Source organism: Ostrea edulis, chromosome 8, assembly GCF_947568905.1.
Source record: "Ostrea edulis chromosome 8, xbOstEdul1.1, whole genome shotgun sequence".
Taxonomy (NCBI): Eukaryota; Metazoa; Mollusca; class Bivalvia; order Ostreida; family Ostreidae; genus Ostrea; species Ostrea edulis.
The window spans coordinates 4,366,655-4,438,743 of NC_079171.1; the positions used below are offsets into that span (position 1 = coordinate 4,366,655).

General features: G+C 35.3%; 2 protein-coding genes and 1 long non-coding RNA gene across 4 annotated transcripts; 2 read left to right on the forward strand and 1 right to left on the reverse strand.

Moving 5' to 3' along the window:
- Positions 1–28,071: 28,071 nt before the first annotated feature.
- LOC125660772 (cysteine dioxygenase type 1-like) lies at positions 28,072–45,442 on the forward strand. Its single transcript, XM_048892577.2, has 3 exons — positions 28,072–28,228; positions 44,482–44,717; positions 44,862–45,442. Exons 1-3 carry the CDS (start codon positions 28,104–28,106, stop codon positions 45,002–45,004), a joined length of 504 nt encoding a protein of 167 aa, XP_048748534.2. The 5' UTR covers positions 28,072–28,103; the 3' UTR covers positions 45,005–45,442.
- LOC125660781 (uncharacterized) lies at positions 40,957–43,668 on the forward strand. Its single transcript, XR_007364475.2, has 3 exons — positions 40,957–41,049; positions 42,460–42,562; positions 43,444–43,668. It is a non-coding gene; the product is annotated as an uncharacterized LOC125660781 (long non-coding RNA).
- A 9,129-nt stretch (positions 45,443–54,571) lies between the features above and the next one.
- Positions 54,572–55,712, reverse strand: LOC125660766 (collagen alpha-1(X) chain-like). 2 transcript variants are annotated; one of them, XM_056147965.1, is made up of 3 exons: positions 55,428–55,703; positions 55,150–55,194; positions 54,572–55,050 (listed from the first exon to the last, which is right to left on the reverse strand). In XM_056147965.1, the coding sequence occupies exons 1-3, from the start codon at positions 55,609–55,611 to the stop codon at positions 54,746–54,748; spliced, it is 534 nt and encodes a 177-aa protein (XP_056003940.1). In that variant the 5' UTR covers positions 55,612–55,703; the 3' UTR covers positions 54,572–54,745. The 2 variants fall into 2 exon arrangements, with proteins under 2 accessions (XP_056003940.1, XP_048748528.2); XM_048892571.2 differs by having other exon boundaries at positions 54,572–55,194; positions 55,428–55,712.
- Positions 55,713–72,089: the final 16,377 nt, after the last annotated feature.

A 72,089-nucleotide genomic window follows, 5' to 3' on the forward strand; every position in this document is an offset into this window, starting at 1 on the left:
CATCGTTGACAGAAAGAGAAATACTTAGAGTCGCATTCATTATGAAAACGACGGTGGCCAATTTCATAATGTTATATAGAAAACGATTCTGAGAACACGCCCCCCCTGGACACACCAGAGGGGGATCAGGTGTCTAGGGAAGTACTCATTCCGTCACTTTTGACCTTGTATCTTGATCAGGTAAACGATCAGGTAATGCTAAAGTCGTACACTGTGGTGTAAAATGCATATATTTATTTTTTTTCGGTGAAAATGGATATCTAATATCATGCATATCTAGAGTTCCCACACGTTCACAGTGTCATATCTAGAGTTCCCACACGTCCACAGTGTCATATCTAAAGTTCCCACACGTCCAGTGTCATATCTAGAGTTCCCACACGTCCACAGTGTCATATCTAGAGTTCCCACACGTCCACAGTGTCATATCTAGAGTTCCCACACGTCCACAGTGTCATATCTAGAGTTCCCACACGTTCACAGTGTCAACGGGATAATTTTTTTCAAGTCACACGATACTAATGGAGTAAATGAAAACTCTGCATATTGATAAGTAACTAATCTATTTATTACCGTACAGAATCATGCAATACATAAGTAGTTAGTTAGACAATGAACTGACATTAATCATGATATGAATGCACATTATCCCAAATTTAAAAAAGAAACCAAGAGGCCTATGAGTCACATCGCTCACCTGAGTCATATTGGCCCTGAAATTGTTCAGCTGTTGTGATTTTTAAAGGAATTTTATCATCAATTTTTATTTCCATGAACATTTTGGATCGCATATTGTGGCTCCCTACCTAGTCGAAAGGGTCACAACATATTAGAATATGATTTTATTAGGTCACCTGAATTCATTCAGGTGACCTATTGCTATCTGTTTTTGTCCGTCGTCGTGCGTCGTGCCTTAACATTTGAACATTTTCAGCTTCTTCTCTGAAACCCCTGAACCAATTTCAACCAATTTTGGCATATAGCATCTGTGGGTGGAGGGGAACAAAAATTGTGAAATTCGTGGTCCCTGCCCCCCTGGGGCCTGAGGGGTGGGGCAAAAACCATCAAAATGAGTGTAATTTTAAAAAATCTTCTTCTTTACTCCTGGACATCAAGAAGCCAAACTGTGGGCATAATTATAATGAGCGTTGAGCCCTCTACCAAAATTGTGAAATTCATGGCCCCTGGGGCAGGGGTTCTTGTGTTAGGGTGGGGCTCTATTGGTCATATAGTGAAAATGTAGACATTCTTTGAAAATCTTCTTCTCTTTCTCTGGGTATTAAGTAGACAAACTAATAGCATGGTAATGATGAGCAAGGATGCCTCTTTATACCCCCCGCAAAAAGTTGTGGGGGGGGGGGGGGGTATACTGGAATCGGGTTGTCGTCTGTCCGTCCGTCCGTCTGTAGACGCAATGGTTTCCGGGCTCTAAAGCATTATCCTTTCCACATACCGTCACCATATCATATATATGGCCTACCCATGGGATGAAGATGTTCCCTATCGATTTTGGGGTCAAAAGGTCAAAGGTCAAGTGCTCTGGACATTGACGTAGCAGTATGGTTTCCGGGCTCTAAAGCGTTATTCTTTCCACCTACAGTCACCATATCAAACATATGGACAACCCATGGGATGAAGATGTTCCCTATCGATTTTGGGGTCAAAAGGTCAAAGGTCAAGCACACTGGACCTTGAAGTAGCAATATGGTTTCCGGGCTCTAAAGCGTTATCCTTTCAACTTACAGTCACCATATCATACATATGGACTACCCATGGGATGAAGATGTTCCCAATCGATTTTGGGGTCAACAGGTCAAAGGTCATGCACACTGGACATCGAAGTAGCAACACTCAGAAAAGAGGTAGTTTATACCTATTACCAACACCCTTTGGGAGATTGGGGTAAACGGGGGGTATTCTTAGTGAGCATTGCTCACAGTACCTCTTGTTAAAAATTGTGAAATTCATGGCCCCTGGATCAGGGGTTCTGGTGCTAGGGTGGGGCTCTATAAGTCATATAGTGAAAATGCATTATTTCTTTGAAAATCTTCTTCTCTGTCCTTGGGTATTAAGTAGACAAACCAATAGCATGGTTATGATGAGCAAGGATGTCTCTTTCAAAATTGTGAAATTCATGGCCCCTGGGTCAGGGATTCTTGTATTAGGGTGAGGCCCTATTGATCATATAGTGAAGATGCATTTTATTTCTTTGAAAATCTTCTCCTCTGCTGCTGGGTATTAAGTAGACAAACTAATAGTATGATAATGATGATCAAGGATGCTTCTTTCAAAACTGAAATTTATGGCCCCTGGGTCAGGGGTTCTGATGCAAAGGCGGGGCTGACCACATAGCTATTCAATGTTTCTTCCATCCAAAAGTAAAATTCTTATATTTAAACACAAACCTAATTCAAACATTGGAAGGTTGTTACATGATACTCAGGTGACCTATAAGGCCCCTGGGCCTCTTGTTTCACACAGAGATATCCGAAAACCAATGTAATGTAAAACTTATACGGTACCAATTTTGATGCACAAGATGCGCATTTCGACAAATAATGTCTCTTCAGTGATGCTCAACCGAAATGTTTGAAATCCGAAATAACTTTGAAGTTTTAGAGCTAAATATATCCAAAAACAGCGTGCCAAAAAAAGTGGAGCCAAATTCGTCCAAGGATAAGAGCTATGCATGAGGGAGATAATCCTTAATTTGAAATGAATTTCTAAATTTTCTAACAGCAATTAAATATACATCCGTATTTTCAAGCTAGTAACGAAGTACTTAGCTACTGGGCTGTAGAGACCACCGGGGACTAACAGTCCACCAGCAGAGGCCTTGACCCAGGGGTCATAATGTAAAACTTATACGGTACCAATTTTGATGCACCAGATGTGCATTTCGATAAATAATCTCTTCAGTGATGCTCAACCGAAATGTTTGAAATCCGAAATAACTTTGAAGTTTTAGAGCTAAATATATCCAAAAACAGCGTGCCAAAAAAGTGGAGCCAAATTCGTCCAAGGATAAGAGCTATGCATGATGGAGATAATCCTTAATTTGAAATGAATTTCTAAATTTTCTAACAGCAATTAAATATACATCCATATTTTCAAGCTAGTAACGAAGTACTTAGCTACTGGGCTGTAGAGACCCTCGGGGACTAACAGTCCACCAGCAGAGGCCTTGACCCAGAGGTCATAATGTAAAACTTATACGGTATCAATTTTGTAACTAACATGATCTCGCTGTTCTGGATATTACCAAGGTCAAAATGTCATAGATCATGGTGTGATATGAAATCCCTTGCCATAAGAAATCTATAAACAGAATATGAAATATCTGTCCTAAATAATTAATGACATTTTGAATAGGTCATAAAGGTCAAGAGCCACGAAAACCCAATTATGGCCCTGTAATTTTGAGTAAAATAAAGTATCTTCATTCCAAAATTCGATCATGGTATGCAATAGCTTAGACTTTCTTCTTGATAAATCCAGTGTGTTTTTTTCCACGAAAATTCACGCATATTGAAATTATAACATGCAGAACCCATAACAGTTGTGTGGTTTGTTTTTTTTGGGGGGGGGTGGGGTAAAAGTTGATAATTTCCAACAATATGCACAAAAAAATTGTATAACCCCCAGGCCTCGATCCAATAAATCTTAATGAATTGTAAATTAGTATATTACATACTGCATAGAAGTTAAGAATTTTTTTGGATAGAGGCCTGGGGATATGTGAATTTTTACTTTTCATATTCTGCAAATAACCGGGATTTCACATTCCATACACGAAATCTGAATATTTTTCCAATCTATAGGTTTAATACAAATCGTAATATTTAGATATTTTAGTTGGGGATTGTTCCATTGTCTTTTTACGAAACCGGTAATTATTCAAAGTTAATAAAACATGATTATTTCAAACAATATTATTGAAATAAAACCGGATCCGCGCCATCGTCGGAATCGGGCTACATGTATGTACATCGATCGATTTTGCCCCCAAAATTTCAAAATAGATTATATGCTCAATTTATGAACCTAAATATATATGCAACCATGTTAGGGATAGTTACAAAAACCTTGCACTAGTTAACAGTTTTAGTTATCTGATCAAACAATTACGAAGTTAAGTCCTCGAATCCACTCCAGATACAATCGAGATCCACCCATCGTCTGAGCCTTCACTTCTACACATTTTCTTTATACGTTATCACACTGTATATATTTTTTAAATCATCTAAAGGCCGTTGAATTTAATGAATATCTGGCTTCACATGTTTTATCTCCGTGCATTCAGTTTTCTTGGCACTGATGAACATGATGAAATCGCTATCACAGTACATATAAAAGACTTGGACTGTTGGAGGGCCGAGGGGTGTCTAACTCGATGGGGTACTTAGATGTGAATATATCCCGTATTGTTTAATGATTTCTAAAGTTATCGTACAATATATGGGTATCAGACAAAAATTAGGCGTCCACATAACATTACAAAGGATAGACTGTAGACTACAATTCAAGTCTCTGAGCTACAACATTCGTTCGGTTGTTTACGTGTCAACCGATTTTGACATATGACAGAAATCAATATATAGAAATTCATTCATACAAATATGAATACGAAGAATATATCTAGCAATATCAAACTTGTTCTGCTTGTAAATGAAATTCATTGAAAACAGAATTACATTAGATCTAATTAGCAAAACTACTAGGCGGTTAATAAAAAAGGGTACTAATAAATAATTCGAAAATGGAAGAAAAAGTAAAAATCATGTTACCAAAAATAGTGTATATTTCATCGTTTCAATTATATTTATTTTCTAAAATGCAGTTTCATCAGCAAATATGCAAAACCATAACTCTTATAACAAAATTTTAAAAAATGACAAATGGAAAAAAGAAGATATTATTAATACTGATTAAAATAGAGGTGAACATATAAAATTTTAATGGCACTCATTCCTGAAGTAAAAGTTGATGCGTGTATTTTTTTTTTAATTATTACCCTATATGATTAAGTAAAATATTACTAAGCATTATAATAGGAAGAACTGAACACATTATTAAACCACACTGTCCTACTTAATTTAGTTTGAGTGTTTGTAATATGGAGGAAATGTCTGATAACATATTCTATGTATGTAAAGAACTACGCCTAATGACAGAAAGAAATGTGAAAGTGTTAAAATAAGCACATTTTTATGGTGGATGCCCAACTACAGATGTGTTAATTCACCCTGAAGTTAACCTCTTGATTGATAAAATTGTTGTTTCTATTTATGTGAAAATTAGTTTCTATTGATAACCTCCAGTTAATTTCATTTGCGAACCGTAAATTGTAAAACATCTTCTAAAATATTGTCTTTGCTCTCTGGATATATAATGAATTCCTTTGACTTAATCTGGTAGATGCAAGGTGAAGATACCGAACAGTGATCAATCTCATAACTCCAACAAGCAATACAAAATAGATAGTTGGGCAAACACGGACCCCTGGACACACCAGAGGTGGGATCAGGTGCCTAGGAGGAGTAAGCATCCCCTGTTGACCGGTCACACCCGCCGTGAGCCCCATAAGATCTCCTGCTAATTTCATGAACATACTGAAAAACATCTAAATAATCGGGGGTTAGACCATGTAAAATTTTGATGATCATCAGCAGTACTCTGGAAACATTACACCTTCACTGTGGTGTACTTCATTGACAATCCCGTAGATCAATTGTTTGAAAATTACCACAAACGTATTTTTTTTTAAATACCAGACAAACTTTCTCACACCTTCGTATGATTGGTTATTATTGATAATTGCTTGGTCTGAAAGAAATAAAATGCAGGTAAAATGAAACCGCAATGCACTGTTTACATCAACTGTTATATTTTCCGCGTTAATTAAAGGAATACGGATTTTAAAAATATTTAAACTCGTATTGTAAGAATTTAAAGGCATTAGCTGGTCCTAACAATTATATTAAGTTAATAAAATGGACACTTTATAAATGTGTTACATCACAAAAATCCATCGTTATGCAGATGTTCATTAAACGAAATTACGAATATCTAATATACCCAAGATGAACCGCATTTTTATTGTCAAGTGATCCTATCTGCATATCGAAGTTCCGGTCGCGATAGCTCAGTGATAAAATATTAGCTTTGTAAACGGGAGGTCCATTTTCCAACAGGTGATATTTAATGTACAGCTGGTGAAGATTCAAGTTGAATAAAACAAATATTGACGCTACGTAAATAAAAACAAAGAAACAAAAAACCATCCAAACAAATATATTCTGAATCCCTTAATAATTTCACACAAAATATCAACAAGATGTTTTCATATTTCACTTGCACCAAGTCGTTGGTTACACATGATTAATGAAAACTTCCCATTAAAATTACAAAAGTAATTGACTTCATTCCGAAATACAGATTGACAATAAATATCAGTACCATGTATACTGTCTCTGTAAAGAAAGAGACGACGGAAACCACCAAAAATGACCCAAGATGAAGCTTCAATGTCCAGTGTAGTTTTTGTTCTTACGTTTGTTTGTTGTTCTTGTTCGATATTTATTAACGTTAGTTTTTATTAACGTTAGTTTTTATTAACGTTAGTTTCGTATAGTGTTTTACCATGAAAATGAAACAGTGTTTCAACCTGTACCCACACGAACACATTTAATGCGAGTATCGTCCACTTTTCGTCCATAACATTTTCTTCTAGTTCATTATGCCTCCTTAGGCTTTTGAATTATACTCTATAAATGTCGCCTTTTCTGAGAACCACATAATACTCGGATCATGAATTAGAGATAATCGTATTTAACAGAGACATCTCAGATCACAGTGCAGTGTAATATTTCGTGAAAAACCCGAACAATCCTTCCATTGTTCTCTAAATATTTTAAAAGAACTGACTCACAATTTCCCCCTAAATTTTGTTTTGCATGGTTAATGATGAGAATGTACTGAATACTGTGCTTAAAGGTTTCACAAAATTAAGGATATATATCCAAAACAGAAACCCATTATATAGAGAGAGTATTATTTGTTGTGTAAACAAAGATTTAGGTATGTTATTGTATACAACGTTTTGAAAATGCATGGGTATTCATCTAAAGTTGATGGTAAATATCTCATTTCAAGTATCCTGGCCATTTAAAAGTTCAATTTATGTCTGTGCAAAATTCGAATGTTTCAAATTGCAAAATAACATTTCAATAGTTTGATAGTAAATATAACAAGGCGCGAGTCTTCTTTACTTAACACAGTATTAAGAAGGTTCAAATGTTGGTTGTCAACTTTACATGAATTATATTTTTAATGTTTAACATCAGAAATGAAAAAAGAATATAAAAAAGTGAACAAGTCCGTTGAATACGTTTTAAGTAACACACAACGTCAACAAAAACTGTCTAGTGGATAAGCCCTGAACGATAGGTCTTGAGTACGAGCCCCACTCATACCATGACCGTGTGATACTCATGAAAGAAGAGGGCCGTGGAGCACATCACTCAACTGAATCACTTTAGCCCTGTGCTGTGATTTAGAAAAAGTCCATAGTAAATTTTCAAAGGGTCCCGATATAACTGAACATAAATCCACACAACATTGGGATGCCTCCACGCCAATGTGACTAACATGACCTTGTTTTCTAGAAGATCAAAGTCACATAGATCATGGTATGAAATGAAGGGTCTTCTTATAAAATAAAATATATGTAGACATATAAATGCTCCTTCTGAAATAGTTCAAGAGATATTGCCTAGGTCAGATTTTCAACAGTTGGTCATACTCTAAGGTCACACACCATGCTATCATGTGAACGATCTTGTCATAAAAAATCTATACACCAATATGACTACCGTGACATATCTTTTAGTGCCGAATCTTTGGATTTTGAGTTACTATTAAAAAAAGTTATCGTAGGCAATATCTTTTGAACTGTTTAAGTAAGGGGTTCCATACTTTATGAAAGGTGAAGATAACGAACAGTGATCAATCTCCTAACTCCTACAAGCAACACAAAATAAATAGTTGGGCAAATACGGACCCCTGGACACACCAGAGGTGGGATCAGGTGCCTAGGAGGAGTAAGCATCTCCTGTCGATCGGTCACACCCGCCATTATATATAGATTTCTTATGGCAAATACCTTACATTTCATACCATGATTATCTAAACTTGTGACCTTGTACATGTATATATGTCATGAACCTATAAAGCTAAGCTGGGACCACAATATTGGGTGAACATTTTCCATGGGAATAAAGATTAAAGAAACCTCTTTTAAAATCACAATAGGTAACGGGCAAGGTGACTCGGGTAAGTGACCTGGCCCATGAACCTCTTGTGATTTAGGGAGAGCATCGTTTTTACACGTGCGAATTGGTATAAAATACGAATTGTATGGTTATGACGATTGTGGAATTTTCAACCTCAAGGGGCAATCATATAGCAAAAATAATAGATGTTTTAATGTTTGTTTTTCCACTCCTTGCATGCTTGCTTATTAAAACTGAATTAGAACAAATATGAGAAATCATTTTCATTTAGGAACAATAAAACTCATGTTTGATTGTTGAACAACATTGTTTTATTGAGCTATTGATTTAGGAGTTGTGGTATGTTACTCAGACAACCTACTCGTTAAGGACTAATGACTTCTTGTTATATTTAAGAGTCGATTGAAAAAAATTGTTAATATGAATATTTAACACTATTAAATGTTTACTTGTATGACCTAGGCATTGAATTAAAAAAGGATGAGTTGATACAGACCCTTTCGCAGGGTTCATGCAAGGCCAGATATTTTATTTTGATTTTTTTACCTGAATCGCAACAAGATAAAAGTTCTATTTACATGTATATTGTCTAACACTTGTCATTCAAATTCACTAAGATATTTTTGAAACTAAACCCAGATAAACAAAAAGAGTCAACACTTTCAGCGAGAGTAGAAGCGCCAATAATTGGATAGTGTTTTGCCATGTATAAAGTTTTGATCTTGTGATTATGCAGATTTGTGTGGGATTGAATTTCCTTTGAATATGTCTGAAACTTAAATTCAATTATTTGAATTAGATTAAGGCATTTGCGGGACCCACCGACACTTAAAGCGAGAATAGAGACCTATTAACTAGAATAATCAGTTATGTCATTAATAAAGTTTTGATTTTATAATTACTCAGAATCAGGTAGGTTTACAGAATTCGGCAATATGATGTACTTTAAATATTACAACGAAATTTCTTGTCTTCTATATAGGTCAAGGTTATCAAACGCTCCAATATAAGACTCCCCATTGTTTGCGTTACTCAGAATCGTATAGTGTTGTATTTCCTCGTAACTAGAGTTTAACAACGTGGTGGACTTTGAATATCTGGCTATATTCCAGGCCTCAATACCATAAATTGAGAATATACCCCAAGACATAGAAAATAAGCACCGCCTTCAAATTTACATGGTCTGGGGATCCTTGTCAACCAGGAGAAATGAAGCTTCAGATTGGATGCTAGAAATTGATGGACATTTAGTTACTAGTCTTTGTGTATACCTTATCTATGTTAACTGGCGATCGAGGCGTCCGTGCAATCGTTTGGTGCTTACTGCGTAGTCCAGCTCGATAGGGAAACGGTTTTGGCTTTTTCATGTAGAGAGAGTCACACAATAAAAGTAGTAAACTTTGCATACAATTACATAAATTATAATAGAATATACTATTAGTAGGTTATGCTTAGGAATGGGTACGATTGATGATAATTATTATGGATTGTTGAATATAATTTACACGGACATCGATTTTATGCTAAACAGATCTATTATGAGTGAATACATCTTGTTTATGCTCAGTTGAAAATTTATAAGCGTAATTTTCCCCTCGAAACATGGCGACAAAGTTCAACTTATTGCAAGAGAAATTAGCCGCTATAAAGCTCTTTCTTGTGTATAATGGGTGAAATTGGGATCCAGAGGAAGAACAAATTATTCGTCTAGACCAGTTATTGAAGGAACTGTCGGAAAATACGAATATCCTGTTTTTGTGGGCCATGCGTTATGGACGAGTCACACAGACAACTTTGGTAGCCAGAGAATTCTGGTGTGCGGTTCAGAAAAACTAATTCAAACAGAATGAAACTTTGTAAGCTGTTTTGGAATATATAGTCATCATGGGGCGTGGGACGATGATCGGTACATCAGCTGTACATAGCCAGAAAAGCTACTGCAATTCGCAGGAACTCCCGTCGGAAAATGTATGTTTGGCAGTCAAACATCGTCGGATACTGGTTATCCGACAAACGAAGGCAGTCAAATGGATACAAGAAAACTTTGAATAAAGAATAGTCTGCCTATAAAGTTTTCAATGGCTAATGTTCTCATTTATATAAAATAAATTTATCGAGCTTAAATTTTTACGTTTGATTTTTTAGATTTAATTATCAACGTTTCGATTAACCTGCACAAGAAAAATCACTACCATGAATTTTTCAATCCAGGTAATGCAGGTAACACAGAGATAACATTCTGTGTATTTTGGGACGGTGTAAATCATGGGGATTTAAATCAGTGCACTAAACTGTCCCTATCCAACTGAGACATAATGACAGGTTACGGTGATTTAACAGAGGTATGTTATCACATCACTGTTCCGTGTCGTATTACATCGTTGACAGAAAGAGAAATACTTAGAGTCGCATTCATTATGAAAACGACGGTGGCCAATTTCATAATGTTATATAGAACACAATTCTGAGAACACGCCCCCCTGGACACACCAGAGGGGGATCAGGTGTCTAGGGAAGTACTCATTCCGTCACCTTTGACCTTGTATCTTGGTCAGGTAAACGATCAGGTAATGCTAAAGTCGCACACTGTGGTGTAAAATGCATATATTTTTTTCGGTGAAAATGGATATCTAATATCATGCACATCTAGAGTTCCCACACCTTCACAGTGTCAACGGGATAATTTTTTCAAGTCACACGATACTAATGGAGTAATTGAGAACTCTGCATATTGATAAGTAACTAATCTGTTTATTACCGTACAGAATCATGCAATACATAAGTAGTGAGTTAGATAATGAACTAACATTAATCATGATATGAATGCACATTATCCCAAATTTAAAAAAGAAACCAAGAGGCCTATGAGTCACACCGCTCACCTGAGTCATATTTGCCCTGAAATTGTTCAGCTGTTGTGATTTTTAAAGGAATTTTATCATCAATTTTTATTTCCATGAACATTTTGGACCCCATATTGTGGCTCCCAACCTCGTCGAAAGGGTCACAACATATTAGAATATGACTTCATTTCACACAGAGATATCCGAAAACCAATGTAACTAACATGATCTCGCTGTTCTGGATATTACCAAGGTCAAAATGTCATAGATCATGGCATGATATGAAAACCCTTGCCATAAGAAATCTATAAGCAGAATATGAAATATCTGTCCTAAATAATTGATGACATTTTGAATAGGTCATAAAGGTCAAGAGCCACGAATACCCTGTAATTTTGAGTAAAATAAAATATCTTCATTCCAAAATTCCATCATGGTATGCAATAGCTTAGACTTTCTTCTTGATAAATCCAGTGCGGGTTTTTTTTCGCGAAAATTCATATTGAAATTATAACATGCAGAACCCATAACAGTTGTCTTTTTTTGGTAAAAGTTGATAATTTCCAACAATATGCACAACAAGTTTGTATAACCCCCAGGCCTCGATCCAATAAATCTTAATGAATTGTAAATTAGTATATTACATGCTGCATAGAAGTAAGAATTTTTTTGGATCGAGGCCTGGGGATATGTGAATTTTTACTTTTCATGTTCTGCAAATAACCGGGATTTCACATTTCATGCACGAGATCTGAATATTTTCCCAAACTATAGGTTTAATACAAATCGTAATATTTAGATATTATAGTTGGGGATTGTTCCATTGTCTTTTTACGAAACCGTTAATTATTCAAAGTTAATAAAATATGATTATTTCAAACAATATTATTGAAATAAAACCGGATCCGCGCCATCGTCGGAATCGGGCTACATGTATGTACATCGATCGATTTTGCCCCCAAAATTTCAAAATAGATTATATGCTCAATTTATGAACCTGAATATATATGCAACCATGTTAGGAATAGTTACAAAAACCTTGCACTAGTTAACAGTTTTAGTTATCTGATCAAACAATTACGAAGTTAAGTCCTCGAATCCACTCCAGATACAATCGAGATCCACCCATCGTCTGAGCCTTCACTTCTACACATTTTCTTTATACGTTATCACACTGTATATATTTTTTAAATCATCTAAAGGCCGTTGAATTTAATGAATATCTGGCTTCACATGTTTTATCTCCGTGCATGCAGTTTTCTTGGCACTGATGAACATGATGAAATCGCTATCGCAGTACATATAAAAGACTTGGACTGTTGGAGGGCCGAGGGGTGTCTAACTCGATGGGCTACTTAGATGTGAATATATCCCGTATTGTTTAATGATTTCTAAAGTTATCGTACAATATATGGGTATCAGACAAAAATTAGGCGTCCACATAACATTACAAAGGATAGATTTCAAACATTTCGGTTGAGCATCACTGAAGAGACATTATTTGTCGAAATGCGCATCTGGTGCATCAAAATTGGTACCGTATAAGTTTTACTGTAGGCTGCAATTCAAGTCTAGGAGCTACAACATTCGTTCGGTTGTTTACGTGTCAACCGATTTTGACATACGGGTACCGTTATATTTCGGCACACAGCTATTCCGGTCCATTGCATATTTCATCCAACAGAAATCAATATATAGAAATTCATTCATACAAATATGAATACGAAGAATATATCTAGCAATATCAAACTTGTTTGCTTGTAAATGAAATTCATTGAAAACAGAATTACATTAGATCTAATTAGCAAAACTACAAGGCGGTTAATAAAAAGGGTACTAATAAATAATTCGAAAATGGAAGAAAAAGTAAAAATCATGTTACCAAAAATAGTGTATATTTCATCGTTTCAATTATATTTATTTTCTAAAATGCAGTTTCATCAGCAAATATGCAAAACCATAACTCTTATAACAAAATTTTAAAAAATGACAAATGGAAAAAAAGAAGATATTAATACTGATTAAAATAGAGGTGAACATATAAAATTTTAATGGCACTCGTTCCTGAAGTATAAGTGGATGCATGTATTTCTTTATTAATTATTACCCTATATGATTAAGTAAAATATTACTAAGCATTATAAAAGGAAGAACTGAACACATTATTAAACCACACTGTCCTACTTAATTTAGTTTGAGTGTTTGTAATATGGAGGAAATGTCTGATAACATATTCTATGTATGTAAAGAACTACGCCTAATGACAGAAAGAAATGTGAAAGTGTTAAAATAAGCACATTTTTTATGATGGATGCCCAACTACAGATGTGTTAATTCACCCTGAAGTTAACCTCTTGATTGATAAAATTGTTGTTTCTATTGATGTGAAAATTAGTTTCTATTGATAACCTCCACTTAATTTCGTTTGCGAACCGTAAATTGTAAAAGATCTTCTAAAATATTGTCTTTGCTCTCTGAATATAAAATGAATTACTTTGACTTAATCTGGTAGACCCCCTGCTAATTTCATGAACATACTGGGAAAAAAACCATCTAAATAATCGGGGGTTAGACCATGTAAAATTTTGATGATCATCAGCAGTACTCTGGAAACACTACACCTTCACTGTGGTGTACTTCATTGACAATCCCGTAGATCAATTGTTTGGAAATTATGACAAATGTTTTTTTGGAATACCAGACAAGCTTTCTCATACCTTCGTATGTTTGGTTATTATTGATAATTGCTTGATCTAAAAGAAACAAAATGCAGATAAAATGAAGCCGCAATGCACTGTTTACACCAACTGTTATATTTTCCGCGTTAATTAAAGGAATACGGATTTTAAAAATATTTAAAGTCGTACTGTAAGAATTTAAAGGTATTAGCTGGTTCTAACGATTATATCAAGTTAATAAAATGGACACTTTATAAATGTGTTACATCACAAAACTTCATCGTTATGCAGATGTTCATTAGACGAAATTACGAATATCTAATATACCTGAGATGAACCGCATTTTTATTGTCAAGTGATCCTATCTGCATATCGAAGTTCCGGTCGCGATAGCTCAGTGATAAAATATTAGCTTTGTAAACGGGAGGGCTAAAGTTAGAGTCCCGCTTGTAACTTTAAAGACAGAGGTCAATTTTCCAACAGGTGATATTTAATCTACAGCTGGTGAAGGTTCAAGTTGAATAAAACAAATCTTGACGCTACGTAAATAAAAACAAAGAAACAAAAAACCATCCAAACAAATATATTCTGAATCCCTTAATAATTTCACACAAAATATCAACAAGATGTCTTCATATTTCACTTGCACCAAGTCGTTGGTTACACATGATTAATGAAAAATTCCCATTAAAATTACAAAAGTAATTGACTTCATTCCGAAATACAGATTGACAATAAATATCAGTAGCATGTATACTGTCTTTGTAAAGAGACGACGAAAACCACCAAAAATGACCCAAGATGAAGCTTCAATGTCCAGTGTAGTTTTTCTTCTTACGTCTGTTGGTTGCTCTTGTTCGGTACTTATTAACGTTAGTTTCGTATAGTGTTTTACCATGGAAATGAAATAGTGTTTCAACCTGTACCCACACGAACACATTTAATGCGAGTATCGTCTACTTTTCGTCCATAACATTTTCTTCTAGTTCATTATGCCTCCTTAGGATTTTAAATTATACTCTATAAATGTCGCCTTTTCTGAGAACCACATAATACTCGGATCATGAATTAGAGATAATCGTATTTACCAGAGACGTCCCAGATCACAGTGCAGTGAAAACCCGAACAATCCTTCCATTGTTCTCTAAATATTTTAAAAGAACTGATTCACGATTTCCCCCTAAATTTTGTTTTGCATGGTTAATGATGAGTACTGGGTATTGTGCTTAAAGGTTTCACAAAATTAAGGATATATATCAAAACAGAAACTCATTATATAGAGAGAGTATTATTTGTTGTGTAAACAAAGATTTAGGTATGTTATTGTATACAACGTTTTGAAAATGTATGGTTATCCATCTAAAGTTGATGGTAAATATCACATTTCAAGAATCCTGGCCATTTAAAAGTTAAATTTATGTCTGTGCAAAAATTCGAATGCTTCAAATTGCAAAAATAACATTTCAATAGTTTGATAGTAAATATAACAAGGCGCGAGTCTTCTTTACTTAACACAGTATTAAGAAGGTTCAAATGTTGGTTGTCAACTTTACATGAATTATATTTTTAATGTTTAACATCAGAAATGAAAAAATATATATAAAAAAGTGAACCAGTCCGTTGAATACGTTTTAAGTAACACACATCGTCAACAAAAACTGTCTAGTGGATAAGCACTGAATGATAGGTCTTGGGTACGAGCCCCACTCATACCATGACCGTGTGATACTCATGAAACAAGAGGGTCATGGACACATCACTCAACTGAATCACTTTAGCCCTGTGCTATGATTTAGAAAAAAATCCATAGTAAATTTTCAAAGGCTCCCGATATAACTGAACATAAATCCACACAACATAGGGATGCCTCAACGTCTTCTAGAAGATCAAAGTCATGGTATGAAATGAAGGACCTTGTTATAAAAAAATATACGTAAACATATAAATGCTTCATCTTAAATAGTTCACGAGATATTGCCTACGTCAGATTTTCAACAGTAGGTCATACTCTAAGGTCACACACCATGCTATCATGTGAACGATCTTGTCATAATTTTTTTTTTCACCAATATGACTACCGTGACATATCTTTTAGTGCCGAATCTTTGGATTTTGAGTTACTATTAAGAAAATTTATCGTAGGCAATATCTTCTGAACTGTTTAAGGTAGGGGTTCCATACTTTATGAAAGGTGAAGATAACGAACAGTGATTAATCTCCTAACTCCTTCAAGCAACACAAAATAAATAGTTGGGCAAATACGGACCCCTGGACACACCAGAGGTGGGATCAGGTGCCAAGGAGGAGTAAGCATCTCCTGTCGATCGGTCACACCCACCGTTATATATAGATTTCTTATGGCAAATACCTTACATTTCATACCATGATTATCTAAACTTGTGATCTTGTACATGAATATATGTCATGAACATATAAAGCTAAGCTGGGACCACAATTGGGTGAACATTTTTCATGGGAATGATGATTAAAGAAACCTCTTTTTAAATCACAATAGGTAACGGGCAAGGTGACTCGGGTAAGTGACATGGCCCATGAACCTCTTGTGATTTAGGGAAATCATCGTATTTACATGTGTGAATTGGTATAAAATACGAATTGCATGGTTATGAAGATTGTGAAATTTTCAACCTCAAGGGGCAATCATATAGCAAAAATAATAGATGTTTTAATGTTTGTTTTTCCACTCCTTGCATGCTTGCTTATTAAAACTGAATTAGGACAAATATGAGAAATCATGTTCACCTAGGAACAGAAAAAACTCATGTTTGATTGTTGAACAACATTGTTTTATTGAGCTCTTGATTTATGAGTTGCGGTATGTTACTCAGATAACCTACCCGTTAAGGACTAATGACTTTTTATTTTATTTAAGAGTCGATTGAAAAAAATATTTTGTTAATCTGAATATTTAACACTATTAGATGTTTAATTGTATGACCTCGGCATTGAATTAAAAAAGAATGAGTTGATACAGACTCTTTTGCAGGGTTCATGTAAGGCCAGCGCTTTTATTTTGATATTTGTACCTGAATCGCAACAAGATAAAAGTTCTATTTACATGTATATTCTCTAACACTTGTCAATCAAATTTCACTAAGATTTTTTGAAACTAAACCCAGATAAACAAAAAGAGTCAACATTTTCAACGAGAGTAGAAGCGCCAATAATTCGATAGTGTTATGTCATGCACAAAGCTTTGATCTTGTGATTACTCAGATTTGTGTGGAGTTCAGTTTCCTTTGAATATATCTAAAACTTAAATTCAATTATTTGAATTAGGTTAAAGTATTTGTGGGGACCCACCGACACTTGAAGCGAGAATAGAGACCTATTAACTAGAATAATCAGAGCTATGTCATTAATAAAGTTTTGATTTTATAATTACTCAGAATCAGGTAGATTTAAAGAATTCAGCAATAGGATGTACTTTAAATATTACAACGAAATTTCTTGTCTTCTATATAGGTCAAGGTTATCAAAGGCTCCAATATAAGAGTCCTCATTGAGTGCGTTACTCAGAGTCGTGTAGTGTTGTATTTCCTCGTAACTAGAGTTTAACAACGTGGTGGACTTTGAATATCTGGCTATATTCCAGGCTTCACGACCATACATTGAAAATAAAATTAGATTTCAAATCAAGATAATTTCAGTTTTGGACTTGCATGAATTATCATTTTTCCGGACTTTTTGTGCTTGCTGATATTTATTTCATATTTGGTAGATTGCCTTGTAATAACATGTTTGTGATTTTTGCTGAGTTTCAGCCATTGGACGTTCGAAAAATAGTGTGAATTACCAGTGGTTGGACTTGTTGTGCTTGCAGACATACATTTCACAAGTGGTACATTTTTAGTTCACATCTACAAATTTGATAAAAACTAGTGCTGTCACATCCACACCAGCTTAAAGTTAACACCCAGGTTTCATATTTACTATACTCATGAAAACCTCCAGCATAGTAATGCAAATAAGTTTTGCAACCGGTAGGGGACTATGTATTGCCATGAAATACTCTCAAGATCCTCGTTGAACTTTGTATTGGTAGGTAAGTTTCATTCTACAATGTACCTAGATCGAAAGGTGGTTCGTAAGCTTCAACGTATGAACTATATACAGGATCTCATCAAGCTTGTTAAAGTCCTTTCTTGTGTACTACATGTACTTGTACTCAACTGAGACTTGTGACTTAGATTGTTCTAGAGTTCAATGTTTACTTCTTTAGTAGAAATATGATGTAACGGTTCTATCATTGTCTTTCAAGATTGTACTAGAAAATATATTCTTATTAAAAATACACTCTGCATTTTTATGATAAAAAACTCTTGATTAAAAAAGCTCTCGGCGTTTTTAAATTATTTTAAAACTTGGAACTTTGATTTTGGAATTAACTGTATTGTGTGTAGATTCAGTTCGCCACGGACTTAATCACATATTTTAAGTTAGTAGTATTTTGCTATTTTCACAATTTTTGTTTTAATTATTAATTAAATAATTACAATTGTAAATAAATACAACGGGTGAGACCGATCGACAGGGGATGTTTACTCCTCCTAGGCACCTTATCCCACCTCTGGTATATCCAAGGGTCCGTGTTTGCCCAACACTTTATTCTGAATTGCTAATAGACGTTTTGAGACTGATCACTGTTCGTTATCTTCGCCTTTCATGTAAATAAATCTTATCAATTGTTTAATTGCCTTTGTTTGTAAATTCTGCTGCTTTAAGGGTTAGTTCTGACGCATAACACCTGATGATGGATTGCATCGAGGGATTTGATATTGGATGTTCTTGCGGCTCCATATACTATACAGCTGTAGTCTGGTTTAGACCAGATTATAGAGCGATACAGATGTAGAAGAACGATTTTATCTGCTCCTCATTTTATGTTTGTAGCAACTTTATTGACATCAATAATTTCCTTGATAATGCCGTTGCTATATGAGGAACAAAAGAAAGTTTAGTATCAGATACTTTACCTTGAAGAAATTCAATTGGAGTACCATCTCATTGCACTTGTGGATCATCGTGGGGTTTTCGTTCATAACAGAAATGTATGCACAACTCCGTTTACCTCATCAAGATATAGGGCTCACGGCGGGTGTGACCGGTCAACAGGGGATACTTACTCCTCCTGGTCACTTGATCCCACCTCTGGTGTTCAGGGGTCCGTGTTTGCCCAAAGTTCTATCTATGTTGTATTGTTTGTAGGAGTTATGAGATTAATCACTGTTCGTTATCTTCACCTTTCATATTTACATGTAATTTATTTGAGTTTTAAGATTACCCACCACCCTAGCACAGATCATGCCATGACTCAGAAATCTACCCAAGAAGTGGAGGATAAGGTAGAATTAGTCACCAAATGCAGTTATTTAGTATCGTTATCAAGTGTTCACGTTGGTGTGTTCAGGGGTCCGTGTTTGCCCAACTATCTATTTTGAATTGCTTATAGGAGTTTATGAGATCACTGTTCGTTATCTTCACCTTTCATGCATGCAGTTTCAGTCTTTAAAACCAAACACAATTTTGGATTTGTTTATGAATAACATAGTTTTCCTTCAATGGAAGAATCCATGTTTTAGTGTTGTGTTTCACCGTACCTGGAATTTAACATTGCGGTGTACTTTAAATATTTGTGACATGGCTATATTCCAGGAATCTAAAAAAAATATATGCATATTAGGTGGGGGGTTTTGTACCAAGAAATCTAAAAATTGTGGTCAGAGCGAGTGGGTGTGGAAGATACTAGTAATGATTTTGTGTTATATGAAGAGGTTGGACAATCATTCAGTATTTAGAAACATCCCACGTACGTACTCTCTGAACATTTATCTGTAAGTCTTAGATTAAAACTTTTATCTTTCACTTGACCTTGTCGTAGTCCGTATACATAGATTATATAAACGAATTTAAGTGGAATGAAATACAACTCAAGTGTACAATTAACATTTGACAATTTATAGATATACTTATATTCCATTGGTCAAATCAAAGAAACTAAACTCGACGTAATGATATTCGTATATAGCAATATACATTTCACTTGGGTATTTTCGTAATAATGTACGGTTACCAGAATCATAGCGAGCGAAGCTTGCGAATAGAGACGCGACGAACTTGTTCCAATTATTTGAGTCATGTGATTTAATAATAATGATAATGTCCTTTATTTAAATAAGATAGCACAATTAGTTTACCAGCTAGTTTACATTGTGGTCCTGAAGACGTATATACAGACAGCAGTATTATACAGATACAATATAAAATAGAATATAAAGGTATGTTGTATACACAACTGTACGCTATTTACATATCTAAAACTTAAAAAATCTGAAAATAAATAAAAAAAATACAACTTAAAATAACCAAAAACAAATCTATATGGTTTTAATTTCCCAAATGAAAGAAAGTTCTAAGATAAACGGATTTAAAAGTTTCCAATGTTGGGTAATATTTTAAAAATTCTGGCATATTATTCCATAACTGTGAACCGTAAATTGTAAAAGAAATTCTAAAATATTGTATATCTTTGCTCTCTGGATATATAATGAATTACTTTGACTTCATCTGGTAGACCTCCTGCTAATTTCATGAACATTCTGAAACACATCTAAATAATCGAGGGTTAGCCCATCTAAAACTTTGATGATCATCAATAGTACTCTGGAAACATTACACCTTCACCGTGGTGTACTTCATTGACAATCCCGTAGATCAATTGTTTGGAAATTATGACAAATGTTTTTTTGAAATACCAGACAAACCTTCTCATACCTTCGTATGTTTGTTTATTATTGATAATTGCTTGATCTGAAAGAAACAAAATGGAGGTAAAATGAAGCCGCAATGCACTGTTTACACCAACTGTTATATTTTCCGCGTTAATTAAAGGAATACGGATTTTAAAAATATTTAAAGTCCCGCTAGTAACTTTAAAGACAGATGTCCATTTTCCAACAGGTGATATTTAATCTACAGCTGGTGAAGGTTTAATATGACTGAAAAAATATTGACGCTACGTAAATAAAAACAAAGAAATAAAAAACCATCCAACCAAATATATTCTGAATCGCTTTGTTGCAATTGATATTATGACCCCTTGGTCGAGGCCTCTGCTGGTGGACTGTTAGTCCCCGAGGGTCTCTACAGCCCAGTAGCTAAGTACTTTGTTACTAGCTTGAAAATACGGATGTATATTTAATTGAAATTATTAAATTTAGAAATTCATTTCAAAATTAAGGATTATATCCCTCATGCATAGCTCTTATCCTTGGACGAATTTTGCTCCACTTTTTTGGCACGCTATTTTTGGCTATATTTAGCTCTAAAACTTCATAGTTATTTCGGATTTCAAACATTTCGGTTGAGCATCACTGAAGAGACATTATTTGTCGAAATGCGCATCTGGTGCATCAAAATTGGTACCGTATAAGTTTTACATATTTGAGTTGTAGAGAGTAGTCAAATTTCCTTGTGATAAAATCACTTACACCGATGAAAAGGTTGCATATTTTAAGGCATTTCTCACAATGATCATAACAGCATCAAAATACCATGCACCTCCCCGGCACGATGAGTAAAAGTACATGTTTCCTTGAATAATTCCACACAAAATATCAACAAGATGTCCTCAAATTTCAATTGCACCAAGACGTTGGTTACACATGGTTAATCAAACATTTCCTACTAGAATTGCAAACGTGATTGACTTCATTCCGAAATACAAATTGACAATAAATATCAGTAGCATGTATACTGTCTCTGTAAAGAGACGAAGGAAACCACCAAAAATGACACAAGATGAAGCTGCAATCATATGATGTCCAGTGTAGTTGTTTGTTTGGGGGTTTTTTTGTTACTTTTCTTTGTTCCTCTTGTTCGATATTTATTAACGTTAGTTTCGTATAGTGTTTTACCATGTAAATGAAATAGTGTTTCAACCTGTACCCACACGAACACATTATATGCGAGTATCGTCCACCTTTCGTCAATAACATTTTCTTTCTAGTTCATTATGCCTCCTTAGGATTTTTAATTACACTCTATAAATATCGCCTTTTCTGAGAACCACATAATACTCCAATCATGAATTAGAGATAATCGTATTTAACAGAGACGTCCCAGATCACAGTGCAGTGTAATGTTTCGTGAAAAACCCGAACAATCCTTCCATTGTTCTCTAAATATTTTAAAAGAACTGATTCACGATTTCCCCCTAAATTTTGTTTTGCATGGTTAATGATGAGAATTTACTGGATACTGTGCTTAAAGGTTTCACAAAATTAAGGATATATATCCAAAACAGAAACTCATTATATAGAGAGAGTATTATTTGTTGTGTAAACAAAGCTTTAGGTATGTTATTTTATACAATGTTTTGAAAATGTATGGTTATCCATCTAAAGTTTATGGTAAATATCTCATTTCAAGTATCCTGGCCATTTAAAAGTTAAATTTGTGTCTGTGCAAATTCGAATGCTTCAAATTGCAAAAATAACATTTCAATAATTTGATAGTAAATATAACAAGGCGCGAGTCTTCTTTACTTAACACAGTATTAAGAAGGTTCAAATGTTGGTTGTCAACTTTACATGAATTATATTTTTAATGTTTAACATCAGAAATGAAATATATATATATATATATATATATATATATATATATATATATATATATATATATAAGTGAACCAGTCCGTTGAATACGTTTTAAGTAACACACAACGTCAACAAAAATTGTCTAGTGGATAAACACTGAATGACAGGTCTTGGGTACGAGCCCCATTCATATCATGACCGTGTGATACTCATGAAACAAGAGGGCCGTGGAGCACATCACTCACCTGAATCACTTTAGCCCTGTGCTGTGATTTAGAAAAAAATCCATAGTAAATTTTCAAGGGGTCCCGATATAACTGAACATAAATCCACACAACATAGGGATGCCTCAACGTCTTCTAGAAGATCAAAGTCACATAGATCATGGTATGAAATGAAGGATCTTGTTATACAAAATATACGTAAACATATAAATGCTTCATCTTAAATAGTTCACGAGATATTGCCTACGTCAGATTTTCAACAGTAGGTCATACTCTAAGGTCACACACCATCATGTGAACGATCTTGTCATAAAAAATCTATACACCAATATGACTACCGTGACATATCTTTTAGTGCCGAATCTTTGGATTTTGAGTTACTATTAAGAAAATTTATCGTAGGCAATATCTTCTGAACTGTTTAAGTTAGGGGTTCCATACTTTATGAAAGGTGAAAATAACGAACAGTGATCAATCTCATAACTCCTACAAGCAACACAAAATAAATAGTTGGGCAAATACGGACCCCTGGACACACCAGAGGTGGGATCAGGTGCCAAGGAGGGGTAAGCATCTCCTGTCGATCGGTCACACCCACCGTTATATATAGATTTCTTATGGCAAATACCTTACATTTCATACCATGATTATCTAAACTTGTGACCTTGTACATGCAAGGTGAAGATAATGAACAGTGATCAATCTCATAACATATGTCATGAACCTATAAAGATAAGCTGGGACCACAATTGGGTGAACATTTTTCATGGGAATGATGATTAAAGAAACCTCTTTTTAAAATCACAATAGGTAACGGGCAAGGTGACTCGGGTAAGTGACTTGGCCCATGAACCTCTTGTGATTTAGGGAAATCATCGTTTTTACATGCGTGAATTGGTATAAAATACGAACTGTATGGTTATGAAGATTGTGAAATTTTCAACCTCAAGGGGCAATCATATAGCAAAAATAATAAATGCTTTAATGTTTCTTTTTCCACTCCTTCCATGCTTGCTTATTAAAACTGAATTAGGACAAATATGAGAAATCATTTTCACCTAGGAACAAAAAAAACTCATGTTTGATTGTTGAACAACATTGTTTTATTGAGCTCTTGATTTAGGAGTTGCGGTATGTTACTCAGATAACCTACCCGTTAAGGACTAATGACTTTTTGTTTTATTTAAGAGTCGATTGAAAAAAATATTTTGTTAATCTGAATATTTAACACTATTAGATGTTTAATTGTATGACCTCGGCATTGAATTAAAAAAGAATGAGTTGATACAGACGCTTTTGCAGGGTTCATGTAAGGCCAACTCTTTTATTTTGATATTTGTACCTGAATCGCAACAAGATAAAAGTTCTATTTACATGTATATTCTCTAACACTTGTCAATCAAATTTCACTAAGATATTTTTGAAACTAAACCCAGATAAACAAAAAGAGTCAACGTTTTCAGCGAGAGTAGTAGCGCCAATAATTCGATAGTGTTTTGTCATGCATAAAGTTTCGTTCTTGTGATTACGCAGATTTGTGTGGAGTTCAGTTTCCTTTGAATATATCTAAAACTTAAATTCAATTATTTGAATTAGGTTAAAGTATTTGTGGGGACCCACCGACACTTAAAGCGAGAATAGAGACCTATTAACTAGAATAATCAGAGCTATGTCTTTAATAAAGTTTTGATTTTATAATTACTCAGAATCAGGTAGATTTAGAGAATTCAGCAATAGGATGTACTTTAAATATTACAACGAAATTTCTTGTCTTCTATATAGGTCAAGGTTATCAAACGCTCCAATATAAGAGTCCTCATTGTGTGCGTTACTCAGAATTGTGTAGTGTTGTATTTCCTCGTAACTAGAGTTTAATAACGTGGTGGACTTTGAATATCTGGCTATATTCCAGGCTTCACGACCATACATTGAAAATAAACTTAGATTTCAAATCAAGATAACTTCAGTTTTGGACTTGCATGAATTATCATTTTTCCGGACTTTTTGTGCTTGCTGATATTCATTTCATATTTGGTACATTGCCTTGTAATAACATGTTTGAGATTTTTGCTGAGTTTCAGCCATTGGACGTTCGAAAAATAGTGTGAATTACCAGTGGTTGGACTTGTTGTGCTTGCAGACATACATTTCACAAGTGGTACATTTTTAGTTCACATCTACAAATTTGATAAAAACTAGTGCTGTCACATCCACACCAGCTTAAAGTTAACACCCAAATTTCATATTTACTATTCTAATGAAAACCTCCATCATAGTAATGCAAATAAGTTTTGCAACCGGTAGGGGACTATGTATTGCTATGAAATACTCTCAAGATCCTCGTTGAACTTTGTATTGGTAGGTAAGTTTCATTCTACATTGTACGTAGATCGAAAGGTGGTTCGTAAGCTTCAACGTATGAACTATATATAGGCTTGTTAAAGTCCTTTGTTGTGTACTACATGTACTTGTACTCAATTGACACCTGTGACTTAGATTGTTCTAGAGTTCAATGTTTACTTCTTTAGTAGAAATATGATGTAATGGTTGTATCATTGTCTTTCAAGATTGTACTAGAAAATATATTCTTATTATAAATACACTGTGCATTTTTATGGGGGGAAAAACCTCTTGATTAAAAAAGCTCTCGGCGTTTTTAAATTATTTTAAAACTGGGAACTTTGATTTTGGAATTAACTGTATTGTGTGTAGATTCAGTTCGCCACGGACTTAATCACATATTTTAAGTTAGTATTTTGCTATTTTCTTAATTTTCTTTTAATTATTAATTAAATAATTACAATTGTAAATAAATACAACGGGTGTGACCGATCGACAGGGGATGTTTACTCCTCCTAGGCACCTTCTCCCACCTCTGGTATATCCAGGGGTCCGTGTTTGCCCAACTCTTTATTTTGAATTTGCTAATAGGAGTTTTGAAATTGATCACTGTTCTTTATCTTCGCCTTTCATGTAAATAAATCTTATCAATTGTTTAATTGCCTTTGTTTGTAAATTCTGCTGCTTTAAGGGTTAGTTCTGACCCATAATATCCTAATGATGGATTGCATCGAGGACTTTGATATATAATGTTCTTGCGGCTCCATATACTATACAGATGAAGTCTGGTTTAGACCAGATTAGATAGCGATACAGATGTAGAAGAATGATTTTATCTGCTCCTCATTTTATGTTTGTAGCAACTTTATTGACATCAATATTTTCCTTGATAATGCCGTTGCTATATGAGGAACAAAAGAAAGTTCAGTATCAGATACTTTACCTTGAGGAAATTCAATTGGAGTACCATCTCATTGCACTTGTGGATCATCGTGGGATTTTCGTTCATAACAGAAATGTATGCACAACTCCGTTTACCTCATCGAGATATAGGGCTCACGGTGGGTGTGACCGGTCAACAGGGGATACTTACTCCTCCTAGGCACCTGATCCCACCTCTGGTGTGTCCAGGGGTCTGTGTTTGCCCAACTATCCATTTTGAATTGCTTATAGGAGTTATGAGATCACTGTTCGTTATATTCACCTTTCATGCATGCAGTTTCAGTCTTTAAAACAAAACACAATTTTGGATTTGTTTATCAATAAGATAGTTTTCCTTCAATGAAATCCATGTTTTAGTGTTGTGTTTCACCGTACCTGGAATTTAACATTGTGGCGTACTTTAAATATTTGTGACATGGCTATATTCCAGGAATCTCAAAAATATATGCATATTAGGTGGGGGGGGGGGGGGTTGTACCAAGAAATCTAAAAATTGTGGTCAGAGCGAGTGGGTGTGAAAGATACTAGTAATGACTTTGTGTTATCTGAAGAGGTTGGACAATCATTCAGTATTTAGAAACATCCCAAGTACTACACGATTCTTTGAGGTAGATTAATGTTGCGACAAAAATATATGACAAAACAGGCGGTGTGTTATGTACTTATCGTATCTGTCACGCGACCTGCTATTCATACATTCTAAAGTTCTTGCAATAAATCGCTTCGGTGAAAGTGGGATATCCCATAGCATTGAATTAGAGAGGTAAAGCATATTCAGATTAACGTGAATGTTTGGTGAATTTGTAAACATTCCTAGTATCGTTAATATTTAACCACGAGTGTAGAATATCGTCAAATTTAGGGGTATTTTCGCAAACAATGATCAAAGGTCAACGCCTGATGTTGTTCTCAAGCATGGTCCACAGAGATACTTCATTTCCTGCTTTCACACAAAATACCAGCAAACAATTCCCATTTTTCACTTGCGACAAATCGTTCATTACACACGATTTGACTGTCTATGTACATATTGGACGACTTTAAAGTTACAATTAAATAAAATTAAATTCCGCGTACTATATATATAAAAACTGAAGTCATGTCTAATATCAAAGAAAAAATATGAATTATCATTTGACAAGCATTAGAGATATTTCTACACTGATACTGATTTTTCTCGGGAAGACTTGAATTGACTGCACGCAATTGTCTGAAAATGTAGATCCCAATCGCACATTGAATGTCTATTGCTTTGGAAATTCTTGATAAAGTTTGGTAAATGTCCTTGAAGATCTAGACCAATATTGCTAAGAACTGTTAAAATACCACATTTCCATGTGGTGGCGTATTCTTTTTGTATAAGCAAAATAAACTCCGAAATTAACACACTTGGAAGCCCATTATCAAAGGATGCATCTTACCATGCCCGGATTATGTTGGCCCAGAATGTCTGGAGAAAATGAAAATGTGAAAAGGTTACAGACAGACGACAGGTGAGTAAGGCGATGGACAACGGGGATAAGAATAACTCACTTGAGCTTTCAGCTCAAATGCTTAGATTCATGTCAACAAATTGCAAATAACATCTTTCGTTGCCTCATGCTCATTTTACGAGCCGTTGTATCCAGTAGCTTTTTCTGGTTTCCATCACTATATTTCATGAAATATCGGGTTATTTTTAGCAACAGGTATTCCAGGACTAATTATTATTTCTTTCAGTGCAGTCTAAAGCAATGGTAATTTCTTATTTCCAGAACCACACACAATGTAGTAAAGCTGGTTGACCTTAATCTTATTTTTAAAACATTTTTTTTTTATTATTTTGATACTGGTATTCACCTTTAACCTGTCTGAATTGTAATAGCCAATGACCACTACACGTATGAACATATATCAACGTTGAACAACCCGGTATAACTAACATTAGCACATGACACCATTGTTTGTAACCACATGCATGTACCTGTATGGAACTATTCAGAAACTGTTGGGAATTTCCAATGACATTTCCTAGAATTAGTCTTTTTATTAGGCAATATACTCAGCTTTCTTTGCATCATATCTTTTTCCAAGAACCAGGATATCATTTCATGGAAAAGGGTCTGTATATCGAATAAAAGCGGTTCCAATTGTGTTTGGGTGATATTCTAACAGGAACAGGAGAATGAATCTGGCTGATCTTAAAGAAAATATCCGGTGTGAGTTCGTGATGAAGGAGAAGATGAAAAGATTTTTGAATAATTACACTGGTCGAGAATGGGTAGAAAAGACAAAATGGAACAATGACAGGTAAGTGATATAAACAGATTGAATGGAATAAGGAGAGGTAGATGGGAAGTAACTTTAAAGAACTAAAGCAAAAACATCTGAGGCTTTTGTTAGCATGCATTGATGAACTGTACATAAGGACCATATGCAAGTCGTGTTAAAGGCGAAGATAACTAACAGTGATAAGTCTCATAACTTATATAAGCAATACAAAATAGAGAGTTGGGCACACACGGACCCCTGGATATACCAGATGTGGGATCAGGTGCCCAGGAGGAGTAAGCATCCCCTGTCGACCGGTCAGAAAGAAATTAATGAGTACCATATCTGAATTTTAAATCAAAGTACTGAAAGTACTGGGAATCGCTAGGCTTGGCTTATAATGATGCTGTATGGGTATGCAAGTTATGATAGTACTATTAACATATCAAAACAAAATGTTCAATAATTTGCTACATATGTTAAGTAAGGGAAAGAATGAAATATTGGAAGTTTGGAACAGTTTTCTAAATAATTATAAATGCATGCTACACTGTATGCTAGTATTGAAGATGGGGATTTCCTTATGAAATATTTTTCATGAAATTGAAAATGAAAATATTTTATAGTAATACATCTTGTTGTTCGATTTAGTTCGATCCTTATTGTAAAAATGATTTATAACGTAATGGGACTGTTAAATTAATGAAATGACCGCATTTTGCAGTGATATACATTTAAATATATAAAACCTTTGCTGGAATAAATTACAAACTCGTTTTGATATATGAAGAGTGCGCCTTTTTATTAAATGACATCTAAGAAGAGGAATATTTAGTTTTTCTCCAACACAACTTTGCCACACAATACTACTCAGAGAAACATTAAAAGTCATTAACCCAAAAGAATTTTCATTCCTCTGATAAAATATTAGAAATATGTCTCATCATTTCATCTCCATCAAATCTAATTTATTTCTCGACAATCTCAAGAATGTTCTCAAATAATTCGAAAACAAATCTAAGTCAATTGATAAGCTCTTGTAAAACACTTTCTAACTTTTTACATACATTTACCTAAGCTTAATCAATTTATGGTGCAGAATATTTTAAGAAGAAACGTGATTACCGCTTGTAAAGAAATTCCTTAAATTTTGATTTTGATGAGATTAATGTAATTGCCCGATTAAAAAAAATTAGCAGCATCTATTATTTTAAATTCCCATTAATCTAGTGTAAATAAAAGTCATTGGTTGCCTTTTTAAGGAATTAATTCACAGTTTACAATAGTCTTGCATTCCAACGTATTAGCGAGCAGCTACAAACATAATGGGTTTTTCACCTCATCCACTCGCCAAAAAAAAAAAAAGAGAACAAAAGTATGAAACGAAAACAAATTCGATCCGATCCATTAACGCTTTAACTACCATAAATTTTCGAGTTTTCCTTCAAAGCTGATAATAAAATTTCGAAGTGAAATTAAAGCATTTTCTACTCACATTTTTTTAATATAACCTATACATATTCTGAGAGGAAAAATCTTGAAGATTTTAATTATGCACTACAATGTGGTGTACCGGTTGCCATGACAACAAAAATAGACCACAAATCCAAAAAAAAAGTGTTTGCTCACCATTTTCGTCACATAAAACATGATTTGCCTCATACCTTTCCAATGTTCTCAAATGATCCCGAAGGTATTTACATTCGTCTGATGAAATCTCAAACGTACACTTCATTATCTAAATCAAATCTAAGTGTATAATCTCAAGATAACTCACATTCTAAAGAAACGTTAAATCGAAATAATCCGACTTTATATAATGTATCTTGTATTTTTGAGAATTGTTTATAATTTTCAATTTCTTAGTATCACACTTATTACATCATGTGAAAGTAATTTCCTTTTCTCAAAGAATGTCTTAATCATACTTAGAACTTATATAATATAATGTATCCAATCCATGGTGCCCTAGGTGAGGTGTAAGCACCTTTTCGCTTCCACTGTACATTATGAATATTCATATATGTTATATAATATTATGTAACAATAACTCCTTTTATATGACCATTATTTGAGGTGCCCTGCCTCTAGTACCGTAGGGTAAACGATGAACTCTCTTGTGTAGAATTAGAATACCTTGAATTATGGTTTTTTTTCTTTTAGCTTATATGAAACATTGAAATCAAATTTCTAAATTTAACAATATTATCACATACAATACTTTTCCCTGTTTCTAATTATACACAATAATGTACTGTATAATATTATTTTCTTTTCGTGTATATGATTTTGTAATTACTGTGCTATATATGTGTCCGATCCAGGGGCCCCTGGCACTCTAGGCGAGGAATAAAATGGTTTACTTGATAATAAAAGAAAGAAAATGAGGCTTCCCATATTTATGTAGCAATATCCCATTATCACCTGCATATGGTGTTTATATATCTCAACTGATTCGATACGCAAGAGCTTGTTCTGAGTATAGTCAGTTTTTAAATCGAGGCAAGCTACTTACAAACAAGTCGATGGTACAGGGGTTTCAACAGTATCGATTGAAGTCAGCATTTCTCAAACTATATGGTCGTTATAACGATCTAGTTCGTCAATACAACCTATCATTGGGTCAAATGCTGTCTGACGTGTTTCATACCGATAGTTTGGCCGTTTACCTGATCAGAATATAGGGCTCACGGCGGGTGTGACCAGTCGACAGGGGATGCTTACTCCTCCTAGGCACCTGATCCCACCTCTGGTGTGTCCAGGGGACCATGTTTGCCCAAATATCTATTTTGTATTGCTTAAAGGAGTTATGAGATTGATCACTGTTCGTTATCTTCACCTTTCATCTACATAATTTTGAATGCTGTTCAAATGATTCCACAACATTATTGTGATTTTCTTTAATTTTCATAGAAAACTTCATTCTTCTCAATTTACTACAACAAAGAAAAAATATCTAAATTTAATATTGGTTTTGTAGGATAGTTGTATCACATCTGAAAATCACATAACATTATCTCTAAATTAAAAGTTAGGGTCTACATATGTTTACTTAGTATTATAGTTTATCATATACATGGCAATAATTATGCAGATTCTGCACTGCGTGGTACGGATGACGTCACAATAGCCAATATCAACGACCGGTCCGAAAATCCATATCACATATCAGACCGGCGTGCAAAAATGCATATCAAGCCGGAAATTACGTATTCGCTCGTAATAATCACTGTATCTAAGTTTTTACCGTAGTAAATCAATGTATGAAGGTATGATTCGATATGCATTTTAAATCGAGGTAAGCTACTGACAAACAAGTTGATGGTACAGGGGTTTCAACAGTCTCGATTGAAGTCAGCATTACGCAAGTTCTATGGTTGTTATAACTATCTAGTTCGTCAGTACAACCTCGCATTGGGTCAAATGCTGTCTGACGTGTTTCATACCGATTGTTAAGCCGTTCTTTGCACACTGATTTTGACTGCGGATAACTCCGTTTACCTGATCAGAATATAGGCTCCCGGCGGGTGTCACCGGCCAACAGGGCATGCTTACTCCTCCAAGGCACCTGATCCCACCTCTGGTGTATCCAGGGGTTCGTGTTTGCCCAACTATCTATTTTGTATTGCTTATAGGAGTTATGAGATTGATCACTGTTCGTTATATTCACCTTGCATGAAGGTGTTTACTGTAGTAAAACAATATATTAAAGTCCACAGGCCTCATCATATTTTGTTATCAATACAATGAATACATGTATGGTGTATGATAATGTCACATATCAACAGAGGTAAATTCATTTCATGCACAATCAACAGTTGATATTGTTAATCTGCTTTCGGTAGTCTATTTCATACAAATCACAGGTAGCATACTCAGTCCGATGAAAAAAAAAAAAGCAAAAACAAAAACACCGAACCGATCGGGAAATTCAAAATATATAAATCATATAGTTTTCTTAACGAAATATAACAGCAGGTAGCTTTTATCTTTATGCATGCATTAATTAATATCAATGGACATTAATTTATATCCATGAAAACATGATATGTTATTCATTTATTTTACACAATGTATTAAAATTTCCTGTGCCACAACACTAATAATATAGAGTGCATTCATTAAGTAATTAGCGCATTCTATATAACTCGACATTTTTCAAATAAAAAGCACTGTGAGCATCAAATGTCACTGTATTAAAATAAATTACAATTAAACACATACCGTGAAAAAATTGCACTAACCAGTAAGTTTACGTTTTAATGAGGAATATCTAGCACGTATATAAGATAACACTTAATCACAGTCATTCACCACATCATGCTTCCATCTGTCTTCAGTAAAGAATGGAGACATTGGTAGTTAAACCTTGAACTGTCCTCGTTTCCAAGGATAGACGACGCGTTTTAAAAGACACTGTCGTCAAGGGGCAAAAGGATACTTATCTTTTCTGTCTTCATAAAATTTCGCGATCAGACAAAACTGATATTAATCTAGTCAAAATTGATGAATAGAAATGACAAATGCAGCGAAGTCATATGATTTTTTAAAATACAAACTTGAAACATTGTGGTGTGCTCTACATGCTTATATATTTTTAAAGAAAGTTTTTCCGGCTTGATATCTAGCATTCCAATTTTTTAAAGAAAAATAACGATGTATGATGCAGTGACCAGTCGGTATTCATTTGAACAAAATTTCCCATTTACTCACAACACTCAATTACTAGTATTATCAAATGCCACTAGTCCGTTAATGGATCGAATTTTTTTTTCGTTTCTTACTTTTGTTTTCTTTTTCAAGGAGAGTGGGTGGGTTGAAAAACTCATTATGTATGTAGCTGCTCGCTAATACCTCTGTCAACGCTAGGTTGCAAGACTATTGCAAACCGTTTATTAAATCCTTAAAAAGGCAACCCATTCATTTGTTTTGCACAAGATTAATGGAGATTTAAAATAATACATGCAGCTAAGATTTTTTTTAATCGGGCAAATACATTAGTTTCATCAAAATCAAGATTTCAAGAATTTCTTTACAAGCGTAAACACATTTCTTCTTAAAATATTCTGCACCATGAATTGGTTAAGTCATGCGCATTAAAATTTCCGTGTGAACGCGGTTCAAATTTAATTCGCATTAACTTACGTTTAATTAGGTAATTGTAGAAAAGTTTAAAAGTGTTGTACAAGAATATTGTAATTGCGGCACTATGACAGCAGTATCAATGGGCAGAGAATGGAAAGAATAAGTTATCAAATGGGATCACAGTTTTACAAGAAAATGGAGTGACCAAAAACACAGCTGAAGAACAGAAAAACAGATTGCCATTGCAACTTAATCTTCTCACTGTTGTTTTCAGGGGATGAAAACCTCTTATTAATTGGACAGGCTTATAAAATCATTTCTAAAGGTGAATACCAGAGAAGAAATGATAAGATTTGAAAGGTTATTTCTTTTTCGGTATTCTATTTTTCCATTTTCAATTTATTTTATATTTGTGAAACAACATACTGTCACAATCGATGGGAGAGAGGGTGTCAGAAAATGGCAGCTCGGGGAAAGGGGTAATATACACGAGCGCTTGCTTAAATTGTACGTGTATGTTATTACGATTTCAAAATACGTACATGCATACACCATGTACAATGTACGGATATATGTATAATAATGAAGTATATAAAACGATGGAACTTCCTGTTTTCAATGTAATTTCTGCTGCCCTCGTTCATAATACAATAAGCCTTTTGATTTTACAAATTGTCGATCACCCCCATAATATCAACTAAGCGTATATTATTTTAGGTTCAGTTCCATTTTCCATTCCACGTTTTAGCAACACCCGATGATTGTTCACAAACAGCCAAACCACGCGATCTCTTCCAACCCGCGCGGATTTCATATATCCTAATATGTAAAATTTTCACCTTATTCAATCCAAAAAAGGGATTGAAATGAAAACTGCAACAAACGATAATTATACTAAGAAAAAAAGTTTTTTTCTGAACAAAGACAACAAAAGTCATTTACTTTTAAAATTCCATTTTAGTGATGAATCCATGGTATATTGAAACATGTCCAGCATATTCTTTACATAATTCTTTCAAATACTGTAAAACTTGAAAGACTCAATTTCAATTACAATCAAATACAAGTACAAGTATTTGAGTATTAAAGTTTTAACTACAAGAAAACTTCGGAATTTAAATTTAACAGTCACACCATACAGCACATATTTTTGTTGACATAAAAAAGACCCCCACTGCTCAATGGTCACAAGTGTGGAGTACGGGTCTAAACAATATTTGCAGTCTTTCAACAGAGGTGGTCACATCCCAACATGAGTGAAAAATTCTCAAAGGGATGTCAAACAAAAGCAAACAAACATATACAAATTTCAAAAAATTCTCTGAACATCAAGTAGTCGTTGGAGGATTGCTTGTGTAAGTACACTAGAAATGCATACAAACAATATTTATATTAGAAAGGACTTTGCACAAGTTGACTAATCTACAATAATATTTATAATATTCATGCATGCAAATAAACGTGTGCACACTTGCAGACATTTCAAAATATTTTTGGATCTGATATAGTCTTTCTATGACATTTAGCTGGGGTTTATATAATACGCAAGTTCCGAGAGATCAACTTTTCTGCGATGGAGGTACATTCAGTATTCTGTTGAACTATTGAGCGGGTACAATATGTATATAAGTGTTACAGACTAGCTATGAAGATAAGGATAAAAGTTCTTAAAGCTTTTATTTTGTTTATATCAGCGGTTGCTATATATCAAACTGACCATTTGTTTGAATTAGGCCATTGAAGTAAATATGAATTTATTTTTTTATTTTGTCTTCTCCAGGAGTGATAATCTAATCAAAGAAAGTTGGTGATTATCGATTTTTATAAGAGCTATTTTATTATCAATTAATCATAAACTTTCTAAAATTGTGTGTCCGAGCAGTTTGATGTCTGATCATCCTTTAGGCCATATATGAAGGCAGCGATAACCATTTGTACCCACCACGTGTGGAAGAAAGTTTTGCGTCTCACTGTGCGTAAGAGTTCCACAAAGGGACCCACGACTGGGGATGCTTACTTCTCCTAGGCACCTGATCCCACCTCTGGTGTGTCCAGGGGTCCGTGTTTGCCCAACTATCTACTGTGTGTTGCTTGTAGGAGTTATGAGATTGATCACTGTTCGTTATCTTCACCTTTCATTTGGCAACCAGTAACTTGTGTATTCTTTACATAAAGTCTCATTTCATATGAACTAATCTGTTGAAATTGACATCCCAAAAAAGTTTCACATTCCCTTCTTCTTGGATAATTCCTGCACCTCCTTTGTACACTGCTTCCTACAATATTGCAATTTAAGTATGAAAACGTACATACGTTAGAAGCATACGTTAGATTCACAAACAAGTAGCTACTTTTCAAAGAAATAGCAAATTAAAATTTTGATTTAAATTGCTGTCTTAACAGCTTCCATTCTCTTTTTACACCCCCCCCCCATTAGGACAGGTTGGAAGAGATAGCTTTTCCTAAACATAACTGCAGTATCTCTACTTTTGGACAGCTGATTTTCCTGGTGAAGTAGCTTTGCTCTGATCACACCCTGCCTCTTCTCAAATACATTCTCAGAATAAGCAAAGTGTGGACCATGTCGAATACTTTCATCAGTCTGAAAACATAATCAATCTCTTTAAATCAAATCACAAAAAATAATTGAGTGTATTTCATCTTGTTTATCGTTTGGTTTTATTTGAGAAATAATAAGGAAAAAATACTTGTACCTACCAAATGGGTCATCAAATGTGTCGTTACTTTGTTCATCAACTCTGGAACATGGCGTTCAACAAGAGATACTTCTTGACAAGATTGTCAAGGAGATGCACATCTTCCACCGCGAAAATATCCGAGTATACGACCTTGTTTATCTAATTCTAGGAAAAATCATGTTCAATATTACATTACTGAGAAATATATCAAAATTCAACTTTCCCTGCAGTAAATGGTTAAACTTTTATTGGAAGAAAGGGAATGTTCTTCGAAGGTAAAATTATGGTTGAAACCCTATTTAAACTTGAAACCTAGTGTGTCATTGAGCTTTCACACGAAGCTTAGGATATATTGACCATTTTGACTTGTTCAGAAAAACAATATATCATATATATACTTACCAGAGACAGGATACAGGTCATTTACAGAAGCCTTGCCTCCAGACCAGCATAGTCAAAACTGAAGGGTACAACTTAAATCTAAATTTAAAATCAGATATGAATATTAATTATCAAAATCATTTATCATATATTTTCATCAAATTGTCTATCAAATGAATGATCTTTCCTTGCAAGAATGTTGTACCATAATTCTTTCTTTACATGCTACACACAAATGTTTTCAAGTTTTTCCCTTGCATGCTGTTCACGATCTTGGTAACGTTCAATTTCACTTGCTGATGGGCATCTAGAGCACTTATATGGCTTTCAAGTGATGCTGTCTGAGTATCTGTTAATGAATCAATGCAGAGTGGTTGAAATGAACTAAACTTCGTCGTATTGGTGCTCATCAGGTTGTTGAAGATGTCATTTAATACGTACCCCCTGCAAGGTTGTGTCGATTTAAATGACATATTTTGCAAAATGATGCATTACAGACGTTGCAGCGAAAACTCATCGTACCAACCACAAGGACTAAGTCCGTTTTGGGTCCGAACTCTGTGATAACATAATGTCCTAGTAAAAATAAACAAGTGAAATCGAGAGAACAATGACGTATATCTTTGTTATTTTAAGAACTTGTGGCTTGAAAGTTCGCATGCAAGTAATTGAAACATTAATCCTTGCAAGGAAAACGACAAATTACGTATAACGTACCTAGTTAGATTTTTTAGGCATTTGAATAGAGCGGTTAGTTTTTTTTATCTGGGTCAGAGTTAGACCCCTTTCTATATTTATGGTATCACAGGGGTCAGGCCCAAAACGGGCTTAACCCCTGTGGCACCAACTGTCGAAATCGATGTTCAGAAAACGCTTTTCACACACTGTGCATTACTTGCCATCGGTTCAAGCGTGAAGTTAACCAAACATATTTTAACAAGCTCTAGCAGACGACCAAACCATAAGGTTCGAAAAGATGGAGAGAGATTACTTGGCAGTGAGTATCCCTAAATTTATTTATAGTCAATACATTGACCCATGTCTATGAATAAAATGTTTAGATTTTAAGGCAATACAAGTATAGATATATGCGTGTTTACTCAATATCTAAGGGCAGTAACTCAAACAAAGATGAGAAGTGGATCTAAAAACTGCCTGATAGTTTGGTTTTATAATGATGAACAAACAGGAATCATAAATAAACAGTTCATTTACTTTTAATTGACATTCAGTCATTACGGTGCATAGAATTTATTCACAGGGCTCTCAAGATGACCTTTTCGACAACTCACAAGTGGGGCCTCTCCCAAATCCCCCATATTTTCCACAAGCTGTTCATGAATCACCCCCTGCTCTCCACAGGACAAAATTATGGCAATGTGTCAGGAATTTGTAAGGAACATAATAATAATTATTATTATTGTGATGATCAGCGTATCCATAAATATCAATTTATTCAAAAGTGAAATATTATTTTTCAATGATTTCTTGATAGAAATATTGTTTTCTTTAAAAAAAAACCAAAAACATAAAGAAGAAATAAAACAATAAAAAAGTGATTATAAGATAATTGATGTTTGTTTGTTTGATACAAATTTCTCTTAGAATTAGAATTAAATGCACAGTTTGGTCGAAATCAAAACCTTCGTAAGTAAGGAATATTTAATGTTCTTTTAAGTGAAATAACAGAAAAGGTTGACAGAGGAGGTTACCAAATTGAGAGGAGAGGTCCAAAGGATGAAGAACAGAGAAACATCATCAATGACCAAAGTGTCAGTAGAAGGGTCCACTATTGAGGCATGGTGTAAACACCTTGGAATTGGTAAATCATTAGTAATAAAAGTCATAGGATTAAGAGTTATGATCCATTTTATATTGTGAATTAAATGGATTAAAACATATGTTGAAAACTTTTAATCTCAGTAAAAGCATTTATGAGTGATTTATTTACTATGTCATAATAACATTTTACTGACCTTATGCTAGTGTAACTGCAGCTATATATTTTAGCTCACCTGAACTGATCACCCTTTGCCTTCCGTCCGTCTTTCTAGCTGTCGTCCGTCTTTAAACTTTTCACATTTTCAACTTCTTCACAAAAACCACGTGGCCAATTTTAACCAAAGTTGGCACTATATGTATCTTTAGGTAAATAGGATTCTAAGTTGTTGAAAAATAAGAGTCGAGTCCCCTTCCAAGAGGAGATAATCAAGAAAAGGTAAAAACAGGATGGGGTCACCAAAATTCTTCTTTTCAAGAACCCATGGACAAGAAAAGATGAAACTTATACGGAAGCTTTCTGAGGTAGTGTAGATTGTAAATTGTTCACATCATGGCCCCTGGGGGGTCGAATGGGACCATAATAAGAGATGTATATTAAAATATATTGGATTTAAAAAAAAATCTTCATTTCAAGAACCACTGGACCAGAAAAGATTAAACTGATATGCAAGCTCTCTGAAGCAGTGTAGCAGGTAAATGGTGCAAATCATGGTTCCGGAGGGTCGTATGGGGCAACAATAGGGCATCAAACTTTTACATCGAAATATATAGGAAAAAGCTTTACAAATCCTTTTATCAAGAACCACTGGCACAGAACAGACGTAAACCTTAAGTGAAAACTTCCTGAGGTAGTGTAGCTTGTATATTGATACAATCATGGGCCCCGGGGTACGGTGCGGCCACAATAGACAATTAAATTTTAATTAGCAATGTACATGGGGAAATGTTTTAAACTTCTCTCCTCAAGAACATTAAAGCCATGATAAATTATATTTATGTGAAAGCATCCTCAACTGACGTAAATTCAATCAAGTTTGTTGAACTCTTGAATCCCGACAACAGGGTGGAGCCACTATAGGTGATCAGAGTTTGAATTTATAGGAGAAGATGTTAAAAACTTCTCAAGAATAGCAAAGCCAATATCTATCATATTTATGTGGAAGCATCGTCAGATAGTATATATTCAATTTTGTTCAAATCATGGCCCCTGTGTTTAGGGTATTGCCACAAAATGCGTTCAAACTTGTATGTAGGAATACATGTTTACAGCGGGAAAAGCTGCTGATGGAGAACATCTAGGCCAAGTGAAACAGTTGAGCGTTGTGGTCCATGGGCCTCTTGTTTAAAGCCATCATATACCTGTTTTACTTAATAAATACTGTAAATTAATGAATTGATTGTATTTTCACAGGAGTATGTAAACTTCCTAAAGGCCGACTTCAGCATATTTACTTGGATCAATTTCCAAGATCAAGAAATACAGGTTTGTTAGTTGATATAATCCTGATGAACAGTGAAAATTGTTATGTGGTCAAATACTTAAAAAGAGGTGCAAAAGTGAAACACTACCTTGCTAACAAAATTAAGAACGAGTAACTTAAATTAGGGTATATTGTTTTCATTTCCAAAGTGAAAAATGTACCTTTTTGCTGTAAGAGGCAAAATTTCTCATCTTAGTTCTAAGTTCACCTGAGCCAAAGAGCTTTTCTGTCTGCCATCCATCTGTCGTCCATCTAACTGTCTGTTTGTTTGTCTGTGTATCCGTCTATCCGTCTGTAAACTTTTCACATTTTCACTTCTTTTCAAGAACCACTTGGACATTTTTCAACCAAACTTGCCATCCAGCATTCTTGTGTGAAGGGGATTTCAGATGAAGAGCAACACCCTCTTCCAAGGGGAGATTTTTGTAAAATTAATGAAAATATAGTGGCATTTATCAAAAAATCTTTTTCTCAAGAACCACTGGACCACAAAAGATAAAACTTTTGTGGAGGCTTTAATGCATCAATTTAGATTCAAGTTCTTTAAATCATGATCATCGGGGCTAAGGCAAGGTCACAATAGGCAATTAGGGGAAAAAATCATTAAAGATCTTCTTCTAAAGAGGTGCAAAGCCAAGATCATAAGTCTTCAACGTGTTCAAACATTCAATTTATACCGTTGGTATTCAAATAAATAAATCATTTAGGTCATCATTTTCACACTGAATTGACTACGGGCTTTTCCGTTTATCCGATCATGACAAGGAGCACACGGCGGGTGCTAGCGCACTTTCCCATGGCGCCTGATCCCACCTCTGATGTTTGTAGAGGTCCGTGTTTGCTCTGCTCCGAATTTCTTATGGAATTTCAACCTTGATTACTGTTCGTTATCATCATATTTCAATTCATGGGTTTAAACTTTGGGATGCAAATATTTGTTATAAATCAGTCACAAATGTAAATATAAGTACATGTAATAAGATATCATATTCAAACATCATCTGAACGTAAATACGGGTTGATACATAATGGAATCTGTCATAATGTTCTTCATGGGATTTTAATCACGTGACCAACCCGTATTTAAATCCCGATAAAAGTTTTAAAATGATAACGTATTTCTCAATTAAATACGTCCCAGAACTGGTGAAACCAAACTGCATCAGCCAAATTTTACAAAGGTTAATGAAGCTATATTATATTGTTATACCTGCTCTGAGAGACAAGGACATTGACAAATTAACCCCCATGTCTTGTTTTTATTTCAAAAACAGGTCTGAATTTTCTAGCTGTAAGATAACCTTTTTTTTAGGGAATGCTGAATGCCTTTGCCAATAAAGCTGGTTGGGTTGAGAGAAGTAATGCCTTAAGGGTTTTGTCAAGTTTTGGCTCGATAACGTTTATATATTATAGGAACCAAACAAGACCAAAGGTAATTAAGAAACAGTAGTAAATTGAAATGTCTTCATTTAATGTACATGTATTTCATTACAAAGACATAAAACAATGTTAAACCTTTTAATGTAAAGGAAGCTTTTCTCTGAGTGGGATAAACTATTAAATACGCATAATTCATTGAAATAGTTTGATATCTGAATAATTGTATTATGTTGTTTGAAATATGTAATTAAAAATATACATATGGTTGACGTCATTATTTAAGGAATGACTTTAATTCTGGGGCAAGTTATACGAGTATAACCTGGTTTGGGTCAGTTTACGCTTTATAATCCGCGAAGCGGATTATAAAAAAGCGTAAACTGACCCAAACCAGGTTATACTCGTATAACTTGCCCCAGAATTAAAGTCATTCCTTATAATTTAATGCAAGAGACAAAGATGCTAACCTTTGTTTATCAAAATGTACATACACTCGGAAAAATACAAGTCAACCAAGCCGCGCAATGATTTACTTAGCAACAGCGACACGAAGCGTCTAGATCTAGCTGCGAAGCCAAAGGTCGCCATCTTTAATCTTAGTTCTACGGAGCCTAGCCATTTATCAAAATATTGTATCGAAAGTGAAGTTTATCATGATAGAAAATATGTGTAGACTATTCATGTCATGCGTATTTCGCTGCCCTTTAGAGATAGAGATCGACTCTGAAGTCGCTCATCTCCGACAGATTGAGAAAATACGGGAAATTGCATTGTTTAGGCCTACCCAAAATAAATCTTCAAATATCAGAAAATGCAATAATTTACGGCTTTCAACTCTGTGAAAACTTCTACTAAATGAAAACTTACCCTTGTATGCAATGTTGTCGCTAATAGTAAATCCGACACAAGAAAATATGTAAGCAAGTAACAAATAGCATCCACATGTCAATGTGTCTGACGTCATGTGATAAAATGTGACGTATGAATTTTTGCTTGCTTTGTTGAAAGACGGATCAAGGAATGAAACAACGCACTCCCCTTCTTTTCCCCAGTGAGAAATGTATTTCAAAATGAACAGGGTAATGCTTACTTGGCAAATCATTAATTCGAATATAATATGTTTGTTTTAAGATATCAATAGTATTATTCGACCATACATACAGAGAAAGATGTTTAACAAAAGTGATTTGCGTACAAGTAGGCCTAGATGCTAATAATGACAACGAGAAAACAACATGTGTATCAAACCGAAGTATCTTATTGTGCACGTTGACTTTCTATTCCATAGAAGTTTAGAGAGAGAGAAAAAAATAGTTCCGACATCTGGTTGTCAAGGGGGTGTGTCCCCATACCAAACCAGCTGACCAAACCAGGTTATACAAAAATAACCTGTGTTCCTCAATTGGAATTTGACCAATCAGAGACAAGGATACAATAAGAATTAAATTATTTCTTTTTGTAGTTAGTGGGCGACAAGCAGAGTAATGACTACCCGTGGAAGTGTTTTTTTGCCGCCAGCGATTTCACTTGTGGACAGAGAAAGGGGACACTTGATCTTAATGCTGGTAATTAATTCCATGCAATATTGCTTGTTTTACCAACCACATTAGCTATACAGTATTTTTCAAACTGCTTTCTATATTAAGATAAAGATTTAGATACCACATTTGCTTGACATTAATTTATAGATTCATAAATTTGATATGTGAAAGAAGGATTTAATTATCTTTATCTTACCTGCATGGGAATCAAATTTTTGGTCTCATGTAAAAACATTAGAAATTAAAGTAGACTTAAAAATTCTTAACACTTTCATATTAAATCCAAGGGGACCTCATTTTAATGAAAGTTGAAAATAACGAACAGTGATCAATCTCATAACTCCTATAAAGGTGAAGATAACGAACAGTGATCAATCTCATAACTCCTATAAAGGTGAAGATAACGAACAGTGATCAATCTCATAACTCCTATAAGCAATACAAAATAGAGAGTTGGGCAAACACGGACCCCTGGACACACCAGAGGTGGGATCAGGTGCCTAGAAGGAGCAACCATCCCCTGTCGACCGGTCACACCTGCTACGAGCCCTATATCCTGATCAGGTAAACGGAGTTATCCGTAGTCAAAATCAGTTTATTAAGAACGGCCTAACAATCGGCATGAAACACGCCAGACAGCACTTGACCCAACGATAGACTTTAATTCAATATGAAGTTTATTTTTTCTAAAAGAAGAAATGGAAATGGCATGCATTTACTCATTGTCACAAATCACGGCCAAAAGGTATCATCCTCTCGCATTCTGGAAAGCGGACTCCGGACTGTGGCTTGAGACAATGGCATTTACGTAGAAGGAAATCATCTCACTTTAGCGTTGATTCACTTACAAAGCATGTTTAATATCTCAAACCATACGTATATATGTTTATTTCTAATTTCCATAGAGATATTTCTGCTCAACACAGAAATTGTTCCGTAAAGGAGGAACCAGTGGATTTTCATTCTGGACTGAGTTCCGAAAGTTTGTGGACACTGCAAAGAAGGATAGTAGACAGGACAAGTGGGAGAAATTGGAGGAAAAGGAGGAGAGAAGAATTGAAAAATATTTGTCACAACTTTTTAAATTTAGATTTTATAAATTCAAGTATTGTTTACTGTATGTTTATGTATTTCTTATTTAGAATTATAACAGTTATTGATTTACTTGTTACTTTTAAATATGTTATGCTTTTACATATGTGTATGAAAGGAACTGAAATTTAGCACAAAATATATATATCGACAAGTGCTAATCTTGCTTTGTATTCTTTTTGGTGAAAAATTCAATTTTCAAATGTGAATCTGTTATTCTGATTACAAACGTTATGTACATATGCACTGTAAAATCTTTTATTTCTGTTCATCTTCGAATCCGTTCTATATCTATAAGATTGAGATATTTTAGAGAATTTTGTGTAATAGTTGAATTGGTACTTTGCATTTGTTATCTAATTGAAGTAGTTGTAGAATGAATAGATATACTTGATTTCCAGCATATGCATATTACATAATTTAAGGACACATACATGTCTCATATGATTTACATATGAGTTCCTTATATATGATTCTCATATAATTTAGTAGCACAACATACACACAAAACTTTCATATATGATTTACATATGAAACACATCATATGATTCACATATGATGCCCTTTTATGATTATCATATGAAACAAATCAAATGAGCCACATATGAAAATCATATGTGGATAATATGTGGCAAACATGCCTATGTATATGTATTTTAATGTTTTCTGAATTACAATGAGTTGGTTATTAAAGAGAAGGGATTGTAAAACAAATAATGACGTCATACTTCTACACGAAAACCAGAAGATATCTCATTATTTATTTAGGGTACGTGGTCAGGGGGACAACACTCACCGTGTGTAGGGATCAAACAAAAAGCGTAATTTGAATATTGTCATTACATTCACAGGTATACTAGGATACTGCTCGATAAGGAAGACGGTATCTACGAGCTGATGATTTTGTGTTGGAAGCCGGACCAAAAAAGTCCTATACACGACCATTATGGTTCGCAATGCATCATGAAAATCTTACAAGGGGAGGTGTTTGAGGACCTGTACATAAAGCCGAACGACAATGGTGAGCAAATGACACAAATAGGAGAGAGGAAAACATATATAACGGACCAGATGATACACATCACTGGTAAGTATCGGATTACGCACATTTACAGACACACTGTCAAATCACATTTCGCACAACAATATTTAATACCGACTGGTGATTAAATCACCAATAAAACTCTATTTTGATTCGCTTATATTTGCAATAAGACTGTTTATCATTCAGATGGTGTCGGTGTTCACCGAGTCGGAAACAGTAGTAAGGTGCATGCCGTCACCTTACATCTTTATTATCCGCCAATTGTCAAGTGTGGAGTGTATGATGTCAACAACGGTACGAGGACTGTAGCCACACCGGAATTCGACTAAACGTTCGCTTCGGAAATATGATGACAAAACAAGTGAAGTGACCGTAGCCAATTCGACATTCGACAAAAACTTTAAAAAGAAGTGTTGAACTCTTTCTATTCGACATCTATAAGGAGGATCGGAATTCTGGGGACTAGAAGTAATAAAGATATTGAATCACAATGCCTGGGTAATACCACATATCAGGTGGCGGTGATGTTTTGATAAACGTCTGTTTCATACTGTTTTTTACTCGTATTATTCCTTTATGAAATGCACTCTATGTATCTGTTAAGTCCAGGGATCCGCGCTTGTCCTACTCTGAATTTCGTTTTCTTTATAGCATTTATGAGATTTGCCACTGTTCTTATCTTCACCTTTTTATTATTCACTTGTTACTCAGAATGTTTCTCCCTTGATTTATTACATATATAACCAATAAAATTCTCTGTGAATGAATTGTGTGTTCTTTATCAATTCTTGAATTTTGTTACAAATAGCTCTTATCCTTGGACGAATTTGGCTCCACTTGTTTGGCACGCTGTTTTTGGCTATATTTAGATCTAAAACTTCACAGTTATTTCGGATTTCAAACATTTCGGTTGAGCATCACTGAAGAGACATTATTTGTCGAAATGCGCATCTGGTGCATCAAAATTGGTACCGTATAAGTTTTACATATAGAAAGAATGAATACTATTTCTGATTTCATTATATGATATTTACTCATGATACATCACACTTACAATCCCGTGGAGATCCGGGTTACAATAGGTCTTCAGTATCCCTTGCTTGTGGTAGAAGGCGACTAAATGGGGCGGTCCTTCGTTTGAGACCGTAAAAAACCGAGGTCCCGTGTCACAGCAGGTGTGGCACCATAAAGATCCCTCTCTCCTCAAAGGCCATAAGTGCCGAGCATAGGCCTAAATTTTCCAGCCCTTCACGGGCAGTGGTGACGTCTCCATATGAGTGAAATATTATTGAGAGGGACGTTAAACAATGTTAAACAATCAATCACACTTACAGCTGGTAATGTCAATCTAAGAGTGGATGATTATCAAAGAGAAGTACACCTCAACACAATTCTGCACTCATTCTCTTTACTAATAGAGCCACGCCTTTAACAAATCAAAGACCTCTTAGTTGACTCGTCGATAATTTCCAAAAAGGGGTGGGGATATATACATCCCCGTCTTATAATTCTGAATCTTTCAAGTATGGTTAAACAAAATTTACATGCATAAGTATTATGCTTAACTAGATATTTATGGAATTACAACGTCATAAACTAGGAACACGACATATCGGAATTGATCCATAAAGGCTTCAAACGTTGTGTACCATAGAGTTCAATATCAAAGGTCACTTTCCATGGTACCCAGTACATCTGCATGACATGATCACTTATCGGTACTTAAATGTCAAGTATCAAACGCCTACCGCAAAAGACAAAACAGTAACATCTCAGGCACTATTTGTAGCTGGGGTCTGAGTGGTTAGAGCATTCGCGCTCAAAATCATACGGCCTCTCACCTCTGGTCGGCGCGGATTCGAATCCCGCTCGCGCATGTAAGTGAGAAAGTTTCCCAGTTTACTTTCGGAAGGTCGGTGGTCTCTTCCCAGGTTCATTATATCCGGGTTCTCTCTTCCACCAATAAAAACTGGGCGCCACCAGATAAGTGAAAAATTGTTGAGTGTGGCGGAAAACAACAATCAATTAATCAACTATTTGTAGCAGGTATCGATACAAGCATTCTCGTGAAGTCTTCAAATATCTTCATCGCCTCCTCCTTTGTTCTGTTTACATGACGTATTCCCACAAAAATGTACCACGTGTGTATGTAAATGATGTTAACTCGTTCGCTGTTTACTTATTTTACGGTGGGTGTGACTGGTCAACAGGGGATTCTTACTCTTCCTAGGGAACTGATACACCTCTGCCGTGTCCAGGGGTCCGTGTTTCCCCAACTATTTATTTTATATTGCTTATAGGAGTTATGAGATTCATCACTGTTCGTTATCTTCACTTTTCACGTAGAAAAAATATAGAATTCGTTAATTCATTTCAGATATATGTTCGTCACAATAGCCGATATCAATGACCGGTCAGCAAATCCATATCACATATCAGTTCGGCGTGCAACAATGCATCTCAAGCCGGAAATAACGTATTCGCTCGTAACAATCAACGTATCAATGTTTTTACCATGGTAAATCAATGTATCAATGTTTTTACTGTAGTTGTATGAGAGTTTATAACATGGTTAATTATAATTGATATATCAAAGTTTTTATTTATACTATAGTTTATCAATGTATCAGAGATTTACCATCGTGTTAATTAAAAGTATTAAAAGTATTTACTAGAGTAATTCATTGTATGAAGGTCTTGAACGTAGAAAAGTAATGTATCAACCATTCCTTGATCTGTCTTTAAAATGCAAAAAAGTAACCCACACATGATAACCAGAATATTATTTTATAAAATCAGCTTTAGGACTCCGTATCAAATAAAAAAGACACCAAAACAATATCCCGTTCGTATGAAATTGATCCCTGTTCGTTATCCTCACCTTTCATATTCAAGCATTAAAAAGTGCAGTATATAATAAATATAATGTTACATGGCAAAATCCATATTATATGTCATATCAGCCCTTGGGCCCCATATCAACCCCAGCATATACTATTATCTCTATATCATAATTTCGATATTGGCTAAAATGTCAATATATCATACATTACTTTATCAACCATTATAATAGAATGCGAACAACCAGAGTAATTCATTCCTTTAATAAACCTCCAGGAAGGGTACAAAACTGAAAATGCAAAGATAAAACTCTAATATAACATGCATAAGAACAATGAAGTTGACATTTGAAGTAATATTCCAAAAACATACAGATTATGACAACATTGCCTTCCATAGTTATATTAGAGACATTTACACATTGTTGAAAAACATGTCGAAAGGCATAGAAATCTTGAAATATAGAAATACCATGAATGGATAGAGTTTTCCCGATAATTTTAAAGGCAAACATGTTAACATTAAGAAGTAACTCACCCTGTGGTGGGTCGAACACCGTTGTTTCGCCGGGCGACATGTTCAAAACATCCATAACTGAAAATTAAAAAACCAATGACGGACAACCATGTTGATAAATCTTAAACTCAATGAGCATTCATATCCGCAGAGTCTCATCTTCTCCCAACTATATTCAATTGCAAACTTTCTATCGATGCCCGATTCTAATATATTTTCTCATTCTTTCACAATGTGTACATTCCATTGATATTATCAAGAATTTTATGTACTCGACAATGATTCTATTTAACAAATCAATTAACATACACTGCCAGTCGAACTATATTATGTTGCGTATGATCTAGCGTGGTAGTGAAGAGGTGAATCCGCAGGACCGACGCGATGTTAAGGAGTAGCTCGCTACCAGAGTCGACTAAAAAATTATAAAGAATCCATCTTTAAAGCTGACATGAATTAATAAATATAGTATAATTCTATATGTCCGCCATATTTCTTTGCTAATCCGCCATATTAGTTGGAAATTCTATTGTTATATGTATCGGGGTTCGCATGGTATATAAGGGGACGAGCTTTGCTACGCTTCACTTCACATCAGTGTCTTCGATTTACCTGTGCGGGTAGCTTCGACAGGTAACACGTACATCTCCGATACTAATTTATAGAACATCAAGAAGAAATGAAATCACGTTTTGGAACACCACGCAGTGCTCAAAATTATAATAAACATATCCTACAGTAGTAAATCATTCTAAATATATATATTTGGATAAATATATATAGAATGCCTTTTCTTTACGTGAACGTGTGTACATTTGCAGTAAATATGTCAAAACTACACAAAAATGCGGAGAAATTTTTCATCTTTTATCTATTGATAAAATGGAATAAGCAAAGAGTATACAATCTATACCATTCATAATTACTTCAAGTAAAAGGCAACGACATAGATACTACTGTACTTATAAAAATGGCATGTATGCTCGCCATGAAAACTCATCGAATGCGGACGACTATTTACCTGGGCCTACTCGTAATATCAGTAAAGGACCGCAGATGTACGTGTACACTTGTCGAAAATACTCTAAGTAGTAGTAAAACTCCCTTTATTTGCATAATCCATGAAACAAAACGATAAACTACATTTGCATTCCAACAGTAAACAACATTGTCCATTGTACAGACTGCGACACACTTAGCCCGTGCCGATCAGCTATCTTCAATCAGGGGAAGTATCAGAGTATAATATTTATCCTGTATTGTGCATGAATCCTTATCGCATATGATTTACTGTTCAGAGTATTGCAAATTTATAAATCAGGAAATCATTTAGGTATATAAATTTGCATATACAACAGAGAGAGAGAGAGAGAGAGAGAGAGAGAGAGAGAGAGAGAGAGAGAGAGAGAGAGAGAGAGAGAGAGAGAGAGAACATAGACATTATGAACTCCGATAAGCCACATACGAGAAGTAGCACAACAATTGGATCCTCTTTTCCCAACAATATGCACATTTATAAATGACAATGAAGTATTGTACCAGGTTTCAAATATATCCGATAAACCATATTCCTATATGGAGAAGCATTCACAATCTATTTTAACATCCTCCACCCCTCTTAGATCCACTATAACTTTCAGGGAAATAATTGTATGTCTTTGTCCCAACAATATGCACATCTACAAATTGCAATAAAGCATTGTACCAAGTTTCAAATCTACCCGATAAGTCATATAGGTGGAGAAGTGTTCACCCCTCTTACATCCACTATAACCTTTAGGAAAATTATTGGATCCTCCTGTCCCACCAATATGCACATCTACAAATGACAATGAAACTTTGTACAAAGTTTCAAGTGTGTCCAACAAGCAATATAGGCGGAGAAGCATTCACAAAATTTTGTGACAGACAGACGGAAAATACAAAAACAATGTCTCCACCTGAAAGAGGGGAAACATGATTATGATTACTTGGTATCTAACCGGATTCTGTTTCATGCCGATGAATATAAATTATACCAACCTAGGTCGAATTTCCAAAGTTTGTTTGTTCTTCATTGGGTTTCGCATTATCCACAATCAGTCATTCCCGAAAGGAAATTCCGTACATTCATTTATCGCCACGACTAATTAAGTTGTACAGTATGAATCTATTGAAACACAAGGACTATAAACAGTAACTAGGTGCAATATTAGTAATCGTTCTCTCGATTCCACCTGTTTACTTTTATCCAGATATTTACTAGTCCAGGTCACGGGGTATTTTCTCGCCTATAATAGCAGCAAAATTCAGATTGGTGTGGATGATTTTGGAATCAACAGGTGAAATTGAGAGAACTATGACGTACTTCTCTGTTCTTTTAATAACCTGCAGCGTGAAATTTGGCATGCAGTAGGTAAATGATGTAGTTAAAACATTAAGATATGCATGGAGACATACAAATTACACTTATTGCACCTAGTTTCTGATTTTTTAAGAAACTTGAAGCGAATGGGCATTTTTTGTCTGGGTCAGAGTTAGATCCCCTTCTATATTTATGGTATCACAGAGTTCCGTGTTTAGGTTCGATGATTCGGACCAGTCTGGGGAAAGTATGATTATTGATGAATGAATGTGTATTTAAAACAAATGAACAACTAAGATAACGAACGAGTCAATATATACAAATAGTTTCCAGGATTACCTATCCTAATCACACATAGCATTGTAACCTATAAGTTATAAACTTGTAAGAGCTAAAAGGAAATCTAAAGTGCCAAAAACTGGAGTCAAAGTCGTCCAAGCATACGAGCTATGCATGAGGGAGATATAATCCTTAATTTTGAAATGAATTTCTAAATTTTATCCCAGCAATTAAATATACATTCGTATTTTCAAGCTAGTAACGAAGTACTTAGCTACTGGGCTGTAGAGACCTTCAGGGTAACACAGTCCACCATTAGAGTGTATTAATACAATGTATTAAAAATTTCCTGTGCCACAACACTACTAATAAAACAGACTGATGAACTTGGTACTGCAGGTATTTACTTACAGCAAGTATGTATATCGTCATATATTTTTGGGTTATTTCTTAACGCTGCGCTTCTTTTTTCATTATGTATTGCATTAAAGTGGCATATAGGCCCGATGAGCCGGGTGTTTGATTTATTTGTATACTGCCTGTTAACACAATGTCTGTGAATATACACATGTCACTATAGATAAATAAATTAGTACTACTACTGTAAACCGTTAATTAAATCCTTAAAAGGGCAACCAATGGTTTTATTTTACACAAGATTAAAGGGGATTTAAAATGATATATGCAGCTAAGATTTTATTTCAAATCGGGCAAATACATTAATTTCATCAGAATCAAAATTTCAGAAATTTCTTTACAAGCGGTAAAAGCATTTCGTTTAAAAATATTTTGCAACATAAATTGCTTAATTCTATACCGCGTTCACATGGATGGGCATTAAAATTTCCGTGTGAATGCGGTTCGGATTTAATTCGCATAACTTACGTTTCATGTGAATTAAATTCTTCGTGTGAACGAGGGATTAGGTAAATCTTGGTGTAAACTTTTGAAAGTGTTTAACAAAAATATAGTAATTGCGGCACTATGACAGCAATATCTATGGGCAGATAATGGAAAGATAACGTTTTCATAAGAAAAGGAAGAGAGCAAAAACAACAGCTGAAGAACAGAAAAAGAGCTTGCCATTGTAACTTTATCTTTTCAATATTGTTCTCTGGGAAATGAAAACCTCTAATTAATTGGATAGGCTTGCAAAATCATTTCTAAAGGTGAATACTGGAGAAGAAATGATAAGATTTAAAAGTTTATTTCTTTTTCGGTGTTTCAATTTTCTTTATATTTGTGAAACAACATACTGTCACAATCGGTGGGGGAGAGGGTGTCAGAAAATGGGAACCCCGGGAAAAGGTGGAGTATACACAAGCGCTTAAATAGTACGTAAAATATGTACCCCGGGAAAAGGGGAAGTATACACAAGCGCTTAAATAGTACGTTATCACGATTTTAAAATAAGTATATATGTATAACTTATGAAATAAATGAAACGGTGGAACATAAGGATGATTTCCCGTTCTGCTGCCCTCGTTCATAATAAAATAAGCCTTGTGATTTTACAAAATGCCGATTACCCCATATTTTACGTTCCGTTTCATTTTCCATTCAACGTTTTAGCAACACCCAATTATTGCCTACAAACAGCCAAACCACGCGATCTCTTCCAACCCAAGCGGATTTCATATCCTACGCTACGCGTTTGCAAACGTGTCACAAAACATTTGTTTGCATTGCAAGATTTTTCGAAGTACTTTTAAGAAAAACATGATAGATACTGCGTCGGTATTTGACAGAAGCACAATTGCATGAAAAAGACATTTTTAATGTCTACCCAGAGTTATTGTGCCGATGATTGGAAGACTTTTGAGTACCCTCCTAATAATCGCTGGCGCATGCGCGCATAGCGATTTAAAAAACAGCTTATAGGGTCCTAATTTATTCACAATTATTCACAATGAACATTTATATCGATAACAAACCAGGAGAATTACATTTTACGCAGTAATCAAACCATATTGTGGATCCAGCGATATGGAAAAGTGAATGAGGGGGGGTCAGAAGAGGGTCTAGAAACCGCACTAAACCATATTCCATGACTCAATAAAAATAAATACCCGTATCATCCAGTACTAGTTAATATTTTACTTAATTTGTACATGAGTGTGTATTGAATTTGAAGACCAGAACAGAATGTATTTGCAGTAGGCCTAGTAGTGCTTAGCTTCGATTTTCTCGCAGGTTAGCTGGGTCTCTGTCTAACAGAAAAAGTACATGGACAAAGGTGACTGCTTTTTTAAATACAAAGTCCTTGTTCCGACAAAAAATTATCCACGTCTTTTCCCTAATACATTCCTTTGCAAAATCCAGAAAAAAGGCTTAGTCAATAAAGCCTTTCTGCCGATAGCTAGTACACCCTTCAATCATTTTTAATTTCTTGATAACTACCATTTAAATTCTTTTCAAATTTGGTATGAAACATCTTTGGGACAAGGAGGGGGGGGGGTGGGGGGGGGGGGGGGGGGGGGGGGGGGGGGGGGGGGGGGGGGGTCACAAGCAGTAAATTTCAGGGCTCCAGAAACTAAACCGGTCGCCTGCAATTGAAGATATTTCAACGGATTCAGAATGATTTCTGACATTGTTAATTTTGATTATTGCAATTATCATTTGACACAAAAAATTATGTTTTCTTTTATGTAGAAGTTTACAAGTAACATCCACTAAAAGTCCATTCATTAAAATCTTTGAATGTTGATTTAATACATTGTTATAGAATTGATTATTCAAATGCTTGTCAAATGTTTCTTTGAAATGTTGTAAAAACGTTTTGAAATTGTTTTAAAGAAATAACACGTTTCTAATTAATGTTATGATAACATTTTTAAAAACCGTAAAAGTTTACGTTGTAATAACGTTTTCTAAAATGTTTCTTTAAAATGTTTTCAAAACGTTTTTAAAACATTAAGGTAAATGGTTTTTAACAAATGTTATAAAAACGTTAAAAAAACCATACAAATTCACATTGAAATAACATTTTAGAAAATGTTTTCAAAACGTTTTAAAACGTTACGATAAAACGTTTTTTAACAATGTGATGATAACGTTTAAAAAACCATACAAATTACGTTGTAATAGCGTTTTAGAAAATATTTTCATAACATTTTCACAATGTTTTAATAACGTTGTTGTGCTACCTGGGTACATCATCTATTGATGACAAACTATACATAATTTAAGGGGCTATATTTTATATCTATTAAGTGGATGGTGGGATTTTTGTAATTATATCATCAAATAAAAATCTTAGATAATGATAAGTATCAGGCTTTAGGAATGTCCCATTTGATAGACGGTTTCTTTTTAATTGTGCCCCTCAATTCTGACAAATTTCTCCGGGATTTTTTCGTAATGCTTCCTTTGTTTATAAAAAATCAATGATCAACTGTTAGAACACGTAACGTGTGATTTACTTGACAAGCTACATATTGATTTCGTGACAATAATTATCATTATGTAAGTAGAAGTGACAGTATCTCTATTGTAGGCCAAACGAAAACCCTTGCACGCTTATTTAACTGCATTTCGAAACAGCTCACGTAAATGAACACGTTGTGTTAGATTAATGTTCCTGAGAAGTAGTGGGTAGCATAGGTTTCTAATTACATTCAGATTATGACGGAAGCAATAATTAGATGTTCGGGACACCAACAGGACACCCAAAGGAATTTCACTTTAAGAACTCGTAATGAACAATACAGAGCACATGCATCTCCTAAACACATACATACATCACAGAAAAATCCACTTCATTTTATTTGGAAACCCGATTTAGTCCACCCGGGGTTGAACTCACGACCTGCGGAACCAAATCTAGCCGCACAAGACAGCACGTAGACCACTCGACCATCTAGGCAATTTTATTAACTTAATGATATCGAAATGAAAATAATGATAAAAGCAGAACTCTGTTAAAATGCACATATTTGTTGTTTTATTATACATATATTCATTTCTCCTTAAAAGTTTGTGAGGAATTCAAAGCAAATGTTGAAACCGTTTCTCTTTCCTTTGAAAAAAGTAAATGGATAAAAAAGATATTTGATGTCTGATGTCAGTCCGATCAAGTTCAGATATCAGCTCAGGATCCTGTACAGTTCCCGCCATCTCCCTTTACACCGGGTACTCCAGGCTCTCCTTTCATTCCGTCTAATCCCGGGACTCCACCCGCCCCTGTGTCTCCCTTCGGCCCTTGTTTCCCAGGTAGTCCGTTGAGTCCTGGGAGTCCATTTGCCCCTGTGTCTCCCTTCGGTCCTTGTTCGCCAAAGGCGGGAGAACCATGTGGTCCCTGTGGCCCTGCAGCTCCCGGGAGTCCCACAGGTCCCGGGGCTCCTGTATCTCCTGGGATTCCTGCATCTCCCTTCTGCCCAGGAAACCCCGGTAATCCTGGTTCTCCCGATAGTCCCGGTACTCCCGATAGTCCATCGCGTCCTCGTTCTCCCTTGATTCCCGGTAGTCCCGGTAGTCCATCTTGTCCCGGTAAACCAGGCGGCCCCGGTGGTCCTTCCGCCCTTCTCGTCTCCACTCGATCTTGATAAAAACAAGTTCAAATAAGCTCTCATACATCAGTTTAGTATTGATTTACACCTATACAATATTTCCTTATTGTTTCGAGTGCATTCTGAGATCTTTTCAGACTTTTTAAAGGAAATGATAATGTAAGCGTATACTTGATATTAAAGTATACGACAATATAACATAATAATAATAATAAATATATATATATATTATATATATATATATATATATATAAATAGACTTACCAAGACGTTCATTCATATCGTCAACCTTTTTCTCCACGCGATGTAATTCCTTTTGAGCAATGGCAAGTTGCTGCGGACATCCAGATAAATCTTTCTCATCATTACTGTCCCAAGTTATATACTGACTGAACACGTTGTCGACATGTATAACAAAACTGCAGACTACAATCATCCACACTTTCATATTTTCTGACTTAATATCATATTATGAAAATTAGAGCAGTTCTTATCATAGATAATACTTAACAAGAATGAGCTGTGTGCAAGTAGACACAAGTCGCTAGGTTAATACGGCAATACGGTACTTCCTTGAACGCAGGATGCAGTTATATGTTTGAATACGTTCTTTGTATACGAAAATATCTAGCGTGCGCAATTGGTCCATTGTTTCATCAGGTTTTAGAATATTAACAAATTAACAATTGCTTTCTCGCTTCAACTGATCTATGTTTTCATCAGGTTCAATTATCACAGTTTTAAAATATTAACAAATTTGGATACCCTATATACAGAAGATAAAAAGAGAAGGGCAAAAACGGAAGAACCCCGAGGAACACCAGGCGCTTAAAAATAATAAATAAACAGCATCAAATGGAACGACTTTTCAACAATCGACACAACCATTCCTCATGATGTAAAATTTATACAGGTACCAATTTTGATGCACTAGATACGTATTTCGATAAATAATGTCTCTTCAGTGATGCTCAACCGAAATGTTTGAAATCCGAAATAATAATGAAGTTTTAGAGCTAATATAGGGAAAACCAGCGTGCCAAACAAGTGGAGTCAAATTCGTCCAAGGATAAGAGCTATGCATGAGGGAGATAATCCTTAATTTTGAAATGAATTTCTAAATTTTATAACAGCAATTAAATATACATCCGTATTTTCAAGCTAGTAACAAATTACTTAGCTACTGGGCTGTAGAGACCCTCGGGAACTAACAGACCACCAGCAGAGGCCTCGACCCAGGGGTCATAATGTAAAACTTATACGTACCAATTTTGATGCACCAGATGCGCATTTCGACAAATAATGCCTCTTCAGTGATGCTCAACCGAAATGTTTGAGGGAGATAATCCTTAATTTTGAAATGAATTTCTAAATTTTATAACAGCAATTAAATATACATCCGTATTTTTAAGCTAGTAACCATGATAAAGCAGGATACTTAAAACTAAAATACGACACGGGGTTCATGCCCCCCCCCCCCCCCCCCCCCCCCGACAGCAGTGCCTATGAAAGGTGAAGATAACGAACAGTGATCAATGAAAGGTGAAGATAACGAACAGTGATCAATGAAAGGTGAAGATAACGAACAGTGATCAATCTCGTAACTCCTATAAGTAATACAAAATAGATAGTTGGGCAAACACGGATCCCTGGATACACCAGATGTATCAATAAACAAGCTTGAGCAAATCTATCATTATACAAGGGCATTGGTTCAAAACTTTAAATATTAAACTCGACTGCAAATTCATTAATTATCATATGCCCTTGACCCTTGTAGATGGGTATGACCTTTAATATTAACAAATTTGATCTAAGGATGCTTTTTGCCAAGTTTGGTTCCCTATACTTTTGAACGTAAGAATTTGATTCCCTATTGTGGCCCCATCCCTACCACAGGGGTAGTTGCCGTGTGTATGTATGTGATTGATCACTGTTCATTGTCTTCACCTTTCATGTTGGCGGTTATCTATCGAAAATTGATGCTTTACAAATTGAAAAAATAGATACTTCCGGTTCGTTCCTCCATTTTCTGTTGAGAAGAATATATATGATTATGTATTTGTTGTTCATCCTAACTCCCATCAGTCGCCATGTTAAAATGTCTTTGTTCAAGCGCACACGAAAATGGTGAAATATGGGCTGTAAGTCTCGTTTCTCGTCACTTCCGGTGAAGCGTTTTCGGTGACAAACAAATCCGATTCAGTATTACGAGTATAAGAATTGGACAAACTACACGTCCGAAAAACCAACGCTTATGCGTAAATCAAAGAACGCTGTGAACCGCAACCATATGTTATATCCCTGTTTAACAAGTTGAAGTACATTGTCAATGCAGTGGTTCAAGTGTCGATGGAGAACAAGTTGTATAAAGCAACCAAGTAACTGCAAGTTATACATTCATCTTCATTCATGATTATTTTATAATTACGCAATTCATTTATACTTTTAATTCAACTTACTTCTTCTCTTTTAATTCAAACAACTAGGCCTATTATTGTTAATAATTAGACATACAAATGTACAATGCAACTCAAGTAGATAATTTTGTGATGTGGCCAAAATTGAGGGGGGTGTTATGGTTATACTATGGCCCACTGCTTCACTGGTTTTTATACCCCCCGCAACAAGTTGTGGGGGGTATACTGGAATCGGGTTGTCCGTCTGTCTGTCTGTCCGTCCGTCTGTCTGTCCGTCCGTCTGTAGACGCAATGGTTTCCGGGCTCTAAAGCATTATCCTTTCCACCTACCGTCACCATATCATACATATGGACTACCCATGGGATGAAGATGTTCCCTATCGATTTTGGGGTCAAAAGGTCAAAGGTCACGCGCACTGGATATCGAAGTAGCAATATGGTTTCCGGGCTCTAAAGCGTTATCCTTTCCACCTACCGTCACCATATCATACATATGGACTACCCATGGGATGAAGATGTTCCCTATCGATTTTGGGGTCAAAAGGTCAAAGGTCAAGCACATTGGACATCGAAGTAGCAATATGGTTTCCGGGCTCTAAAGCGTTATCCTTTCCACCTACAGTCACCATATCATATATATGGACTACCCATGGGATGAAGATGTTCCCTATTGATTTTTGGGTCAAGAGGTCAAGAACACTGGACATCGAAGTAGCAATATGGTTTCCGGGATCTAAACCGTTATCCTTTCCACGTACAGTCACCATATCATACATATGGAGTACCCATGGGATGAAGATGTTCCCTATCGATTTTGGGGTCAAACGGTCAAAGGTCACGCGCACTGGACATCGAAGTAGCAATATGGTTCGGTTTGTCATGCCATTTGTTTTTTACACTCAGAAAAGAAGTAGTTTATACCTATTACCAACACCGTTTGGGAGATTGGGGTAAGCGGGGGGTATTCTTAGTGAGCATTGCTCACAGTACCTCTTGTTATTATTATTATTTAAGCAATGTGGAAAAATTAGTAATATTTTAAGATAACTTGATAATCTATGGCTTGATTAAGTTTGTATATATTTAGCAAGAAATTACAGGGGGAGGAGGGGGGAGGGCACTTTTTGTCTAAAGATATAAGGAGACAAATGTTGGAGAGATACTTTCAGTGGTTGCTCCTTCCAATAATGTGGTAGAGAATGTGCATCGTCTGTATAATTAACGCCTGTTTATTGTGGATTCTCTTTCTATAGTCTTCATTGTACATTATGTAAAACTTATACGGTACCAATTTTGATGCACCAGATGCGCATTTCGACAAATAATGTCTCTTCAGTGATGCTCAACCGAAATGTTTGAAATCCGAAATAACTATGAAGTTTTAGAGCTAAATATAGCCAAAAAAAACAAAAAAAAAACAGCGTGCCAAACAAGTGGAGCCAAATTCGTCCAAGGATAAGAGCTATGCATGAGGGAGATAATCCTTAATTTTGAAATGAATTTCTAAATTTTATAACAGCAATTAAATATACATCCGTATTTTCAAGCTAGTAACGAAATACTTAGCTACTGGGCTGTAGAGACCCCCGGGGACTAACAGTCCACCAGCAGAGGCCTCGACCCAGGGGTCATAATGTAAAACTTATACGGTACCAATTTTGATGCACCAGATGCGCATAATTTTGAATTATATATAAACATTTATATAAACATATATAAACATGTATATAAACATTTTGTTACATTTAGGGTACAGGAAGACTATTTTCTCCCGCAAGTCCAGCCATCCTTACCATAACCTGGTACAGGGCCAGCTTTTGTGCAATATGAATTATTGTGCTTTGATTGTTTGAACTACAGCCGACTGCATGCAAAATTATCCAGATCAAGGAGGACTCTTAATGGACAAAGAACATTGCAAAGTGATAGAATTCTATTGCTGCAACTTGATTATTTGGAGAACAGCTGACTGCAGAATTATCTGGGATCGTAAGGACTCTCAATGGGCACATACCATTAACAGAATTATATACTTTCAATATTCTCATTTCTGAATGGATTCAAAAGCAACATGTATTGATAAAAATATTTAGTAAAACAATAACAATCAATGGTGCATTTTTTATTTATACTAAACTATTTGACACACGAGTTTTATTTTATTCATACAGGATTTGCAAAATATAAATGAAGAAAATTATATTAAAATTTTAAAAAAAACTGAGAGACGTGAGTTTTGCTGGAACTTTGCTGTGGAGTACACGCTGATCCTGTAGTATGCAAAGTTGAAAAATGACTGATTGCACCATTAGTTGTTACACAAGTCACTGCTTTGACGGTAAGCCAGCACTTACAGGAACTGTGTGTCATGGTGTGGGTATCAAGGTGTCCGGGAATATTGCAAGAGATTAGTCTCAATGGCATCGATCTATCTAACCTAAATAAAAAAAAAAATGGAATAGAAATTATTTTCATGCAATACGTTTCTCTTTATCAAAGCCACATTCTTGAATTGAGTTTAAACTAATATTTTCCTATACAAAAAACTGTTTATACAATTCGAAACTGGTTTAAGGAGAGAGGATAGAAAAATTCAATGCGGATGGAGAAGGTTTGTTTAATTATGATATTCCCAGTAAACCATCAATACAGTTGTATGAAATTTAAAGCATAACGTATCATGTAATTAAATTATACCGCCCCCCCCCCCCCCACACTTCCACCAAGTACCAACCGAATCTCAATGACTACACTTTCTAAAAACAATAATTTATTGTTTTAGAATATTAAATACTATCACTCCTTTTTGAAAATTGTGTAAATATTACATTTATCAAGGTCTAGCTGCAATAATGTAGCCCGTTCCGAGTTTATTAATCTGGACCCCCCCCCCTTGTTTTTGCAGCTGATGAAGGTCATGCACGCACGGCGCCGATAAGAAATCAGTGCATTATGAGGTGTTGTTGTATATGTCATGGAAAGAGTACTACTTAGTAGTGCTACAGCTGCTGTGTCTAGGAATGTTTTTTGTAAAAATTCTCTCGATACGATAGATCGTAAAATCATACTCCTCCCTCTATAAACATTTGATTTATACAATTTGATGCGTGACTGCATGTGACATATAACTGTGTACATCTTGATTTGTGAATGGTAAATAAGTAAATGTAAATCTATTTAGATCTACTTGAGCGTATATGTAACTAAAGACTGATGATCGGTATAAGGCCCTAGATGTGGTAACAAACAAAACCAAGATATTTATTATCTAATGGAAATCAAGTTTACTACCGGTATTAGAATGCATTTATACTGACATGCACAACTTTTCCCATAACGTCCAATTCTTTGCATCGACCAAAACAACGACAAAAACTGCAGGATATTTCCAACTTGTATGATTTCATGCAAACCGTAAAGATTTGTTTGTCACCGGAAATACTCAAATCTCGCGTCATCTCGTTTGCGAGCTTACAGCCCCTATTCTGAAGAGTGAGAAAGGTGACAGAGCGCTAATCATTGTCTTCTCGCCCCGAAATAACGACAAGCCAACGAACTTCAAATACATAGCTTGTATCGAATAACGGGGATTGAATTGACTGACTACCAAACATGGCTACGTCAACAGAGGAATCACATGAAGCCAAAGGTCTGCAGCTACATTACATGAGCTCATGTTCAGTTTGTTTCCAATAGGTACAAAATTCAAATTCCCCGAGAATATATGAAACTATTCTGACCTCTGGTGTGTCCAGGGGTCCATGTTTGTCCAAATGATTTAAGGAGTAATGAGATTGATCACTATTCGTTATCTTCACCTTTCACTAATCTATTATGTTCAAAAGTTAAAACATATAACCCCCTCCGTATTTAACAATGTAGACATTTTCCTCACTTTTTTGGACTTAAGTGGGAAGTCATATTCATTCAGTAATTCGTGTTTTATTTTACCTATAGAAACATAATCAGTTTCATTTTCACCATCTTGGAGTAAATGTTTATAGTAAGTGTTATAAATCATATTGTAATATATATTTCTATACAGAAAGGGCCTCCGTGGACGAGTGGTTAGAACATCGCGCTCAAAAAAATCACGGCCTCTGGTCGGCGCAGGTTCGAATGGCGCTGGTAAGTGAGAAAGTTTCCCAGTTTACTTTCGGAAGGTTGGTGGTCTCTTCCCTAGTACATTTTATCTGGGTTCTCGCTTCCACAAATAAAAAAAGTGGGCGCCACCAGATAACTGAAAATTGTTAAGTGTAGCGGAAAACATCAATCAACCAATCAATTTAGTGCTACTGTACAGCTAAAACAACAACCAAAATATGCAGACAGGATGCACCATATTCTTAATTGTCCCGATATTATATACCAGAAATAGTTTACACTTGACCAAATATTATCAAATTCCATAATTTATCTGCATCCAACACTGAAAAATTACTTTTAAAATTGTGTAAATACATACAATTAATCGCCGTGACGGTAAACCCTCCGGTTTAAATGAATATAGTCTATTATTGTATTTATTTATTATAAAGATTGAAAAATAAATATATTTATATGAATTACTTGTGCATGCGTCAATATTTTTTTGTTTTAATGTTTGTTCAATATATTCTCTATGATGTGTTAAGAGTGAATGAAGAAGAAAAAAACACTTGACAAATTACCTGTAAATGTCAGTTCTATTATTAAATTCCATATCTTATACATAAATACCCAATCAACGGTTCTACCAAACAGAGTATGTTGGCGCACGCTGGTAAAATTTCACAAATAAATTATAAGGAAAGGAACAAGAAAATCAAAGATCATGAATTTAGATTCCGAGTTTAATGAAATTAATTACCGAATTAATATGTCGCTGAATACTTTCTCAAAACAACATATCAATAATCGGAACGCCGTAAATCCTTAATCCAAATATCGCTTAAAACAAATAGTAATACTGTTGACAAATATTGCAATGTCATCTGTTTAGTAGTACCCCTTATCAATTTTAAAACTGTAGACAGGTGTATACTATGCGTGGAATTTCCTTACATACGAATGCCAAATTGTGCACGCGCATTTAAACTGCGAGACCTGATTAATTTATCGAAACCATAGCATCTTCTTCTTACGGAGGTTCTCTACATCGTCACAATGGCTGACCTCCTTTTCAAACATGGATGAAAATATAAATATCAGCAATATTTGTCTATTCATTTAAAGATCCATCGCCTAGCTGAGTAGCTCAGTAGGTTAGCACGTAGAGTTCAGCAGGGGGTTTAATTTTTTTTCCAGATTGATATAAACTAAAACTGCATTTTTGACTACATAAAGTAAATGTTGTTGTACATGTCCTCCATTTTTCATCCATATCAAGATTCTCTGGTGTAGCATACCTTCTTGATCTTACAAGAAGGAACACCTCGCACATATTTAATAATTTTTTTTTACATTGGTGACTGTGGAATATGTACCGATCGCTTTCCTTATTGGTACCCCGATTCCTCTCCCATTGTGTTGATGTTCTGATAAGTATATTTATTGTATTGTTGACAGAGCTGAGGCGCCTCCGGGTTTTTCGTTTGCGTCTGGTAACGGATCAAATTGTTAGAAGCATTACAATAAAACAAAGTAATCGCATAATAAGTAATTAATTCAAAGAAATGGCAAATCATTATATTACGCTAAAAATAAATCGCACCTTAATTAACGTATGCAAAAATCCCGGGAATTTCCATGCCGACTGTTGGGATTTTGGTTTTATGTTTATTTCCAATGACTAAACAACTCGTACGAAGACTAATTCACAGGGAATTAAAATTGTAAAAACATACAGTCCAATTAAAATCAGACTTCTTAGATCCGCACCGTATGCTCTGCGTATTGTGAGCGTATCTTAGAATCTGATTTTAATTAGATTGAAAACATATACTCTAGACTCTGTCACTTTGACGAATGTCATAAAGTTAAATGTCAGGTGTTAGGTGCCACCTTTACCAATACTGTTAACTAAGTTAAGGGTGTATGTTATGCTTATCAGAATGTAGTCAAAGACTAGATAGCGTCTCGTTCAGTGAGGTAACACATCTACGCATTCATACTGTTAACTAAGTTAAGGGTGTATGTTATGCTTATCAGAATGTAGTCAAAGACTAGATAGCGTCTCGTTCAGTGAGGTAACACATCTACGCTTTAATACTGTTAACTAAGTTAAGGGTGTATGTTATGCTTATCAGAATGTAGTCAAAGACTAGATAGCGTCTCGTTCAGTGAGGTAACACATCTACGCTTTAAGAGTGTTCGTTGGGGGGGGGGGTCCTGCATTGTTGTGCAGGGACAGTTCTTTGAGTTTTTTGTTGGTTTTTCGTTGTCTCGTCAGGTAACGAGATGCTCGGTATTGGTTGGTTTGTTTTCGCTCACGGTGATACCTGTTCTGTTGGTTTCTCTTGAGTATGTTCTTCTAAAATGGTCCACTGGATTTCCATTTTAGGCCCACCTCCTTGACCAACTGCTGCTGGATCCATGGGTCATGGAGTGTACGGCTGAATTACACATGGCGATAAAGTTCCTAGCCCAATTTGTGTCCTTCAGAGCATAAGTGAAGTCCAGCTGGTGAGGATTCCCACACTTGTTTGTTGTCGCCAGCTGGCAGACCCTCTCTGTGGAATTGTTTGGCCATCACACACTGAATACTGTCCATGTCGGCATAGTTCAGGCTTCGGGATCATGAAACTGCCTTAAAGTAAGTCAAAGTTTTGACTCTAAATTAAGATTTTGACTTAGCTAAGATTGCTAACTTAAATGGATCGCAAAACGAACTTCAGCAAATCTTAACTAAGATTGTCTTAACTTAAGTCTAAGTCTAGAATCTTAAATTGCTATGGCAACAAGGAACTCTTATGCGTAGAGGTAGAATTGGCTATCGAAGAATAAATAAAATACATCAATGTCCAAAACATCTAGTTCATGTTCGGAAGAAAGATGCACCACGGAAACTAAATTGGGCGCACAATCGAGCGATCGATCCGGTAATGATCCCTTATAACTTAATTATATCGCATAAGAAGGCTAACCCGTGCGCTAAAGTTTTGCAAGCTATTGGCACACTAGCTGCAATAATGTAGCCCTCTCTGATTTTTATACCCCCCGCAACAAGTTGTGGGGGGGGGGGGGGGGTATACTGGAATCGGGTTGTCCGTCTGTCCGTCCGTCCGTAGACGCAATGGTTTCCGGACTCTAAAGCATTATCCTTTCCACCTACCGTCACCATATCATACATATGGACTACCCATGGGATGAAGATGTTCCCTATCGATTTTGGGGTCAAAAGGTCAAAGGTCAAGCGCACTGGACATCGAAGTAGCAATATGGTTTCCGGGCTCTAAAGCGTTATCTTTTCCACCTACAGTCACCATATCATACATATGGACTACCCATGGGATGAAGATGTTCCCTATTGATTTTGGGGTCAAAAGGTCAAAGGTCAAGCGCACTGGACATCGAAGTAGCAATATGGTTTCCGGGCTCTAAAGCGTTATCCTTTCCACCTACCGTCACCATATCATACATATGGACTACCCATGGGATGAAGATGTTCCCTATTAATTTTGGGGTCAAAGGTCAAGTGCACTGGACATCGAAGTAGCAATATGGTTTCCGGGCTCTAAAGCATTATCCTTTCCACCTACCGTCACCATATCATACATATGGAGTACCCATGGGATGAAGATGTTCCCTATTAATTTTGGGGTCAAAGGTCAAGTGCACTGGACATCGAAGTAGCAATATGGTTTCCGGGCTCTAAAGCATTATCCTTTCCACCTACCGTCACCATATCATACATATGGACTACCCATGGGATGAAGATGTTCCCTATCGATTTTGGGGTCAAAAGGTCAAAGGTCACGCGCACTGGACATCGAAGTAGCAATATGGTTTCCGGGCTCTAAAGCGTTATCCTTTCCACCTACAGTCACCATATCATACATATGGACTACCCATGGGATGAAGATGTTCCCTATTGATTTTAAGGTCAAAGGTCACGCGCACTGGACATCGAAGTAGCAATATGGTTCGGTTTGTCATGCCATTTGTTTTTTACACTCAGAAAAGAGGTAGTTTATACCTATTACCAACACCCTTTGGGAGATTGGGATAAGCGGGGGGTATTCTTAGTGAGCATTGCTCACAGTACCTCTTGTTTTTTTTTTAATTAGGGAGAGGGCTACAACTCCTTAGGATCTCCGTAATGGTGCAAATGCGGGGGTGATTCACTCCCTCAACATTTGCGCTCATTCTAAACAATTCTTGCCTTTCTTTACGTAAATAAAATGATATTCTATGTTTCTTAGTCAATATATAAATTTACAACCTGCAACTTAAGATTTGTGAGGCTCTATTCTACCGTTTTCAACAATTTCGATAAATTCCAATTTCTTGATTCATATTTGTGCGCCATGTTTGATGTACTGAAGTATAAACTTCCGATTGTCAAGTCATTTGCATATGCCATATAAGGTAGTATTTACATCAATGGACAAGTATGGAGGCGAAAGCTATTTCGTCGGTATTGAAATGGTTTGAATTTAATATCAAGTTAAAAACCGAACAGCAGAGTGTAAATTCTTTCTGCAATAATATGATTTTCCTTTCTTTGTCGAAGTGGCTCGAGTAACTACATTTACGCGCTGATTGTCAATGTTTAGGGTTTTCATTAGATCCACCTACGAGATCTCGCGATAACAAGCATGGCGGAGCAGACGAAGAATTTTGCATGCTGTACATTGTATTTAATGAAAAACAGCTTTATTAGACATGCCCGAGCACAAAGTTGGTACTCCTTTTGGTGTAAACAACATTTGGGACTAATACACAGAGTTTATTATCGGTTATTCATAAAATTATTTTGCACCATTACGGAGATCCTATGGAATTGTAGCCCTATCCCGAAAACGTCAGAATTAAAAAAAAATTGGATAGGGCTACATTATTGCAGCTATTGGCACACTGATTTTGACTGCGGATAACTCCGTTTACCTGATCAGGATATAGGGCTCACGGCGGGTGTGATCGGTCAACAGGGAATGCTTACTCCTCCTAGGCACCTGATCCCACCTTTGGTGTGTCCAGGGGTCCGTGTTTGCCCAACTATCAACATAAACGTTCGCTACAAGGTGAATAACTTTAATCTCAATTAGTAAACTTTTAAAGACCATGGATAATATATATAAAAATTTTCTTTACATTTTTATTTAGTTTCATTTTACTAATTTAAAAAACGATACGACATACCAATCGTTTTTCATATATGTTAAAAAACCAATTCTTATATCTTTACAAATATAAATTTTTCTTTTAAATCTGTATACCCGTTTTAAAAGCAATCAAATATAAACTGTATTCATGTACAATAAAAGTATCTCAATATTATAATAAGATTAATATTTATAAAACGCTTTGATGCATACATCTTATACATCGGGCTCAAAGTTCAAATTATTCTCATTGTTGAAAGCACGAGGTCTTGTCAAAGATAAAATTGCATACAGTGACAGCGACGGCAATCATCATGTATTATTTTAAATTGCTCATCATGGTGTTCTTCGGATGTTTTTGGGGATACTGTCTCCATGTTCCCTACTTTGACGCATGCAATGAAGGGATGTGTGATTGGTACCTGAAGAACGCAAACTCGAGGTGTGTGGATGCAATGTTTTTAAGATTTCCTTATTTTGATATTTCTTCTTCGCTGGATTTATCATGCTCGATGGTAAAACAAATTTACATAGACTACACCGACTATGGATGCGACATACTTAGAGCGTTGTACTGAAGGGAGTTATCCATAACCTCCCCCCCCCCCCCCTTCCGAACTGCTAATCGGAGATTCAGTGTGTGTAAGTTCTAATTTATATAATATACTCCAACCAACCCCTAGCATTGTGTAAACAATTCACAACTACACATTATACATCTACTTTACAAATAAGAGAACTATGGTCAAGCGAATGTTTTTGCCAGGAAAGGCTTGAAGATTTAATGCAGTGTAAATGTATATCTATATCACATTATTTTGTTATAGACACCTATGACTTCCTCCACCAGAGGTCTATTGTTTAAAGGTTAATTTCTTGTACTTCTAAACTTTCAAATAGGTAACATGTGATACTTAATGAGGAAGATATCTTATGGGAGTCTTTGTTTAAAAAGTTTTTTTGGTCAGAGATTCATAAAAAAAATAGTTTGAAGTGATGACATGACTGTATATAGGGTTTAATAATTCCTTATAAGCAGCAAAATTATCAGTGTTAAGCTTATTGACATCTTTATTAAAAATGAAAAGTTTTTTTATGGTTATTGACTTCTCTGATAAAAAAAAATTACTTATCTGAAGTACATGAATAAAAAAAATGGTTAGAGATTAATAAAAATTAATCCCAGATAAGCAAGAATGAAGGAGTTATCTGATCTTGTAAAATTGCTAAGAGTTATCTTTCTTTACATGTAAATCAGTTTCCTATGCATCAAATGGAATCTGTAGATAGGTTGGGTCTCCTGTAAGGCTTTTGTACTGGTATATAGAAAAAGCCTTTCTGAGTTGAAGTTTTCTGTAAGCTTTTGGTATAAATATATAGAATAAGCCTTTTGAATGGGTGGAGTCTACTGTAAGCCTTTGGTATAGAATAAGTCTTCCGAGAAGATGGGGTCTCATGTAAGCCTTTGGTATAAATATACAGAATACCTTTCTTCTCATTAGCATATTTTGTAAGAAATATATAACCAGATAGGCGGATCTTACTATATATATATTAAGTGTGTTGTAGTACAGTATATATACCACTACTGAAAATCATCTTGCGATGACTTGAGGCCAAAGGGTAACCTCAGGGCCACAACTCTGTGATACCATAAATATAGTTAGGGGTCTAACTCTGATCCAGATATAAAAACTAACCAATCGCTTCAAATGCCTAAAAATCTTAAAATAGGTATGCTATGCGTAATTTGTCGTTTTCCTTGCATAAATTAATGTTTCGACTACGTGGATGCCAAATTTCAAGTCACAGGTTCTTAAAATAAAGATATATGTCATCGCTCTCTCGATTTCACTTGTTTATTTTTACTAGGACATTTACCGGTCCGAGTCATAGAGTCGTTTCTCACCTATGACAGCAGCGAAATTCAGACAAGTGTGGAAGATTTCGGACCTGTCAATTAAAATTTCACATCAATTATACGCTACTTACTTACTCATACTTAATAAAATTTTCTATGTTCGCCGTATCTGGGTTGTTTATTTTACCAAACAAAAACTCCTTACTCTAACAGCCATTTTGAGAAACGCACTAAAGACCCGAAATACCTAAAACTTTAAAGAAGGGGGAAATGGGTAAAATAATCTAAATGAAATAAAATAAACAAAAAAATTAGCCAAAAATTAATGTTCTAGGTGCAATATGACAAGAATAATGTTTTGATCAATTTTAAGGTATTTGAGATTTTAAGTATATCAGGTTATTAGTGCTTTCATTAAAATGGCAGATCCTGTCAACAGTTGCTGCTGAGGAAAAATGAAGTCGTGTAACGTCTACACGAAGAACATTATGAAAGTATGAGGTTTTAATATTATATTTCACTCATGTGGAGACGTCACCACTGCCGGTGAGGGGTTGCTCAGCGCTTATGGCCATTGAGCAGGGAGGGGCCTTTATCGTGCCACACCTGCTGCGACACAGGACCTCGGTTTTTGCGGTCTCATCCGAAGGACCACCCCATTTAGTCGCCTCTTACGACAGGCAAGGGGTACTGGGGACCTATTCTAACCCGGATCCCCGCGGAAATTAATTAGCCTATAATTGAAGTGAAATGTATTGTAACCACACTTATCACATTCAGTTCCTTTAGTTCTCTGTGTTTGTTCCTTTAGGAAATCTCCCACGGTCTCTCGTTTTCTTTCGAGACCTTGGCCTTTCTTGGACTGGTTCGGACGTTGGGTGGTTCACGTAATGAACTGCTGCACCTTGAGTAGACAGTCTTTAATTGTTCTTGTGAGTATTCGTATGATTCAGCAATCTGTATTGCCTTGTCTACAGTAACCAAAGGCTCTGTGATCATTAAGCTAGTACACGCAGCTGTGTGGTAAATTGTTCGACTGGTTGTGCTCCTTGAACACAGCGCAGCTATTAAACTCAATCGTGTGAATATGGGATTCAGTGTTGGCTGAACATGTTCTTTGAACCACTTGTAATGAACCTTCAGTTTCTACTCGTCTCCAGGGGACACCGGTTCAAGTGATAGATATGTAATGAACACTGTATATCGGTAGTTACCGGGTAACACTGTATACATCGGTAATGAACACTATATATATATATATATATCGGTAATTAACACTAGCAATATTCCGTTATCACCTGCAATTGTTCTTTCGCGATTGACTCGATATAGAAGGGCTTATTTTGCGTATAGTGCAGGAGTTTCAACGGTCTCGTTTAAAGTCAGCATATCGCAATTTCTATGGTCGTTAGAGTGATCTAGTTTGTCATTACAACCTATCATTGACTCAAATGTTGAATGTTGTCTCACGTGTTTCATACCGTTCTTGGTACACTGATTTTGACTACGGATAACTCCGTTTACCTGATCAAAATACAGAGCCCACGGCGGATGTGATCAATCGACAGGTGATGCTTACTCCTCCTAGACACCTGATCTCACCTCTGGTGTGTCCAGGGGTCCGTGTTTGTCCAACTATCTATTTTATATTGCTTACAAGAGTTGTGAGAATGATCACTCGTCGTTATCTTTACCTTTCAGTGTATACAAAGGTAATTAATACTATGTATACATCGTTAATGAACAGTTTTTGTATCGGTAATTAAAGGTGCTTAAATATATAATTACCAATATCAAAGACCTATGTCAAAAGACAAAAACGTTATAGTCTGAACAACCAAATTGCCCAACAAATACTATTTGACCGTTACATTAAAGGTCATAAAAAATGATAAGTAACACAGTCTTATTATGATGCACACACATACCAAATGCGTACGTGAAAAGACAAAAAAATTATGGTATGGACGAAAACAATTCCTTAAAAAACCTAAGATTTGGCCTTTACATAAAAGGTCAAAGGTAATCAAAAATGATACGCGGCACACTGTCTTAACATGTTATACACACATTCCGAACATTAAAGGCCTATATCAAAAAAAAAAAAATTATGGCCCGGGCAATTTTTGTACGAGAAGCGGGAAAAAGAATTCACACACAAAAAATATGCCCCCTTCTGGGAAGGGGAAATAAAATTAACATTCTTTTCGGTTTGTAATTCATACTGTGTTTAGATGCAAGGTGAAGATAACGAACAGTGATCAATCTCATAACTCCTACAAGCAATACAAAATAGATCGTTGGGCAAACACGGACCCCTGGACACACCAGAGGCGGGATCAGGTGCCTAGGAGGAGCAAGCATCCCCTCTGTAATTAAGTGTTTAAATCTTTCATTAACACTGTATAGATGAGTAATTAACAACAGATTAGGTTTAGGGTGTTGATATGTGTAATTCACACTGCGTTTATGTATGTAATTGACACTGTTGATATGTGTAATTGACACTGCGTTTATATATGTAATTGACACTGTTGATATGTGTAATTGACACTGCGTTTATATATGTAATTGACACTGTTGATATGTGTAATTGACACTGCGTTTATATATGTAATTGACACTGTTGATATGTGTAATTGACACTGTTGATATGTGTAATTGACACTGTTGATATGTGTAATTGACACTGCGTTTATACATGTAATTAACACTGTGTTTATCTATGTAATTAACACTGTGTTTAGATGTGTAATTGACACTGCGTTTATACATGTAATTAACACTGCGTTTATACATGTAATTAACACTGTTGATATATGTAATTGACACTGTTGATATGTGTAATTGACACTGTTAATATGTGTAATTGACACTGTTGATATGTGTAATTGACACTGTTGATATGTGTAATTGACACTGTTTTGATATGTGTAATTGACACTGCGTTTATATATGTAATTGACACTGTTGATATGTGTAATTGACACTGCGTTTATACATGTAATTAACACTGTGTTTATCTATGTAATTAACACTGTGTTTAGATGTGTAATTGACACTGCGTTTATACATGTAATTAACACTGCGTTTATACATGTAATTAACACTGTTGATATGTGTAATTGACACTGCGTTTATATATGTAATTGACACTGTGTTGATATGTGTAATTGACACTGTTGATATGTGTAATTGACACTGTTGATATGTGTAATTAACACTGTGTTGATATGTGTAATTAACACTGCGTTTATATATGTAATTGACACTGTGTTTATATATGTAATTGACACTGTTGATATGTGTAATTGACACTGTTGATATGTGTAATTAACACTGTGTTGATATGTGTAATTGACACTGCGTTTATATATGTAATCGACAGTTTATCTATATA

Excerpts from the sequence above, each read along its gene's own strand:
- LOC125660772 (XM_048892577.2), top strand. The coding sequence starts at position 28,104 with ATGAATCTGGCTGATCTTAAAGAAAATATCCGGTGTGAGTTCGTGATG. Across the intron at positions 28,229-44,481 it reads ACAAAATGGAACAATGACAG|GTATACTAGGATACTGCTCG; the intron begins GTAAGTGATATA and ends TTACATTCACAG. Across the intron at positions 44,718-44,861 it reads CCAGATGATACACATCACTG|ATGGTGTCGGTGTTCACCGA; the intron begins GTAAGTATCGGA and ends TTTATCATTCAG.
- LOC125660766 (XM_048892571.2), bottom strand. The coding sequence starts at position 55,611 with ATGAAAGTGTGGATGATTGTAGTCTGCAGTTTTGTTATACATGTCGAC. Across the intron at positions 55,195-55,427 it reads CGATATGAATGAACGTCTTG|ATCGAGTGGAGACGAGAAGG; the intron begins GTAAGTCTATTT and ends GTTTTTATCAAG.